General features: G+C 39.0%; 2 long non-coding RNA genes across 2 annotated transcripts in view; one reads left to right on the top strand and one right to left on the bottom strand.

The window, feature by feature from the left end:
• LOC109964281 (uncharacterized) overlaps nt 1-6,671 on the top strand; it is a 19,400-nt gene extending 12,729 nt beyond the window's left edge. The window contains exons 2-3 of the long non-coding RNA XR_002275490.1: nt 3,495-3,615; nt 6,411-6,671. This is a non-coding gene — a long non-coding RNA (uncharacterized LOC109964281). The remainder of the gene's footprint in view (nt 1-3,494; nt 3,616-6,410) is intronic.
• A 47,320-nt stretch (nt 6,672-53,991) lies between these two features.
• LOC109964280 (uncharacterized) lies at nt 53,992-62,926 on the bottom strand. Its single transcript, XR_002275489.1, has 3 exons — nt 61,618-62,926; nt 61,240-61,380; nt 53,992-60,732 (listed from the first exon to the last, which is right to left on the bottom strand). It is a non-coding gene; the product is annotated as an uncharacterized LOC109964280 (long non-coding RNA).
• Between the last annotated feature and the right edge of the window lie 7,492 nt (nt 62,927-70,418).

Here is a 70,418-nt window from a genome sequence, read left to right as displayed (position 1 = left end):
AGAACATATTATGGCTAAGGCTACAGTTATACACGTCATAATAATAATATTAAACACCCTGTCTGCTGACAGTCATCAACATTTCTCTCTAGTTATCCTTGACCAGATGTACCCTGTAGAAACTCATAAGCATGACTAAGCATTTAACAGTCTAACTAGACATCCTATCTCCACTAAACATTTCTAATACATAAAGTATCTATCCAGTTTCTATCTGACTAAAAATATCGTAACACTTACAACACTGTTATTTAGTTTAATATATAGCAGCGCATGATATTTGATAAGTTTGCTATGCTTTAACTAAAATCTACAAGTAACTACTAACTAGCTGTCAGTTAAATGTGCAATATTAGCCCCTGAATTGTAGGAATTTTATAAAGTGACATGAAATGGAAGTACTAAAGTACAAGTACCTCAAAGTACTTAAGCACTGTACTTGAGAATGTTTTAATATGCAGTACTGCTGCATATTAACCACTGTCAATGCTGTCATTATGTTTGTTGTTAACATATCTGCAGGGCAAAGTATGGCTCATTCATTGTACAAAGTGACCCTGATTTACATTCAGAGAGCGTAGGAGATAATGAAATGCTATGAACCAAAATTTCAATACATATTCTCTGCACATTTCCTAAGATACCAAAACGGTAGCTGAAGGAAGAGGAGGATCGTTCTCATCCAGAACCAATGGTATCTGTTGTCCTGGGCCACATGTATGGATGTAGTTTTTTTGACTACAGATCAGAACTTGTGATAAAATAATCTTGTGAATGTCTCTTTATGCCTTGCTGCCTAAATATTAATCAACAGTCGGTTCCAATAGAAGGAAAGTACCACACATATACAGTCTCCTATAAATAATAAAGTACTTAGCATAAAATCTTTGGTGCAGTAAACATTGTTTTTCCCTGAAGATTATGTGACCTTCAGACTTCACCACAACCAACTAGGTGTCTGTCTGAATGTGTTTAGAAAATGTCCTGTATATGATTTGATAGATAGGAAACAAACAAACAGCCCCCGAGTGAAACTTCCCATGTGACTTCCTTGCTGTGCAGATACACATGCAAAGACACACACACACAGAGTTTCTCCCAGTCTCACAGGTACCTAATCACACAGACATTCAATTCCCATGTGGTTGTCAACAGAAGTGGTTTCATTCTCAATCATTTCAAAACCTCATCCCTTCTTGTGTGTTTCAGTCTCTCTTTCTGTCTCTCCCACTCATTCTGCCACCCGAATGACCCCCCACACACCCCACTTCTTGCTTCTTGTTTGTTTTGGCATGCTTCTGCTAAGCCTTTAGATACACAGCCCTCTGCTCTCTTTGATAATCTTACACCGTGTCTTCCTTGCCTCCAGTTCCCCTCCAGCGCTGGGTTGCTGCCTGGTTGCTGCTTGGTCCAGCTGGCTCCTGACAGTTTGAATGACTGACTGATTGTTTCTTTTATATGCATACCGCAGGAGCCTCCTTCTGTAATTCAACTGGAAACGATCCTAACTGATATCAGTCTACTTAGAGCCCCAGTGTGATGAGGATCATTTAATTGTACCCGTAGAGGTTGACTGCTGTAGAAATGAAAGGCAAATTAATGATTATTTTGGCTTTGTATCAACTTTAAGAAAGAATCCATAAATAATGAATGAACACAAGCAGTCATGCTAAGTTTAACCTTTTCTATTTATAAAATAAAATGAAAAGTGATGTGTGTTGTGATAAAGATGCAGCTGCTATTAAACAAATTGTGCTTATGTAGAGAAGGCTGCCTGGAGCTGCATCACAGGATACAGGAGCAGTTGGCCACAAATGACCTCCAGGAGAGTTGCTGCCAGTGTTAACAGCATAGCACTCCCTGATTCATACTCCTGTGTTGAAACTATGCACTGTTGTTTGTGAGATGGTGGTTGAACTGTAGTCCAGCTCAAAATAGAGCAGCCCTGCTGCTGAGGCAAGACGGGGTGCTGAGCTGGGACTGCAAGGAGCATGACTGACTGCTGCTCTGATGAGAGGGACTGGGTTGTAAATTTTGAATAAGATGCTGGTAGGTGCATGTTTTGGTTCACAAAGGCAGCTGGAGGGCTCCATTTCTTCAGAAGACGCACACAAGTTAAAGTTGTTTAAGCAGCTCGAGCACCTATCAGAGACCTGAGAGTTAGGTTCAACCATGACTAAATTGACAGTAAAATGTATTCAAGGAATAGAAGTGGGAACTGTCCACATGAGGGAAGCAGTCAAATTCTTGAAGATTACCTTACATGTACTCGCTGCTGGTTTTTAAGTATAACTCACAGTGCTGTTGAAATTGTCCAGCTCAAGTGAACTTTTGACCTTTAAATTACCAAATTTTAGGAGGAACTTTTGGCCGAGTTAAGCTTTCTAAATGAAACCCCACGTCTGCACATCAGCCAGGGCCTGAAGACCAGCTGTAGAGCTGCTCTGGAAGCTATGAGGCAGATGGGGCTTGAGCCTGATTTCAGGCTTTTTGGCAAGCAGGGAATGAGAGGCAAGGTTTAGAAATGAATTGCAACAATTAGGCCTGCAAGAGAAACAATCAGAGCTTTACATAATAGAGGAAATGCAACCATAATAACTACCTGGTGACACTAAAATGAGCAAAATGTGAATGTGTTCAGTACTTTTAAGATCTTTAAGGACATAACATATTCCCAATGAAATAACGTGAAACAAACGAGACAGCTGGATGGCTTCTGCAAACAGTAGCTCTGAAGCAACTGTTTCATCATTCCAATATATGGCTTCATTGATTTACTCTTTCTTTTGCACCATCTGTTTATCACAGTCATAATCCTGTGCATTCCTTGTGGGGATGTATTCATGAGATAGACTTTTTTTTCTTCATACAAAACTTTTAGCTATGCAAGCATGAACTATAGCACTTACTACATTTTTTTTTCTAAAACTTTCTTCAGAGTGATCAAAGCATGTTTAATGTGTCAGAATGATGAAACTGGTTGCAAACAAATACAAAACACGTTTTGCTTAGGAAGCACATTATTATAGTGAACTCGCATCCTGCAAAGCTGAAGCAGCCTACGGTTAGATTAAGTTGCCAAAGGCCCTTGGTTATCATGCTTGTATACCTCTGCATTGCACCACATCCATAAATGCAGCAGCAACCCTCTTCACTTTAGCCAAACAGCCCTCCTGTCAGTTGAAAGTCTATGGAAAAGCATCACTGTATGAAAAACCTCAAGGACGATCAATAATCTAGTTGCTGCACCTTTCTAAGACACAGCGGCATAGGAGGCTAAATTGGTTAACCAGGGTGTATGACGAAGCATTTTTGGGTGCAATTGGACTTCATTGTCCATCAGAAAAAGCTCTTATCCTGCACAAGGTAATGGTTAGCTGCTGTCCCCTGCAATATTAGATGTCATTCAGTGGGTGCTGCGGGGAGAAAAATTACCCTTGTGCTAATGTCTGCCTGCCTGTCCCCACTGCTCACTGGCTCCTTGGTCTCTGCAGCTGGCACCGGCTGGCCGCTCTGTTTACAGTGGAGCCCTCATCAGACACAGATCCTCCAGATTAGATCAGCACTCTGACCCGCTCAGCCTCCAGCTAATGGCCACAGCTGGCTGGAGATCAGGTGACCACAAACAAATACACATAGACAAAAACACCTGTATGTACAAATACATGCCTCTTACAAGGACACGCACTCACATCATTACAATTACATCTGTTTAAAGGCACAAAGACATGGCCCCACTAATACAGTAGGGCTATATATAATGATTATTTTTATACCTGAATATTCTCTTTATTCAATGAATGAATTCATTGTTTGATGAGGATAATCAGACAATATTCACATTTGAGAGCCTGGAACCAATTAATTTTTGGCACTTGGTTTCAGCTTTAAAATACATATCTGTTAAGAATATTATACTGTGTACTGTAGAGCTAAATCAAGAAAAGGGCAGTGTAAGCTTATTGCAGATATAATGGTATAAGTATATTTTATATCGGACAATCAGTAACAAGAAATCCCAAAGATACTGTATGTTTGACGTACTTTAGAAACATGTAAGCTGGTTACTAAGAGAAGTCTGATTTTGGTCAGACTTATTTTAAAGAATAAGGCTTCCTCATTATGAAACACCAGACCTTATTAATTGTTAAGAATATCTGGAGATTTTGTGCATGGGCCCTTGACTTTTGCTTGCTTCAGATTGTAAAAAGTTATGGCCAGTCGGAACCTTTGGGGCAACTTTTTTTAACAGATATTAGGGTCTGGTTTTTTTGTAATGAGGAGATGTCAACCAGTGCAGCAGTGTGTTTCACTGAAGTACTTTTAATCATTTTCAAACAACAGTGGAGGTCAATGGTACAGACGAATAAGGTAATCCAGGACTGACAGATTGGCAGACATTAACTATGAGTATAGGCAAATCATTGTTGGGTTTAGTCTCTGTATGGGGAGTGTTTAAAATACTGTTAATGTAGAAAATGACCGGCCTTATCCTTTAACTACAGGGACATGTCGCTCTATGTAATGATCTCTCATTTCATCCAACCATTCCAGTCTGTTGCTTTTCCTGTCTGCAGTTTTTTGTCATGTGCATGTAAAAAGCTGGATAGAAACCTGGTTACTCATATACACGACAGAGATTTTGGCATTCTCTGGTGGAAATCTACCCAGGGAAATCAGGTTTCTGTAATCCTCTACCTCAATTATGAAAACCAGGTTTCTTGTTTACATGCAGTTAAGAAATCAGCTTACAGCAGAAAGCCTACTGTAAGCCGGTTACTTAAGTCAATGAAAACACAGTTGCTGTCTCCATTACATGATTTGTCTACCAGAGAGGTGTTAGATGTGTATTTTTCAACAGTAAAATCGTGTACTCAGCACATTCAGTATCTCCTTAAATCTTTTGGATCGAGAGGGAATACTTTATAGCTGGAGCCCAGACCTCATTCATCTCCCTGAGGCCCTTGTAAAGCCACAAATATTGAGATGCAGTTGTAGAGGTACAGCAACCAAATTTAAAGGATCCAAAAATGTCATGTCTTAAGTTAAAAAAATGAATATTGGCTGATATGTTGTCACAATTTCCAGAATTTTCTAAAATCTTATTAAAAATTTGAATTAAATATTAATGTGTGTCAGTAGATATGTATTTTCATAACAACAACAAAAACACATTGTTTGTACAGAGTTTACACAGTGACTTATAGATCCTTCCAGTGCAACAAATTGATGATTGTGTCACATTAGAATACCGTAACATGTGGATCGTCACATCTGCAGGGAACGCTGGGGAAGTCCATTTCTATAATGAACATGTTAAGCTTGATACCATAGATATTTATATGGGTGCAGCTGTGGCTCCGGTGGTAGAGCAGTCCTCAGGCAAAACACTGAACCCCACGTTGCAAGGACAGAGCCGCCATCGGTGTATGTGTCTGTATGTGAGTGAGTTGGCTTGGTAGATGGCTGCCTTGGTTTTGTACCTTAGACAAATTCCTAATGCGTGTAACATACTTGGCCAATAAAAGTGATCATGATTATGATAACCTGTTCTGATGAGACAGAAGCTTATGGGTGAAGTACTTCTTTGCCAGTGAGCACTCATGCAGTATATAGCTGACACATCTTGAGCACAAAGTAGGAGCAGACTGGAGGAAGGCCCAGAGATAATTGCACCGCTTCTTCAGAGAATCAGTTTTTGTTAACATCATCAGTGCAAAACGTTCTCATGTTCGCACATGCAGATGCAGAGACAAATGTGTGTGAATAAGGATATCACCCCAGCTCCCTGACTTCGTGCTCCCCTGTTCTTGCACTTCACACATGTAGCTGCCATTTAGCCTTTTTAAATCTCAGCCCCAGTCACAAGAGTCCCCAGCAGAGTTAAGACTGTGACCCCAATTTCACCTGCACTGAGTGGAAAGACTGAGAGCTGTCACCTTTGTTCAGAACTAACAGTGCATCTGTCTGCTTTCAACACTCTATCAGAGGCTGTGTGTGGCTCTCATGTGCCCATATGAAAAGATATCAGAAAGTCTGCCTCAGTTTACATTGTGTAGGATGAAACCTCATCAGGAAGGAGGGGGATTACTTTATAGCAGGATCCCAGACCTCGTTCATCTCCCTAAGACCCTTGTAAAACGACAAATATTGAGATGCATTGTAGAACTGCTTCACTGTAGGAAGTTGAGGTACAGTAGCAGGTAAATAAGAAATTTTACTAATTTTTCAGGAATTTATCTTGATAGAGACACACAGCACAGGCATAACAGAATTTCACATTCAGTGAAGGGTGGAGCCTGGAATATGAAACATAGATTAAGCTATATATACATCAAAGTCTCCATGATGGTGTGTATTTAATTTGGCGTACTCATTCCCATTTTAACAAATTTTCATCCTGTTTTCAGACTTGAATGTAAATCCAATGGCTGCAGCTACAGAGCATGATAACGCCAGTGAGCAGCAGTGTACTATGTGAAAGTTACACAAGGAGGTGACAGGTAGGTATTTAAAGACCTGGATTCAGACTGAAGCTGGCAGAGAAGAGCTGGCTAAGTCAGGGGTTTCTTCCTGCTGCCTTGGGATTGAGTAAAGCAGGGCACATAAATTACCTTCAAGGAAGCTTCATGTAGTATAAGAGCTTCAACAGTGGCACCAAGTTATCCTGTTATCTGGCCTTGATTAGGTAAAAGGCTAAATATAGCTGTGAGAAAATAAGCTTGTTATTGATCATTATTTGATCAGTCAGATACCAATTTTATCATGAGACCTGATTGGATGGTGTCATGTATGGTTGTATCATAATATTTAGAGGTGAGGTAAGTCAAAACATGTAGGCCCAAAATGCCCTCTTGGCTAAAAGGGGAAGTGAAGGTGTTGTCGCTTATATGAGTATAAGACCATTTAAATTGCTCATCAGAGAGGGTGGAGGACTACCGTGTGTGGTTGTGCATTGCTCTCCAGTTTGACATACTGAATGTGTAAGACTACTGAAGCGCTAGGAGTTATTTGGGGTTCGGGAAGTAAAAGTCCTGTAGCATGTTCATTATCACTGTAGACATTGCTAGGTGACAGACAGCTGGAGTACTTGCAGGTCTTGAATGTGCATGAAACACCCGGCTGATCAGCTGCTCAACCTCTCTCTGGAATGCTCCCTAATGTGTGGATGCATTAGTGTCATAGCAACAAGAAAAAGTAGTTTGAACCCTGAATATATGCTGATAAAATGTTCACTATGAACAGTTTTGTGAACATTTTACTGGAGGAGATTGCTCTGTAAGATATGTCTGATGAAAAGTCAAATGTACATATTTGTGTAATTTAAGACCTAAAGGTACAAGTCAAGTAAAACTCCTAAAAAGCATTCTGTTATGAAAGGCCCAGTCATAAAGTGTAAAATTGCTTGTATGCCACGTCACTAAAGGTGACTACAGGAAATGTCTGGCTGTAGCTGAGCTGTGAAGTGGTTAGTTTTCATATTTGTCATATTTTTGTAACACAAGCAATGTTTTCCTTACCGCTCATTTGGACGGCCAACGCAACCTCCCGCCTCCCCAAAAAAGGAGGAGCATCTTAATGTGCATTTCACTGTCCTGCAGCGTGACGGCTTCTCTTGTGACCCTACAGAGGACATGGTTTATCCATGCTTACAGCTAAGATGAAGATCAGTTTTGATTGACAGTAGTTCGAGCTGGAGACGTGCGTTCAGTGCAGCATCAATGGCTTCTATTCAAAGTTGACGTGAACAAGTGTCAGGCGCCGAAGTAAAACCAGGCCAAAATATCAGCTTTTTTCAATTGCGTATCAACTTTCAGTGCCATCACTGAACCTACTGCTACCTGACCAGAGCTTGGCAGCAGTGACCAGGATGCTTCTAGCTCCTCTGCTGCAGAGGAAGCTAGCCCTGCCTCGTGCACTGCAACAGTTCCACGGACCATCGAGCACAGGAAGACGGTCTAAAAAGAAGGACAAACTTTCATTTTGCAAATCATCTTTTACACATCAGAGGAAAAAGAGGAGAGCCCTCTATATATACCTGCATATATACCCTCAAGTCTGTGATTTCATCCCCATTTATTAGTCATCAACCACTTTTGAATTATAGAACTGTCTTAGGAAGTGTGTTCCACTTCTTCATACAGCTGTGCGACTAAATGATAGCTCAGTTCGCTTCATTTCCCCTGTTGCATATATCTTTGAGGTGGGAACCACAGGTGCCCTTTCAACTAATCCATTTCCTTGTCCCATATTTGCAAATGTGCATAATGCATGACAAAATGGCATCCCTAGGAGAGGGTCCAATGAGAGCACTATTTTTAGTATGCACCTGGCATCAGTGCCGCCCATCCTGATATCGCAGATTCCATTACAAAGGTTTGGTGCGATAGCAGAGATAAAGGGTTGATGTGTGCGGGCTGGGGATAGATATGTAAAAGTCTCCGAATATTCTTACTGCTTGCTTTTCCCCAGAGTTAAAAGAGTTTCCTTACAATTCAATCAGGCAAATGAAAATATTAACACACTTTTGAACAAAACATCACTCAGTGGAGGCAGCAGTGTGAGAATAAAGGATGCCTTCATCATGCTAGGATATCAGAAGAAAGGAGATGCAGGAAAGAAATGTTTCTATTATCTCACACAACAAAAGAAAGAAAATTTAAAGAAATAAAGCTGAAAAGAAATGTTTTTTTTTTTAATGTTGACATATCTTCTGTCAGATTCTTGTCTGTGCACTGTCTTTGTGTTGTCTGTGCGTGTTCTCCCTGACACACTCCCCTTTTGTTTAAATCAATTACATTCCGTTCAGTAGGCTTTGCAGGCATGACAAGATTATACTGTCAAATGGAACAATGACAGTAAATATATTAAAATCTTTGGGCTGATTTCCACACTTTCAGTTTGCAGTTTATAGATTCTATCACATGGGTAAATATAGTGAACTCTATTCCAAGATAAATTGACCTTAGATAACAATAAATTTCACCAGTTTTCTTATCTCTGTCTCTATCAGTTTTTGTTTCACTCTGTATTATTGGTCTGGCATGTAAAAAAAAGAAAATATTGTCCCCTTACAACACACACAGCCTTTCCCACAGAAGTAGAAAGAGTCTGTTTTATCTTATAAAATACTTTTAGGTTTGGAGACGTATGTGAAAGAAGTGGGGAAGCTTCAGTTTGAATGACATTATCTTTAGCAAAGTCAATTTTGCCTACCTGTTCTGCAGGGCACAGATTTCTCTGTAGTTTCGTACTGGGCTGATCAAACATCTTGATAAAGTTTAATGGTACTTGTAATTAAACTCAGAATGAACATGTTTTATATAATTTTGTTGCTGCAATTCCAAGCAGTCCTGAATTACTCGGAGCATAAATGTACATCCAGATGCAGCATGTACACGCAGATGTATGTAATGACAGTAAGCCTATTGCAGCATGATGGGACATACTGAGATTGCTATCTTCATGATGGATTTCCAAGTGCAGCTGCTTTAAAATACTATTAGGACATAGTCCCTGGCTTTCTAAAGGATGTTGTCTAATTTATTGCTTCTGCTGAGACTGAGTTTGTGCCTGCTCTAGTCTTAAAGTTTGCAACCAATGCACCTACAAAACAAGACAGCAGTGTTTCTGTGTGTGCATGTTGTAGATGCAAGTTGTGCAGATTGTGTTCACTGATACAAAATGCTCCCAGTCACACTTGCACTGCTGCATCTTCAGCTTACCTTGTTTTGGCAAAGCAGTTTGGAAATGCAATCAAAGCATATAAATTGATAGTACAGCAAAACAACAGTCCCAGTTTAATTCCTGCTTAATGACATTGCTGCTAAGCGGACCACTGCCTCTAGAGGTGTAGCACAGGAAAAACCTCATTACTTTCTTTTTTGGGGGAGGGGTCCACTCATTATTTCTATTCAGAACAGCCCACCTTTATCTGCTGAATGTTTAGAAATGCAATGAGGAAAATTTTTAGTGTACATGTAACCCGCACAAAGCCCAGCAGGGATGTTACCCAGAGAGATGCAAATGATCCTGTTTTTCTGTGCATAAGTGGCGAGAGAAGCAGACGGGGATATAAATGGTGGTGGCATTTCATGTTAGAGAAACGATGGCCCTAAGTGCAGGATGTAGTCTCTATAGACGGTGTTGTTTATCTCTGTGTGTGTGTGTGTGTGTGTGTGTGTGTGTGCACGCACAGTTTTTGTTTTTCCCATCTTGCAGTCAGTAACTCAGTCATGACATAAATAATTTATGCTTGGCATCTTCTGAAAATGTTGGTTTCAGCATGGTCCGAGTATTGATTGCTGGGTATTGACTGAAGGCCAAGGTGTCAGATTCAATTGGGAAAACATGAGGATGCTGTATTAATATGTGTGTGTGTGTGTGTGTGTGTGTGTGTGTGTGTGTGTGTGTGTGTGTGTGTGTGTGTGTGTGTTTTCATTAAGCTTATCCTCAATCTACTTCCGATTGGTTTCATTGTATGTGCAGTTTATCTATAAGTTCATTTTCAGCTGCCATTGATATACAGTTGCAAATGGTCCGAATAAAGTCTCCGTGTACGAGCATGTAGTCTGTCATATCCCTCGTCCAAGAATTTATGACTCTGTAATCGTGTAATCTGACATAGTGAGCAGATAAACAAATCGTGTAGTCTGAGCCAGGTCTTTATTGTCACTTTGTGATGTCATTTTACCTTCTCTTGGTTTTAGTTTTCAACCTGTCTGTTGTTTTTAACCCTGTAAAGCCCAACATATCAAAAAATAGCCAGAACATTCTAATTTTTTGGAACTGAGATGTTTATTAAACCTTTTAACAAAATATAATTCATGATTTGAAATTCAAGATTCCCAATTTCTATTTGCCATTTGCCATATATGCATAGACAGACAGTCCAGGCATATAGGAATAGAGGTGCCATATTATTTAGATTATTTCTATTTCTTTTGTATCACATTTGATACATGGGGCATTTTTGGCGAATTTTATTTTATTTATTTATTTATTTTTGCTCATAAACCTCGCGTATCAAATATGATACAAATGGTTTTATAGGGTTAAGTCTGTATATCTAGCCTATTTATCCAGTCATTTATCTCTCCTTTAAAATGTGTTTCGTGCTTTTCTTTACAGGTTTTTCCATTCACTATATACTGTAGCTGTTTCAGAAAGTGTTTAGATCACTTTACTTATTGCACACTTTATGTTGTAGATAGGACTGGGCAATATGGCCAAAAATATTATCACATATTTTCTTATATTGATTGATTTCAGTAATTTTATATACAGTCTATACACACATTTATCACTATTAACAAGGAAGAAAACACACTCGGCACGTTAGACCTCAAGGGCACACAATATTTTATGGTGAGTAACACTGAATGTGAACTCCACAGGACACCTTTTAATTTGAATTTCAAGCAGTATATTTTGTTTAGGGTTGAAACCGACTCAAGTCACAAGGTTTGTTATGGTTCTGAACCATCTTTTTTTTTTTTTTTGACTAAATTACTCTCTGCAGCCCATGTGGTTAGACAGATATGTTTATAGGCCCATGCAGCTAGATTACTTGTTAGTAGTGTTGGCAAAGTGTGTAAAGCTGCTCTTCCACGTTTCTCCTGCACTGTGCATAAAGTCGAGACAGCGCTGTTTTCAAAAGAATTTCCATCGTGCATCTTTACACCCTGAGTCAACCACTTTCATCAGCTTATGAAACCTGTTTTTTCCCACCATTCTAAGTGGCATCATATCTTTCACCGTAAAATATGAAGCTGCACTCAGGGTGTTCGTGCTTCTGTTTGAGCTCTCATCATATCTGGTAATGACTGAAAAGGCCAACTGGAGTGACTCCTGCTGGGGTTTGAACTATCATTAACACAAGAGGCATGTTTATGACATTGGCTGTAGTAGGAAATGCATACTCTAAATTTCTGTTTACTGGGATGATGATGTTACCTTAAAATGGTGAAAAACCTTTGTCGTTCGTCATCCTGTGCATGTCTGAGTCTCCACACAGTCACTCATTTATACATTTCCAGTAGTTTGTACTTTTATGTTTAATTATTTTTTGTAATTTTTCTGACCCAACACTTGCCAGCCACAGTATGTAACCGTATTGCTGTGGTAGAGTGTTGAACACTTGTTCATGCATTTGTTATACATTTGCCAATTGGAAATTACTTGTATTTGTCATTGGTATCATGAGATTTTTTTTTTTACTTTTCCTTTTTGTATTACTTATCAAGATTGTTTTATCAGTACTGCTGTGGGCAAAAAGTGAAGTTGTCGGAATACTTACTATGAAGGAAGCTGGCAAATGCTAAAAATCCACAATTCACAGAGACCACTTCCAAAACCCACATTCTGTAAATGACTATTGTTCTTATCCAAACACTGCTGACAGATACAACTGCTGCTGAGAAAGTGCAGTTTTACTTACTCTGATTTTACCTTTTATAGACAGCTGCCAAAATTCCATCAACAAAATTTTTATTACCTTTTTCTTATTGAATAATTTCATAGATTTATCAAAACTCTCTAAATAAATAACCAGATCTACACTACTAGTCAAAAGTCTGGATATCTTCCCATTCAATTCAGTGTGAAAGTGTGTCCAGACTGTTGACTAGTAGTGTATCTGGTGGCCATGTTTTTCAGGTTTTAAGTACACTGTGTATGTGTGCTTGTGCTTGCCTGCATGTGTGTGCATGTGAAAGTTTTTTTTAAGTATCTAGATTCTGGTTTTCATTGACTGGGCTGTTCTTATCACGAGCCCTCAGGGCAACCATGTTAATTCCTGGGAAAAGATGGCATCAAATGGAAGCAGAGGAAGGGATTATGGGGGATGTTGTGGAGCATGATCAACTGCCACTGAGATCGTGATGAACAGGAAAGAATCCTCTTCAGGTGAAGGCGAACAAACCCAAAAAATACCTTGGAGTGGAAAAAACCTACAAAAACACAACCAGCGTATGAATTAACCATTACGAGACATGGGAAAGTTTCACCACTGCCAAACCAACCAGACTGCAGCATTAATTTTAATCAGACTAACACAAGTTAAAGGTAGAGAATAGTTTTCCCACTGCAGCCAGTCCCTAGAGTCTTTGCCTAATCCAAACAGTTCTAACTACCTCTGTGAAGTCCTGGTGGGTGCCAGGTATCATCTTCTTTTATGAAGTCCTTGTGAAGCTAAGTGATCTTATTTCACATTGACTGTAGTTCAGTGTGAACTGAGCTTTTTTTTTTTTTTTTGTCTGTGTTTACAGAGATAAAGATGAAAGACTATGGCCCATAAAGTTAGCTCAAATCCATTTGATTTACAGGGTTCATCTTTTATACTAATCGAATTTTATATTGTGTATCTCTGTTCAAGGATGCGCATGTTTTGGGGACATTCTTTCCTTTAGGCTGACAGCTTCAGCTGTGGCTTTCTGGTGTAAAGAACTAAAACAGTATTCATATTCATATTCATATTATTTAATTTTATTCTTTTACTGCAACACAGTTAAAGCAGCTATGATCACTATTGTTTTATTAGTAATGGGCCATATGTGTCATATTTCACAGCGCGAAAGGTGTTTGTCCTATTGATGAAGAGAAGTATCACCTGACAGTTCCCCCCTCAACTTTAGAGTTATGAGTTTACAGCCAGTAGTTTCACTGTTGCATCAGCTCTGAAGACCAACAGTACACTACTACCTGAAGCACCAAATGGCAGGAATAGAAAGTCTGAGTAGCCAGACTGTTTTTCTCAGCAATGGGTGGGGTCCAAAAACAGAACTAGAAGGATCTAGCTTTATTGTGTGGCAGAAATTAGAATTTAAATGAATCCTATGGATGTTGCTCAGTATCTGCTAGATGTGTAAATTAGCAACTGTTTGCTGACAAGTTCACCCTATCAACTGAAAATGTTATTGTTGTGTTCACAGCTTGTTATTGCAAGATTAATATTTATTTTTGGCATAAAACAACTGAAAAGGTCCCCCCCCGTACATTACAAAAGCTGAATGGAATTATTTTCTTATTATAGATGAAGCTACTGATTTGTTTTGCTTATATTACATAATGGGATAATGATGAAAAATGCTCATTTCAAGTTCAGGAGGAGCTATAACTGACAATCACTGACATTGATTTCATGTTCTTTTCATTGCATTTTACAACAGAAATACTACTGTTTAGAATAGCCTGCTATATAAACACTATTAGAAAGGTATGAAAAATAATAATCATTTTATTTTGGAAACCTCAGCAGTCTGGCAGTATGCAGTAAATCTCACTTGACCTCTATCCTGTAACCTGAGCTTATCACCACAACGTAAAGCTGGAAAACATTAATTTAAATATGTCTTGTTTTTTTCTCTAATTACACATTAATGGGCCCATGCTGAGTTCATTTGTCGCAGCGTGAGTGAGCAGTAAATAATGGCTCCTTAGGGGTAGTTTGCTGGTGTCTTGCCTCATATGGAAGGGGCCTCATCTATTGATCTCACCTTGAGTTATTAGGCTCACGGTGAGAAAAACTGCTGCATGTCAAATTGCTGCTGGACTTTCCAGTCAAGGTCTTTACTTACGTTTGTGGTAATCAGGCCAATTCAAGTGCATCATGGGAAGTCTACATACATGCTAGTTCTGCCTGAACTGTGAGGCCTGCAATCATTCAACTCATCATGTTAAGTCAAGTTAGACCTCAGCTCATGTTTATAAGTTGTAGTTGTCAGAAGACATTTTTAGTTAACGTAACCAGAAACGAGCAACTCAGAGATTAGTTGATTCCACTAAATTGTTCTGTGATGTTTTACAGTACAAGAGGCTTTTCTAGTTAAAAATATATCATATGTTTCACTCCTGGGAATATCTCAGTGTGATTTGACCAGATGTTTTTTGGGAATCACAAGTCTTTAATGTTGTTTTTGAATTTTGAATTCCAACTAGCTGGGTAACACAAGAGGACAGTAGGCCAAACACCAGCAAGCACCAGAAAGTTCTGGCAGTTCAAAGTCAAAGTAGTAACTATTTATGTATTTGACATCTAATGTTACATGAACTGAACTGTTCTAACAACATAAACCTGAGCTGTCTCTTGCCTAAAGCAGGTTAACTACAGAACTAATTACGAATTATTTACAACCATGAATCATCTCAGGCCTGATAAAGAGAACCATGAGTCCCTCTCTCTTCTTGAACAATATAATGACAGAAATAACTGTATCATCCTTGAGTGTCTTGGATTCTTATTACTGTTATGAACACTTAAAGTGTAATGTCCCTCATAAATCATACCTCAATCCACTGTCAGGGTGACCTGGTAATTCAGAAGTCGATTCTTCAGCCTGGAGGATCAGGTTCAGATGGCTCTGACAGCAACCTGAATAAGAGCTCTTTTGCAAATAATGTCGGGTACTGTGCTGACATTACAGTCTGACCCTTATATGAGAAGAGTTTCTTCTGTGAGAATTAATAAAATATCACTGTAGCATATCACAAATGCACAGTTCATTTATGAAAGGAATTAATTGATTTTTTAAATGGTATTTTATCAACAGACAGCATACATTGACTGCAATTTACTGTAAATAAACAGTAATTAATTGTCTTGTGGTATATTAAGCAAAAATGTTAAATATATAGTTTCGATCCTCTCAAAAGTGTTTTGCTGCTTTTCACAGTTTTAAACAAAACGTAATATCTTGGGCATACATTGCTTATATAAAACAAGAAATCTGTATATTGACGTATCTCAGCTTATTGAAGATAAATGAGTACTACTGTACAGTATATGCTTGCTATTACATCATGAGAAATGAATGTATGTTGTAGGCACAAAGCTGTGCTTTGACCTAGGCACATTTCCAGTTGACCTCCATACAGAGAAAAGTTGACCTCTGACTTCTTCATTGGACAAAAAATGTAAAACTAAGAAAACATCATTAGACAACAAATTCAGCATTAGTGACTACAGATCAAGGAAAGAGATGACAAACACTAAACAACAACTGGACAAAAGGTATTACCAAACTGGATTTATGCAAGTATTGATTAAAGGTTACTTAGAGCGGTTACCGCTGTGTCAGCCACCAAGCTGCACTAAGGTTCTGTATTTTGAATCTGCAGCAGTAGGACACAGTGGCCCCACCAGTGACTACCCACTATCTCTGTAATCTCATCACATGATATGTCAGCATTAATATAATTAAATATTGTTTATTGCTCCTGACTGGAGAGGATGTTGCTCTAATACTGTTTCTCTATATTAGAATCAGAATCAGCTTTACCGGCCAGGTGTGTTGGACACATGAAGAATTTGACTCTGGTACAGCGTCAATACGTTTGTTCACAGCTGATGAAGGGGTTTATAATTTTGGGAACTCGGATACCATTAAAATCAGTTGCCATGGTCACACAGTGAGCCACAGCAGCATATTTTAAAAAGTTGAACCATCATCAAGGTAGACAGCAGCAGCACACTGTCTGAAAGCACCTTACCTGCTGAATTAGTTAGACACAAAGCTTCACCAGTGAAAGTAATACATAAAGTGCTGGATTAATTTTAAATGCACCTTAGATTTTGGCATTCAGAGGAGGCTTTAGCCTATTTTCTGATTGATTAAATAACTAAGTGAATAATTAAGAAATTATAAACCAATTAACCAGTTATTAAAGTTGCAGAGAGTGTCAGTCCTAATCTAGTGTTTTATATAGTATATACACATAAAAATATATTTTTGTCTCATTACCATAAAAAAATCAACCAAATTCTGAAATCTACAGCCTATTCCTATAGAGTCTGTTTTAAGTTTCTGTGTATTACAGTTCAGTAGTCGTATCATGACCTTAGATACCTGTGTGTCACTGGCTTCAAACGAGGCAAACACCTAAACACACTGACTGATGCTGTCAGTGGGTCCCCAGCATTTTTTTCACAGCACTTTTTGATAGGAGTAATGTGCTTCCAAGAGCAATTGCCTATTTGCCACTGGTGTATAAAATGTAATATTAGCTAGTTACATTAATCTATTAATGCTATAAAAGTAGTGGATAAGTAAGCCACCATGAGCAATAAAGTGGAGCTGTTTGTTAAGCAGAAGATAGACGAAGGTTGCTCAGGTCAAAGACAACACTTGGCTGCATCATACTAATTATTTTCCAGAATGTTCATTAGCTTAGGAAGAGACTTGTGGGTATGGCTGTCCTCTCAACCTACTTTACAGTCTCTCACAGGAACAAGGCTCATCCAAATACTGTGTAGTTCTGGCCTCTACCCAAGTCTGTAACACAGTTGGAGAATCAGAGGCAAGGCGAGAAGAGACCGTGGCGGCATCTCTTCTTGTGACTTAGTGAGGAGTGCTGCTGTGTCACGGTTAATCACCAGTTCCTCCTTTGGTGTATGAAGGCAAGGAGGACAGCCAGAGGTGGTATTGTAGGCCCCGTAACAGAGCTGCACCACAGGGTCCATCAGGTGCCTGCAGAGACAAATCCAAAATCCAATTGATTTCAGAAGCCAGGGGACCAGTGTGTTTACCTCATCAGGCATGCAACCAAGTGGAGAGCATAAACAAAATGAAAGGAATAAAAGCACAGGCAGGGTTATCATGTATGCATTGACCCTCTGGTAATGACACTACCTGCCTCCCCACCTGCACCTTGCCACTTTTCATATCCCACTCCATCAGCAAAAGAGGAAAGTGGTTTGTTGATAAAACTCCCCGTGTTTCTGTAGCTAGATTTTCTCCAGGCACAATTATCTTCCCAAAACAGTCATTCCTTTCTCTGTCGAGCAAATGTGAATTGCCTCAATAAGAGGGCTGCTTTCCTTTTTCCCCTCTCCTCACTGGTTTTTGGTTACTGGTCTCCCTCATGGTATCAGCTCCAGTCTGCCAGAAAATCAGCCTTAGGCTTAACTTGCATTATCAGCCTGGTTGATGCAATCTCTTTCTTCCAGACTGCCCCAAAATGGCGGGTGGATGACTTCTGGGACCTGGCAGTGACTAGATTTTGAGATTTCACTGCAAATTACATGGGAGCACAACCCTTTAACAGTTGATTTGGAAGGGCAAACACTGAAAAATGGCCGCCAAATTAGATGGATGATACTGTTGTAAATAATTATTTAAGGCTGAGTACGCTGCATCAAGATAAATAAAATGAGATTTTCTCTTTTTGAAATCCTAAATGTCTTTGACTCTAACTTACCTGTATATGATGACGCTTTTGAGTTCATGAACCACAAGTTAAAATGTGCTTCATGCCCACTAGTTTTGCAAAAGAAAAACCTTATCTTCAATTATCAGTTGTGCAAGACTCTGTCATATTGGATTTGGAAGATCCAAAGTTTCCTTCTGTACTGTATTTAAAAAGGTGGAAGTTTTAAGAGGAGTGTCTTTGAAGAAAAATGCATCTAAACAATAAACATCATTATTTAAAGTGAATCTTGTAATATGTTGTTATAATGCCTTTCTGAAGTTTGTGCAAATGTGTAAAAGCCACAAAGGGAAGAGAAAAACCTATTTGAAATCAAAGGCTGTTAGAAGTTTGGCATTAGATGTTAATCTGACTCTAAGTAGCCATTTACAGAGTACAAAGACAAAGCATGCCGTCAGTATTCAGTGGTAAATTTTCCATCTGCATGCGAAGGAAGAAATAATGATGCCATTATGTGGTGTAACCAAACAGTGGAACAGCTTGATATGTTGTAATATCTATGCCGATACTTCTGTTAAAACCCATTTCCATAAAAGAAGCAGGGAGCAACACTTATTAAAGGCAGAGTAAGATTTCTCTTCTCAGAAACAGACCAGGAATTCCTCTGTGCACCATCATTTATACAGCCTCTTGGTTGTATCTGTTTCCATGCTGAGGCTTGTTTCTGTGTGCCTGCAGAAGGACGGTATTACCACCCTTTGTTCAGCAAGCTCCTGCACACATGACAGTTCATTTTCTGCATGATCTCCCAAAAGTCGATATGATCTTGTAAAGACAAATACCAGATAGCACTGGCTAACTGATGCAGTTTGCGGGGAACATCATTAATCATGCTTTCCTCAGGGAGGGACAAGGTGTGGGTCTACACAACAAGTCTTTATGCATTAATAAAATCACAAGATGATCTATGAATGAACTTGAAGCTGGCAGCGCCTTCACTACCCATGATTCTGCAGGGTACTGAAGCATGGGTGTGTATCAAGCATGCAGGGAAGTAACTGGACAAATCCCTGTAGTTGAGAGGATTCATTTGCACAACTGAGAAGTAATAATTGGGAATTCCACTTAGTTCTTTCTCTTATATTTAGGTCTATACTTTTTATACTGTAACAGAAATCAGAAAATATACAGAATGAAATCACAGTGTTTAAAAGACAGAATTTATGCTAGAGTGTGGATAGCTAAGCTGAGCCTGACCGGACACATCGGTACCCGAGGATTTGAGCTGGGTTTGAACAGAAATTTAGAATTTATGTTCAGATCCAGGTTGGGTTTGGACACGTAGGTCAAACTTTAGGCTAGACGGCTGGTGTGCTCAAATGTCTGTTTGGTTAATGATGAAGGGAGAACCACGTCCAAATACAGTTGTTTTTGGCAGCCTGTTTTAATTTTAGTTTTAGTCTAGTCTTTGTGTGAAGCTGTCATTTTAGTTTTTATTAGTTTAGTCATGTTCATACTCTTTTTAGTCTTGTCAATTTTCAGTCAACTAAAAGTCTGAGCAATTTAGTCTTATTTTAGTAGAATTATCCATGACTATTTTCATCTAGTCTTAGTCGACGAAAACTGATGACATTCTAGTCTAGTTTTAGTCAATGAAAATAGTATTTCAGTCTCTTTTTAGTAATGCAATTTCTATCTAACCTAGTCAATATAGTATAAGTACCTAGTAATATAGACAAAACCAAAAGTTTCTTTTAGCTAACCCATTTCAGACAAGGTCATCTTATTATATTATTGTTACCTTATAGACTCAAGAATACATCCAATACACATTTTGTGTGATTTTGTGGCCACATTTCTCCCCATCTTTTTCCACAACAAATTCTGTTTTCTTTTCCACTTCTATGTAATGAAAGTTTTTCCAAATGTCGTTTCTTCTTTTTCTCCCAATGACGAACCCCGGCTGGCCGGCCATTGATCCCTTTCTTTGTGTCAGACTTAACTTTGTTTGTTGTCGTCTTCTAAATAATGCCGCGAGCGGGGCTTAAGGAAGTGATGTCACCAGCGTCTGCGCAGTGCGACCTGATGCAGACCCTGAAGCGAAACACAGGAAACAGAAATACTGCAAAATAATAATAATAATAACACGATTAAACGAGATGAAATGTTATAACATTTCGTTTTGTCTCGTTTTGGTCAACAAAAATGAGACATTTTAGCACAGTTTTTATTTTGTAAGCCACATTTAGTCTCGTTTTTTTCATCAACAATATTGCATTATACATTTAATTATAGTCATCGTCACACGACCAGCATTTTCGTTGTCTCGTCTCATTTTCATCACACGATTAAAGCTCGTTTAGTCATAATTTTTGTTGACGAAAGCAACACTATGTACAAACTCAACTTTGTCAGGCATGGGTTGGGTTTGGACAGAAATATGCTACCCTATCTATACTCTAATTCATAACTCTAATACCTAGAGTTCATAAGATTTGTGAAAAAAACGTAAGGTGATCTGCTGGTGGTTTCCAGATTGCCCGAGATTCCTTCAATCTCTCAAGTGCTTTTAAAATAAAAATCACACACGCAGAATGCTTATTATGAGGCCAAAACTTTAGATATAGATTGTAAACAAACATCACCTTATAAATTTCTAGTGCTTGTTGTACAGTACACTACTGTGAGAGAGATGTACTACATCTCTTTCGAGCTGTGTGTGTATGTGTCATTACTCACTTTCTCAATTTTTTCTGAAGAGTATCAGAATTACTGAGGTGTAACTGGGGCATTCAGATAATTTTATCTCAACAATTAACCATTCTATACAGCTGTTGACTGTTTTATACAACACTCACACATGCTATAGGAGGTACCCAGTATGATGACACACGTCTCTCAGATGGCTTCTGAAACAATCATGCACCACAACAGAAAGAAAAACCCTTAGTAAAGCATAGAAATGTTTACTGAACAGTGTTATTTTACCCTTATTAAGATTGTTAGTGGTATAGAAATGTCATAATTTCAGCTAGTAATGCAAACAAAGTGCAATTTACCAGTTTAGTGGGTGGTACATGAACAAATTCCTCATATGATGAATAAAATATGGCATTTGAAGACCAATATGACAGGGTCACTTGTCCTTGTGGATTATTTGCATTTTAAGAGGGATACTAAGGCGGTGCAATGACATATTAAAGGATAACTTCATTTTTTAACCTGCTATATTTCCTCTAAAAGTGGGTATGAGGACTATAGTTTGTGCTATCACTTTCTGCACTGTAGAGATTCAGGGAAACAAAATGTTGCGTTGAAAACGATTTGACTGAAGCTGTTTAGTTTGAGCACTTCTGAAGGGTAACAGATTGTCCCAGCAATGCCATTTAAAGCAGCTTTTCATTTCCCCAAATCTCCACAATCTGGGCATTGATAGCAACACATGCAAAATTTGCACTGGCCATAGAGCCCCCATACCCACTTTCAGGGAAAATACAACAGGTAATGTAAAGCAGCCATCCATGGCTGGCAGTGCCTGTGGTGGTGCCACTTTGAAGAGATCTGTTCATTGGCAAAGCCTGATGCACAGTGCACTCACTCTGTTTTGATGCTGACTAAAATTAATTCTATATATGCACTCCAGGTGCATATATAGAATTTCTTTTTTTCTGGTTTAGTTGATAACTAAGTGTACATGTATAAGATTAAAATAACTTATCAACCTCTCAGTGGGCTCAATGTTAGATCAAAAATGTTTCTCATGGACACAAATGGCTCCATTTTAACTTTTGGATGCGACTCTCAACACAAATTATATCTATTTACTGCTAAATGTTTTTGCCAAAGTTGTAATTGATGCATAAATTATGTTCACTGGCATGTTTTTCCAGCCTCATAGTGCTGTGTTTTTATACCACACAGGAGCCGTAGGGTGGTGGTCATGGTGGATGGTGAGCGAACAAAATGCAGGACTATTACACCACAGACTGGAACTTATGTTCAGAATGGAAAAAAAAGACTGGGAAAGGTTGTGCTTTGGTTAGATATAGACAAGGTAAATACATCCTTGAGAGTTGCCTAAACATACCGCATGCAGATAGGGTTATTTTCCTTTTCATGCTGATCAAAAATGCTGTCTGGGTGGTTTTAAGTTTATCTTGAATACATGTTTGCTGTTGCTGATCAGTAGTGCTGTAGACAACCATATTTTTTAGCAGCAAAGATACTGTACTCCCAGTGTGAATTCAAGACATACAAGTTGTTCAGCCACATACTGTAGGCCCATCTGTTTTTGGTGCATTTTCAACTGCCTAGTAATAAGAAGAGTTTGTCATGATAAAGACAGCTTCAGCCCTCAAAAGCCTTATTCCTACAGCTAGTAATGGTATAAAAAGTCATTGATTACTCGGTGCCAGGGCTGTTGATTATTGACTTACATGTCTTGGTTATTCATAGAGGTTATAGATTACTTAAGTCATTGAAGTGTATGTGTATTACAGCAAATATACAAGGTCCTGTTGTGCTTGAAGCTGTGCCAGTACACAGAGGAGTGTTAGAAAATAAATCAGCAGGTGTAAGATGACTGTAGAGAAACCCGAGAAGCTGTCACTGCTGCAGAGTCTGTCCTTCTCAAATTCAGCTTTGGCTTCTGAAAGACTAAATAGACTCTGTGCTTTGATCTGACTTTCCTTGTCATTTGTGTTTGTTGTTGACATATTGGTGTGCTCTACTGTGTACAGTTGTGATACAAATGAGTACAATCCAAGGCCATTTCTTTCTTTCTGTCAGAGAAACTGTTACTTGGTAGTTTTGACATCCTGACACAGCATTGCAGCTAAATCGCTTCCTTGTATCTGTACTTATCTCAGAGAGTGAATGGGAAGATTGTAAATCCGTCCGCAGTAGGAACTGAATGAATCTGTATTCCCACTGGAAGATAAATATTACAGCATTAGAATAGAATAAAAGTTTTCATTTGAAAATCTTTTAAATCTTATGAACAGGGCTCCAATTGGCTCATGGCAATGAGTTATGATATGATACTGTATATAATGAAGAGCTGATAAGGGTTGAGCTCTCCCACAAAAACCAGCCAGTTCACAATGATATAAAACAGACACAGGAAGAGGGAAACCTCAGAAATTGAGCACATACAGTAAATTGTAAAGAGTCACTGGATCATGAGTGCTTTCTCTGCTGTCACTCAAACTTCAGAACACCTGTTATTATGCTTTACAGTGTTTACAAGATGTAAACGGAGAACATGTTGATATTGCAAATTTGGCTTTACTTACTGGAGAATGGCTTATAGTCTTAATAAATAAAACTAGTTTTTAAATCCGGTTTTGTATGGAATTCATGTAAATCTAAAACATTTAAATCATGAATCATCCACAATGCATTCCTCGTGCATTATCATATGCCTTTGCTCAAAGAGAATCTAATTTATATTCTACATACTTTATACTGTACGTAATATAAACACAGCTTTTGATGTTGTATCAGGTGCCTAAAATTGGGAACACGTTTTAATAATATTTTCATTTATAAATCACCACCTTATTTTACTTAGAGTAAAATGAAATGTTCAGGGCTAATACTTGGTTTGTTTGATAATAATCCACTGACTTGGAGCAGCTAGTGAATTGGGACCAACAGTTCATCTGAGTACTCAGCAAACAAGATGTAGAGCCATCAACAGAGTGGATAACAATGTCATTAGCATTGCCAGATCCCAGAATACAGCAGCGTAATTGTTGCCACTGAGCAGTGACTCACTTTCCTTAAACAAGAGCCTTACAAGTCCAATGAACTTGCTTTTTCCTCACGGGAAGTAGATAATTGCATCTGCAAAGGACACAAATAGACAAAACATCAAAGAATAAAGTCACAATTTCGTCATATAATACTGAGTTCTCAGGAAGGGGTTTCGGTGTTTCCTGTTGGCTTATTCACAGAAGATGACAATTACAGACTGCACAAAAAAGTAAATCAATGTGTAAATGGTCTGAATGGGTCTAACATACAGTATGTACATATGGTAAATGTCCAAAAATGTGTTAGTGCTATAAATGCACTACTTGTAGTTTATGCAACTTTGTATACACCACTATATTTCAGATGGACATATGGTACTTTTTCCTCCAGTACAGTCATTTGACAGCTTTTTTTATGACTTTGAAGATCAGATTTTACACACAAAATGCTTACATTTATAAAATATGAAGTATTGTTATAGGCTGAATTAACCAACAGTATATAAAATTGTTCAGAGTAACCCCACCTCACCTGGCTAGCTAGCATTCTGATGTTAAAAAAAATTCTACCACAAGTGTTTACTTGTATGTCTGCTGATATGGTATTGCGTTAAAGGTTCCACATGGAGTTTTCTTGTCAACAAAGGTAACATTTACAGTCAGTGCTGCTCATCAAAGTGCTTTGTTTTTATACTTGAGGTCTAACAAATGTGTTGAAAATGTTTCTTTCCATTAAAACATTTGCAATGCTATTTTTAAAAGCTTTTTTAATTTAGCATTGTTTACTGCAGCATGGTGGGCGCAGTGGTTGGCGAGAAGGTTCTGGGTTCGGGCCCCACCCGGGACCTTTCTGTGTGGAGTTTGCATGTTCTCCCTGTGCTTGCGTTGGTTCTCTCCGGGTACTCCGGCTTCCTCCCACAGTCCAAAGACATGCAGCTTAGGTTGATTGGTGTCTCTAAATTGCCCGTAGGAGTGTGTGTTTGTGTGTGTGTGTGTGTGGTTGTTCGTCGTGACCTCGTTCAGGGACTACGTGGTAGAAAATGAATGTTTACTAGATATCAGTTTTCTTCACTGCCTTTGTGGGTGCATTGCTAAGTATATCGCCACCTGTAGATCAGTGTAATAGTGTGAAGGGAGTTTTTCCTCCCCACTGTCGCCAAGTGCTTGCTCAAGGGGGATTTGTTGGGTTTTCCCTCTGTAATAATATTGATAACAGTAAGGTCTAGACCTTACTTTGTAAAGTGTCCTGAGATGACTTTTGTTGTGATTTGGCGCTATACAAATAAAATTTGATTTGATTTGATTTGATTTGAAAGCATCAACAGGAATATTTCTTCTGATGATTCTTCTGATGATTATGTGTCACTCACTGAAAGAGCATATAGCATATGGTCCACCATGTGTATCTTTGCCATATATAAGCCATACACTGGGCAAACATTCAAGACTGCAACTTGCTCCATTAACAAACATGAACTGTCAGTGGTGCTAATTAAAGACATGGCTGGTTCCCTGAAACACAATTTTAATCTTCATAGTCATCTCTTAAAGTGTTACTATGGGGAACTCCGTGAGGATCAAAAATGACTGTGCTACTTAAGGAGGAAGAATGCAAGGTCAGTTAATGTGTCAGGTTTTTAGAAAGTCAAAGAAAGTTATAATGAGATAAAACTTTCCTATGTTACAGATGAGAAGAAAGGTTAGGTGATAAAAGGCTAACATTGTGATCTTCATGAGTGTTCTTGAATCCCTGGCTTCATCGTCTGCACATTTGCTTCCTTCATAATTTTCTGATGAAAATCCCCATATATATAATGAAGACCACATGGAGGAGAGTTGTCTAATGCCAAGGTATTTACCAAAACAAATTAAGCTTTAGAGTAATTTAAAAATGTAAGAAGCTGCATAGATGAAAAACGCCCAGGGGAAGACGGAGAACTCAGCATCACCTACAAAAGAAGAAATGTAGATTTAACTAAAAATAACTATCTGACTACACTTTTGCATGAACTTGTCCTGAGGCGAGCACGTGATTCCAGATTCCAGACCTCTTGGCTGTAATAACCCAGTACTACTCAAAGCTGCAGTGCAGTGTGTCCTGTAAGGCTTCCAAATCCACATTGAGCTGCTGCACTGTACTATTCTGTTGGCTACACTGTTAAATATTTGCCTTATCTTTTCTGTAAGGCTCATATCGTTTCAAGCATGGCTTGTTGTGGAGAGAAAAACCCATTTTAGCTGCAGATTTTTACAACTCACTTAACCATACAGATTCTGTTCCTCCTCTTGCTCTCACCCCTCTCTCTCCTTCTGACTTTTCCTGTTACTTCTCTCTCCTCACTCTTTTCTCACCAGCTTACTGAGCTCTAGAAAGAGGGTGATAAGTATAACCATAAGTGACTGTTTCAGCTGCTTGAGCTGTATGAGCTACAGAGCTTGATATATTTTCATGATATCCTAGCACAGCTGTAAATGCCAGTGTGCAGTCCACACAAGATGCACTCACACACCCCCTTGTTTCTGTCACTGAGCAGGTCTTTTCATTGACTTACAATCATTTCCTGGAGATTTACCTTAACCATAACCACTACTTGCCTAACTACCTTACTCTGAGCTTAAATCAGGTTGTCTCCCTAAAATTTACCAATTTATTTTGTGGGGACCACCATCCAGTCCCCCCGAGGAACAGGAGTCCCCAGAAGTATAGAAAAACAAGACCCTACAAACACACAAATATGCATCGCCCACACTTCAGGTCCTTCATTTTGCATGCCTATTATTGTTAAAATGCCATAAACATGAGCATATTTCCAACAGAAAGCAGTTAGTGATCATTTCTGCAGCACTTACAGAGAGGCTCTCTCTGTCTCCAAGGGGGAAGAGCTCTGCCTAACTGTCTCCATATAGTCTTACTGAGGGCATTAGTATCTTCATTTGCAGACAGTGAACATGCCCTCTGTGCATGTCATATGTGTGTACATGCTTAGATCTGTGTAACAAACTGTGGGTGTGTATGTAAAGTGTGTTTTTCAAGTTGACAATAATTACCTCTGATGCAGTTGCCGTACCTGGCTACAAGCCACCCACTATGCCATCAAACATCGTTAGCCATCAACAGCATGGGACAAAGAGGCAAAAGCATGACTTGTTTACAAAATGAAATGGCTGGCTGGTCGACAGATTGAAATTGGCTGCAGGGCTGGTAGACCATTACAGTGGTAGTTACCTGTTTCATTTCTCACTGATCTTCACTCAACAGGAAAAGTGATATTTAATTGAGTGTATGGACAATGCCAATAGGAATCATTTCTCACTGAAATGGAATTTAAATTGAATTCTTGATAAGGTTTTGCACTTGCACAAGATATCGATCACAAAGGAGACAGCTCCCTTTACAGTGTCAATGTGGAAATGTTTTGCATAGGGCTGGTATTTGATACTGATCTCTCAGTTCAATTAGATTTTAATTCCATTAATCTCAATTCGATTCAGCTTGATATGGTTTACTTTAGATGTTGCATAAAGGCTTTCTCAGAAACTTGTGAGCCTAATTTTTTTTTTCCAACATTCAGCAAGTGACCAGCACTGTTGTTTCCTTGGGTATAATGTGAGGTTCACATTACAGATGTCCCAGTCTGATACTAAATATCTATCAGGACCAATTTGGGCATATTTCACAGGATCCAATTCTGATCCTTATTTAGCACTACAATCTTGTATTTGAGTGGAATTAGTCACGTTTTTTAGATGAGTGTCAGGCAACCGATAAGCTGCTATATTAATCAGTCTATGCCTAACACTTGCACTTTACGTGCATAGCAAGTAGCAAGTGTAGCCAGTAATTGCTATACCTTGTTGTCTATTATTTGTCAAAGTTTTGGGCCATAGTTTTCCCTTTTCCAGAGTGCTTTTGTAGGCTCCACTGCATGCTTGTGTACATCAAGTGCTTCCTGTGTGTGAATGAACACCCACCTGGTATAGACAGAGTGTGAGCGTGATGCAGTGTGCACATGGGACGTTACACACTGTTCTTTCAGTGTAGACATGCTACGTTTTATGCTTTTGATCAGTGGTACTATGACAGCCACCACCTTGTATTAATGCAGTGTTATTAAATTGTCAAACAGGGCAGTGGCACCTGCAGCCGTAATCCTGCATGTGCCATGTGTACATTTTTTAAATGAGTTTGCTCGGGTTTTACACCGCTGAGTCTAGTGGTCATTGTATGATAGCAAAATATATTTTCACAATTACGGCCCAAGGATCTTTTAAATATAATATTGTATGGCACAACCCTGGAGTGGATCACCATTTATACTCTCTAACTTGAGCCCTGCAGCTTGGAGAGAGTGACAGTAGCCACACACTGGCTTCACCTGCTGTCAATAATGCCTCTATCATCATCGGAACATACAGGGTATTTATCGCTCATGAGCTGCATTCATACATTATTTTGTGGACTAATTATTGTGCATGGATTTAATTGTCAGATCAGAGATTCTCTATGACTGGTTGGAGCCCATCTCCTAAAAGCAACGCTGTGTGGAAAGTTAGAGTGCTGCTACTGAACTGAATGAGCTACAAGCTGTGGAGGGTTCATGGTATTACGAGAAAATACATTATGTTGTTATAATGACAATAGAGTATGTCATTATAATGAGAAAAATCTTTTAACGTGCAAGTATTTAGTAAAAACGAGCAAAGTATCTTGTTATAATGAGAAAAGTTTCTCATTAAAACAACTTTTATGCTGCTGTAGTCAGTTCTCGTGCGTACTTTGAAATATAAACCTGCAGGTGCCACTGAAACAGGGATACAGTATCTAAATTGGACTGGATACACAAACTGCGTTCACATATAGATACAAATTAGTATCTGCCCTGTTCTGTAGTTCTGAAGGTGTGATGAGGCCACTTGAGTCTGGCAACAACACACTTGCCTATACCATGGGTGATCGGAACAGTACCATGACCGACAGCAACGGGAGAAATATTGGCCGGAGACAGCTGTATAAAGTAAAATGGTTTAAAGTAATGCTGCATTTGTCTTTCTTGACATCATGTCTGAGGATGCAGCCACCTTGTTTGAACAGAAATGTATTGAAATTATTAATAAACACAGTTGTTCTGGGCTTCTGTTTAAATGTTCGATGTGAGTGTTCACATTATACCCAGTTGAGTGAACGTTCATTGTGAGTAGAGAAATAGCTGATTCATTAAGTGCAGGGAGGACATTTAAAACATGCAGCATGAGTTAGTAAAGTGCACAATCATTCACGATCATAGTACACAATCAATAAAAATCGCAGTGTCTGCCCAGCTTAAGGGAGTTCCCACTTTATCCCTCAGAACAATGAGTCACCAGGGGAAAGATGTAAAGCTCTTTTCCTCAACGTGGCATTTACACTCAGTATCTGCCAGCAGCTAGGCCGCATATCCTCAGGCTCAATTAATCAGAAGCCCACCTTTGGAGAGTTGTGCCCTGGCCTGCATATAAAGACACCTGCTACTGCCTGTGCCACTTGTAACCCTGGCAAGGGACAAGTGGAACAGGTTGGCCTAAGTTGGCAGGGGACGAAGATGGTGTTAATACAGACTTTGGGAGATGATTTCCTTTGAGGGAGATCCAATCCAGTGTCACAGCATGGCGTTCAGGAAGTGGCTGAGCCGCCGACTGATGGAGTTTCTAATTCAATCTGTTCCAGATCAGCAGGGGAGTGAGTGTTCATGCCAAGAAGTAACATTCCATTCTGTTCTCTGGTCACTGAGGAAATGTTAGGCTTATTGATTAGCCAATAGGCAATCAATAAAGGTGCTAAGAGCAAAAGCAGTAGTTAATTGACCTTTTCTCAGTTAATCTTTCTGCAATACATATCCTGCAGGACTGAACTATTTACGATCCAGTAAAACATGTAGTATGTCTGGAAAAACAGATTTTCAGTCTCATTAGAGGAAACATGTCAGTAATCGAGCTAGATATCCTGTTAGACTACTTTGATACATTGCTGCCATCTAGTGCTTCAATTTAGTGCACAGTTTGATGAGCAGTGTTGCATATAACAGTGTACTAACAGCCTTGATGCTGGCCAAATCATTTCATTACCATTGTGTAGAGAAATATTGAAAATAATATTAAAACTAATAAGTGGCTGAAAAACACATCACCAGTAGATTCTGAAGGAAATCCACGTTACAGCTATAATTTGAATATAATATGAAGCTTTTTGTAGTTATGATGACAATAAATCATTTTAGTATTATTTGTAGCATCTGCAAGTGTGTAATCTTTTTCTTTCATTGAGCAGGATGTAATTAACAGTATCTCTGCACTTACTGACTCTGATTCACTCCTCTGACCTTGTGAACACTGACAGTAGTCAGCAGTAATGGGGCTTTTGTGTTTCCCTACCATGAAATTAACAGTAGCACCGAGATCAGAAAATGGCTTTTGGCATACCACTTTTCCCCAGGGCCAGCTGCAGATTCTGTAATGGCTCCTACCAATTCTGAAGCAGCATACCACTCCCTCTCCACTGGCAGATACCGCTTCCCAACAGGAGATGCCGCTCCGCCCCCCTGTTAATATGCAGATTTGTTGACAGTGGTTTGGATGTACAACAATTACTGCCATAAATCATATATATTTTTATTTTACTTTTATTGAGTATGTAACATGTTATAGTAAATGTGCCATAAATAGGTGAACGGAAAGTTATTATTATTGCTCGATCATTTATGTTATGCTGGCACTGACCGACTCACTGAAAAGTCATTTTAAATATCTCTACTGTGCAAAGCAAACACTAGAAAATGCCATAGCTAACGTAGGAGCCTAGCCTAGCCTAGCCAACATAGCAAGCTTGTGCAATCAATAATAGAAATATCGATGTACCCAGCCAATGCGAATGTGCCATAGAAAACTGACTGTCAAGTTATTCTTGCTTGATCAGTTGTTAGCTCATACTATTCTATCACTGACCGAGTCACTAACTGACGGAAAATTAATTTCAAACATCTCAACTTTGTAACCACAGCAAGTATACAAAACACTATACTTGCTAACATAGTAGCCTAGCTACCATAGCCAGCCTGAGTAATCAGTGAGAGAAGCTGCACTTGTATGCATGCATCTTGATAAGTTCCACCTGTTTGTGCCTGAGAGGAATACCTAATTGCCACTGCTCGGTTTTCAATCAACCCCCCTCTCTGTGCTTTGTCAAATTGATCAAAAAGAAGTGGTGACTTTTTCCTCACACACATAATATAAGCACCTTTGTCTGGTGGCAAGGAATGTCTGAAGGTTTGGGCATTACAATTCCCTCCCTGAAGTATAATCAAAACCTGCTTCTGAGAGGGCAACTTGACATCACTGTTAAATAGAAGTACTGGTGTATAGTCCTGCGATTTATTTATTTATTTATTTATTTATTTGTTTACCAGTAATGGTGGATGAATTCATACTTCAAAACATGGAGTAGTTTTTAGTGCTGAAATCACAGGCAAAGACATTTCTTCACCTGTAATTACAGTTACATTAATATGTTTTTGACCTGTTGTTCTTTGACATTCAGCCTACTGCATATGTGAGTGTTGTATCTTGTCAGCAGTTTCAGTTAGACCTCCTTGAGTACTGCAAAACATCCCCAGATTTCCCCTACCATTTCACCTGGTTTGCTTTCTCTTCCATCCATCTGCTCCACCTGTCTTTCAAAGTTTTCCTTCATCTGTGTTTGAGACCATGATGTGGGGGTTTCTTTCTTCTTCATCTCTGGCCTCTCCTTCACAGATCTTCCTCATTTCCTCCCTTTCCCTGTCTCTGCCTCCCTTCCCTGTCTCGTCTTTCAAAACCATCCCAGTCTCTCTCCCTGCATCTTTTCCATTTGCTCAGATGCTTTCTTTAGCTCCCATTTCAACTGCTTTATTATTCTTTTCATGCCTCTCTTCTTTCATCTGCTTCTCTAGTTCACTTGTTCGCTTTCAAAGATTTTTAAAGTCTTGAGGTCATCAAGAAACTTCAGCTGTTCACTTTTTGCCTCCAACTATTCTTCTCTTGCTCATTCAGCATTCTCCCACAGTAGTTCCTCTTTCTTCGCTGTTGACTTCACCCTTATTGTTCCACGTCTGTGCTTTCACATTCTCATTTTGGACTTTTTCTTTACTGAAACATTCTTTGGTTGGTCTCTTTTTCTGCTATTTGTTCCCTTTTCTTACTCACTGTTGGTGCCTCACTTACAACGTCATTTCAGTTTTTCACAGTGTTTCTGCTGGAGTAGTCTCTTCAGTGCCTCAAGCAGTTTATCCTTTGATTGAAGCTCTTTGCCTTTCTGTACTGCTCTTTCTCATACCTTTCCACAGTAATGATTTTCTTGGTAGTTTTTTTTTTATTCTTTGAACTCATAATGTAATTCAAATAGTATATCATACAGAAATCATGACTTCACTCAATGTAATCACAATTTTTATAGGAAAAGAAGAACAAAATTTCATCATGACCATATGGATTTACCTTGTTATTCTGGTGTGTGATAATCTTAAGTTTTTCCACAACTATTTCATATGAAAATGTATAGCAAGACAAGTTCACCTAAATATCTGATTTCCTTCCAGGTAATTTCACTCTTTACTTCTTTGGCTTTGTCTGTTTAGCTTACCATTCACCTTCTTTTTTTGTATTTCATCACAACATGTCACTCTAAATCAAAACTCCGTGATGTGGTCTTTTCAATGAAGCACACCGACGCAGTGCAAGTCTTGTATAGATTTCACATGTCAGAAACAATACAGACATTAAAACTGCCCAGAGGATGTTTAGACTTTAAAATCAGCTTTACAAAGGCTGCTACTGATGATAGTTTTTCTTCATGATAAAAGAGGCCAGTTGAGTCAAATTGCTTTTCAAAATATGTGATCAATGATATAACTATAATGTGTTTAATAGTGAAGCTCCTCACCATTTTTCATGCTTTCTCATTTTTGTTAAATGTGTTAAATCTAAATTGCTACCTCACATTACTTCTTTGATGCTTTCAGCACAACCTACTAGATTTCTCTATTTTTTTATTACAGTTTTTCTGAATTGCTAAAACAATAAACCCCGTTCTCTGAACCAGATTCTCAATAGCCTAAACCAATTTGTCGAATAAATCATTCTTTCTGCAAAACCTTAAACAAGTTCAGGCACTTAGACTCTGTTTGCAAATCTCATGCACTCTTTTTGCTAAACTCTAAACATTCTCACTCACTAAAACACAATTCGCACTGTGATGAACTTGTGTTGCAAAACACTAAACAGAGGGCAGCAGAACTTAAACACAACTAAAGCACAGTTGTCATCGTTTACACACAACGATTCAAAATTGTTCACACTTGTTTCTAATTATGTGATGAGAAGGTACAAATCATAAGCCAGTTCAAAGTGCACAGATGGCATGGGTACATCCATCAACTATGGATAACAATATGAGAGGTAGAGGAATATGAGGTGTTGGACAAAAAGGACGAGGAAGAGTAAGCACTGTCCTCAACCCAACAGAAGAGTTTTTCTCTGCATGGCGGTGGAAAGTCTATGACCGAAACCCATATACCAGGGAAAATCTCTTACAGGCAATGGAACTGGCCTGTGGTGACATAGATGTGCAGTCTTGTCAAGGCTGAATCCGCCACACCAGAGGGTTTATTGCCCGTTGCCTGGCAAGGGACAACATTGCCTGCGACGTAGATGAAGCCGTCTGGCCGGGCCCAGCTCATAGACGTGATCCTGAGGCAGAATAATCTTTCTGATGTGTTTTTCTTATTCTTCTTCTTCTTTTTTGATCGTAACATGGTTTTTTGGTAAATTTACTATACAATAAAGTTTTTTGGTTGTAACTACATGTCCTGGATGCTGTGTTCTCCTTTTTTTTGATGTAGTGCCTAATGACTGAGCTGCAGTGTGTATATGATTGACTCATTTGTGTATGATCTGAAAGCATTGTTTGATTTTGAGTGCTGGTGAAATGGTTTTCAAGCAATTGCTTGATTTTGCCAGAATGAGTCAGAGGTTTTGTGAATTTAGTTTGAGTATTTGGATTTGTGTTTAAGGTTTTGAGAAAATGAGTGGTGGTTTCAAGAAACGTGTTTTAGCAATTCAGAAAAACTGTAACAATGACAAGAGAAACGTCCCAGTTTACTGATCAGGCAGAGCAGTAAAGCACAATAAAATAAAGAATTGGGTCAGTTTCATTACAGCGTTTCCCACATTTGTGATGCAGTTTGAATGAATTTTATTTAAAGGTAAAAACCTAAACATGTTCCTTCTCTTAATCAGCAACCTACATTATTGCCATTATAGAAAGATGTCAGAGTGAATAGTACAATCCTTCACATAACTCAACTGTGCAGTGCTACTTTTGTGTGTGACTGTCCAGTTTCTTCCATGTAATTTTCAATCACATTTGATTAATATGACAAAAGCAACACTTTTTACAGCTTTTTGTACTAAACCAACTAGAGAAATTGTTTTCTGCTACAGGAGATCCCTTATAGATACAATGCTGCAAAGATCAGCAGTGAATATCTGTAATCTGCTGCTCTCTTTTGATGGCAGTTTGAAAGTTCAATCCAGGATAAAAACAACTCATGGTTGGTTGTTTATGGCCCGAAGTTACGCCAGAACTGTAGAAAATCATTTAACACATGAAAAAAAATTACTATTACATTAATTACTCAAAGCCCTCATGCATGATTCAATGACATAACTGTAGTCTAAATGTCTAATGAAGCTGAAGTCGCAGACTGATTCAAAAGGCATCAAACAAAGGCAAATCAAACAAGGTTAAGGCATTAATCATCAGTTTATTTGGAACTGAGTCTGTGATAGTGAAGCTCTAGAGTAATGTTCAGTGTAATGTGTAAACAGTGCAATGTTGCAGCAAAATGAAAATGCACAGCATGTCTTTGCTGTACATGTCAAGATTAATAAATATATACTGTCTCTGTAGAGCTCTTAGCTCCAAGTGTAAATCTCCCAGCAGCTCCCCTCGCCTGTGTAAAACAGACAAGCTGACAGATGTACAATCCTCCGTGTGATTTCTGCTGCTTCTCTCTGAGCTGCGTCTTGGGACTCAGGCTCACTCTGCTCTCAAAGCCCCTCCCCTTTGCTACCACCTTGACATTAGCACACAGGTAAATACAAGCAGTACCCGCTGATTGCCACAGTCACTAGACAGAAGTGACAGGTGAGGACAGCAGCACACTGAGGGAGATTATTAACAAAGCTTCCTGTGATGAGTTCAAAGCTGTTTGTTGGGGCGAGGAAAACCTTGGTGACAAAACTCACAAATTTAATAAATATGATAAACAGAGTGGCACAGCATTGACAGATTTCACCACTTTACCTTTTAATACAGAGAGATTTGTGCAGAGTCCTCAAGTGATGAGTTCAAGTGAGTGAGCATTCAAAATGTTCCTCTGACTGTTACTGTCTCAGTACGAACTAGTGCTTTCTGATTTCTTTGCAAAATATGCAGAGAAATGGTAAGCTATTTATTCCAACATGCAAAATGGTCCTAGAAAGTTGTGTGAATGGCAATGTCACTGAAGTAAAACTTGAAAAGATACTAAACTTTTAATTCAAGAGTAAGATTTTTTTGTTATAGCCTATGGACAGTTTATTTGTGCAGCATGTCTTAGTATACGTTCCTCTTTAGAAAACACTAAATAAATAAGTAATTAGAAAAGCATACAAAATAATAATAGAAACCAAAAAATTGGTAAATCTGCTGTTTGTAAATCTGTTCTGTAAAACAATTGCTAATACTAATCATTTTCATTATGGGTTACTTTCTCAATAAGTCGATCAGTGAGGGGGGGGGCATCCATTTGTCATGTTGTGTTATCACTGCATGCTATTGTAGGGAGACGTTCTATTTACCTGCGTACATTCTTGTTTTGTTTGGCTATAAAGTTGCTTAAATCATTTAGATCTCACTTTATTGACTGTATTAATTGGATAATCTTAGCTGACTGTAGCTAACTCGTGGCAGAACTCAAGATCCCGTCAAATGGGATTGGGACTGACATGGCCTAATCTCAGGTCTCGGTTCTGGAGCTAACGCTAGCTAGCAGATGTTGGCAGATACTGTAACACAAACACTGCAGATGAATCTGTTTCAGACCTGTCTAACTTTATTATTATCTTAATCATTATTATTATTATTATTTAACAGGATCTTTATTTGATAAACTACTCTTACATAATTTACAGAAGACCTGTCATTACTTTTATAGCATCTTCAAACACTGGAGTGCTGCTGCTGGGCATCAACATTTATTATAAACAGAGCATATTACACAGCTGATTTTTTCATGAAGGTAATTAAAATAATACTTTTGCAGATTTTTTCATGAAGGTAATTAAAATAATCATTTAGATCTCACTTTTTTGCTGTTTCTAAATACCCAGGGATACTGTATTACCATATTAACACCCAACCCTAGTAGAAACCGAATATTAATTAATCAATATGCTAATACTGACTTACAATATCTGTTGAACATTATTACATAAATCACATCACAGTAATAAATTGCCCAGAAATGAGTCTTTGCAATTAAAATGTAATAGTGCAAATATATAGTGCCTGAAATATACAGCACCAGTCATTTGTTTCTAAATGTTTGTTGTCTGTCTCTTGTCTACTTTGCATTATATCAAATTCCTGTTAATCTTTTAAGTGCCACTTTTAACTAATTAAATGTTTTTCTTTATTCCCTCTATGAACCAATTACAACCAAGTTCAATTATTGAATCATAGATGATACTGCCCATGACTAGATTTTGATTAATCACTCCAATGGGATCAGCCGTTCATATAAATCATCCATTAATTTAATTAGTTCTTGTATTTTGATTCATTAACGCAATTGAATTTGTATATGCACTACAGGTTAATCTTGTTTGACAGTTTTATAATTTCTGTTGTCTACTCATCTTATCGTTTCTGCTGCCACCTCAAGAAAAGAGTACAATTCTTAACCTATAAAGATAAGCATGAGCTAGTTTTCAATAGCAACAATAAACACTGTAAACGAGCCATCTTAAATTAGGCCTTTGGTTATGTAGATTAAAAACACATAACTGGCATATCAGTTTTAATGGTTGCATCACATGTACAGTATTTAGGAGAAAACATAATTTACTAAGAGATCTTTGAGTCTCAGCGGTGGAGGTGGAGGCCGCTTCATGTGTGATGTGTGTTGTTAGCAGCCCTGCAACTAATGATTATCGTCACTATCAGTTCATCTGCTAATTATTTTCACAAGAGTTTTAGGTGCTTTTGAAAAATGACTTATTAACTAAATAGTTGCAGGTTAATTTTGTGTTGACTCATCCATTATGCATGTGGTTGTTTCAGGTTTGCTGTTTATACATCCAGCAGACATATGTTGCTGTTCACATAGTATATATCATGGGTTTTCAACCAGTGGTCCATGGTCCACTGGTGGTCCATGAAGACAGTGCATGTGGTCCCTGACCATGCATTTAACAATGTAGTTTCACTGTAGGTTTTTTTTATTTTACTAAAACCCTTTCCCATTCATTACTCCTTGTTGGTGAATTATCAGATCCATGCAAACATATACAATATAGAAAAACCCAGGTGACTTGCAGGATTAAAATGGTGCCCATCTGGTCTATCTGCCCCACAACAGTGGTCCTCAGGCTATGTCTTAGTCAGAATGGTGGTCCCTGGGTCGTATTTAATTGAAAACCCTATGGCTATATATGGCTCTTAAGTTGATAACCGTTCCATTTTGCTCTCAAAATACAGTAGTTTGCCTGCTGTTTGGTCTTTCTCTCTGAAAATGATCAGGGGGTGATAAAACCCAGAGAATCAGGGAACAATTTTCTGTGGGTTCAGCACTGTGAGTGACAAATTTTACATATATTACATGCTGTCGTTTGATCTGTTGATGATATGAAAGTATTGATTTGTGCAGGTTTTGTCATGTCACATTCTAAATATCAAACTCTCCTGTGTCGACTGCATAAATGAGGAGGCAAAAGTGTTTGTACATAAAAACATAAATGCATACCATTTAAAAAATCATTTTTCTGCTGCTGTGTGTTGCTTTTCAAAGATAACTTCTTTGCAATAGAAGTTTAGACACACGCCACTGCCCTCAGCAAGTTTTCACATTGGTAAAAATTTGCCAGGTCCAAAAAAAGTGTCTGTTTCCTTTCATATCCAATATAAAAACATATAGACTCAATGTGTGGTAATACCACATGGGATTCATTTTGACCCATCCATTCATGCAGAACTGCTTCAGCTCAGCAGGCATGAAATCCTGGCTTCAGAAGCCCACTACATTTCAATGTGATTTAGGTCTGGACTTTGACAGGGCCATTTCAGAACTTTAAATGTCATCTTCTTTAGTCATGCTAAAGTTGGGTTTGTGTCTCAGATCACTTTCTTGCTGTGTGAACCATTTACACCTTAACTTCAAGTCAGAAAGGTGGCTTCATATCCTCCTGTGAGAGGAGCAGTGCTTTCTCCTCAGTGCAGGGTTCATCCAATAACTGCAGCCATCCAGGAAGCACCAAATCATCCCTTAACTAAAATCCTTCTGCCATTTTCTTGGACTTCTACATAATCCACCGGAACTTTTATTCAGACTTCCTGAGAATATCCTTTCATTTGGGTTTGTAAAGATTTGGCCAGAAAAACTGATGCAACATCAGTGTCGTTGGTATTTGGTGTCTGTCCTGACTCCCAGAGCTTCGAGTAACCTTGATTGGCTCCCATTTTAGAAGCTGTAATGACAGATTTTGGCCACTTGACCTTATGTATTATTGTTGTGCCATTTTAAACAATGATTGCCTGAGAATGTCAGTTGAAGAAGACAGTTAATTAGTATAAGGAAGTCTGATGTTCTTTCACGCAGATGTACAGTATGAACAGTGAATTTATGTACAGTATTTTGGTGTGTGTGGACAGTGTGCATTGGCCTGCAGTTTCTGGTTGCATGTATGCAGTGCATGTGCAGACTGTAACCTACAGAGGTCACCATTGACATACAAATTATTAATTCATTTTAACATGTCATAAGCCATAAAGCCGGCAATGAAGCCACTTTTTTGACAAATGATTTGTGCTAAAGTGAAATGTGCATTCGTGTGTACTGTGAGGACGTGTTTGAGGATTGTACCATGGGATGATCCTCACTTTCTGATGTACCTTCAAAGGCCTGTTTAAGGGTTATGACTTGGTGAAGGTTAGGGTATAGTTTGGGTTTAGACATGTGTTTGTGACGGTTGGGGTATGAATGTATAATACCAATGAGTGTCCTCAGAGAGATAACTCAACAAACGTGTGTGTGTGTGTGTGTGTGTGTGTGTGTAAAGATAGAGGCCATATTTCCACTGCTGTTATAAGTGAGAAAGGGAAAGAAGATGCATACATTTTACACAACTGGCTGTCAGATGAAGTATTGCCCCCTCTGGTGGCCATAGTGCAGCTCCACAGTTTCTCAGTAACAGCACTTGAGATTAGCTGGCTGCTTTGCTTTGCAATGCAATTTGACCATTTCAGCAGTGTTTGATACACAAGGTTTATTCTTGTGGGTAATACTTTGTTTGGCAGTTTCTTTATGTCTTAACAGTTTCTTTCAAGTTTCCTGGAGAGAAATAATTTGATAATTACAGGGAAATAGAAACAAGCTTCTGAGTTATTTTCATTAGGTCATTGTTAGTTCAGTTGATATTATTTCTCATTTATTTAAGAAAAAATAATTTAGTCTACACAAAGGAAAGTATTAATAATATAAAAATATATAATTTGAATTGTTCACATATACAGTATGTATGTCTGGGACTGCTTTTTACTCTGAATTACACTGTGTCCTATTGCTGTATAATACAATGTTGATACTGTGTAGTGATGGTGGCAACATTTTTGTGTAATGATCATACTGAACAAACCATTTTAGTTGCTGGTGCAGCCACTGTTTATTTATTCTGTACAAATTCACTTTTCTAGCTGTGTGAAAGTTATTGCTACCACAACTAAAAACAGGTGGTTCTTTATTTTAATTATTTTTCTAGCTACAACTGATGAAGTACATTGACCACTGCTAAATGGATTGTTCCTAAAGACAAAACTGGTCACAGTGCCACAGTAGCTTAAATTTGGAATCAAATCTATCTCGGGTCTCAGCACATGACAAAGTACACACTCATACACATGAGTACAAAGTACTCAACCTTGAAAGTTTCAGAGGATATTAATCTCAAACTGGCCTAAATGATCCACTAGGAAACGGCACTAATGAGCCTTGAAGTGATTCTGGTACGAGAATCATGGGATGAGGGGTGTGTGTGTGTGTGTGTGTGTGAAGAGAACATTTCCCACCACACAGCTGCTGATGGTTGTCATGGAAACAGACAGGGGCAGATGGTGCCCAAATGTTGCCTAGACAACTCTCACACTCACCCACATACACACACATGCATGATAACATAAAGACTTGGTAATATGTTTTTTTTTTCCACTGACGTTTCTGTGGTGCTGTTTCTTCTGCTGATGTCGGTGTAGTGGACTCTGGCAGGTGATGAGTTCAAACGTGAAACATCAAACGTGGGTGAACATGAGTTCAGACTCCTAAGAAAACAATTTGGCCTCCATCCATTAACTTCTGTTTGGCACCAGCAGTTAAAGGCGTGTTTCCCTCGAGCGACAGGCAAACACACACATGTACACACTTTCTCTCAGATCTTACACTGACGCAGGTTGTGCAGACACAACTTCCCAGTGGTGGATGTCTTAATTTTTTATATCCAGTTTTTATTTGTCTTGAGAAAGAAATTAATGATATCTCAATATTTCCTATGTATTTTAATCATATTTTATCAAAGTAAGAAGGTATGGTTGTATTAGATTTCTTACACTACATGCAGCACATATCTTATCTAACTGCAAAGCTGCAGCTGACATCATTCACCAAGAACATTATTTTTCTCCATTTGAGTAACCTTTCTTAAAAACTAGTGCCCAGCTGTTTTCTTTGACCTCTTTATGAAGATTTACATCTTGAATAGGAACAAAAGGCCCTGTCATGGGAATTGCTGACGATAAGAAAAATACAGAATATAGCCACCCACCACATTGTACATCTTATCACGTATAGGTTACTGAGCGTGATGATATGAGCACAGTGGCTACAGCTCTGCCTGCTAAGTAGAACTAGCTAACATTAGCTGGCAGGTTAGAGGATCATCATGTCTCTGAACGGTTGTGGAAATTTCTAAATTTGCATTACTTGGATAGACTGACCATATATTTGAAAACTAGATGGTTATTTACTCGCCTAAAAATATCAAAATTTAATAAAGTGGCATAACAACAGTCCCAGGATAACAATTATAACGGCTTTGAGCCTGCCCTACCACCACTGTGGGATGATGGGATAGCGTATTGCCCAATGTTTCCATACTACGAAGTTATGTAGGTCATCCGACTACTACTAGTATACATACTGCTCAAAAAAATAAAGGGAACACAAATAGTTGAATGTCTTATTTTTTGAGCAGTGTATATTTTTCCATACTAAGAATTTGGACATACTACTTGTCTCACATACACATATTAGCCTAGCATGTAGTAGGCAATTTTGGACACACCCAGTTTAAATCATAAGAATTTGTAGCAAGTCATCTTGAAAATGCACTTTTTGTTCTGTAAATCTGTCAATGAAAGACTCCTTTACGACCCTAAATGAAGACTTTTTTCTGCACCATTTTGCCTTATACTCCCACCACAAACAGGGCTGAGCAGATTGTATAAATAAAAGTGAAGCAAGCATTGATTTGGCTTATTAATCTGATAAGGCTGCTGTTTATTTTCTCTATTTCCTCTTTGTATATCTCTATGCCTTTGAAATGTTAGGCTTCATTTAGAAAGAGTCCTGGTAAAATATGTATATTGGTAACTTTAAATCACTACTTGTACATGCCAAAACTCTGTGGCTGTGCTTTTGATGCATGAGACAGAGACTAGAGCTTTGGCTCCAGAAGTGTTGTGATTGATTTGACCCAATGTACAAGGTCAGACTGTGGAGCCAGCGAGAAGCAAACAAGGCACGCAGGACTTCTCAGGACAACAGGGTGTCCTCTAGATTAAAAAATTGGAACTACGGGACTCAGGGAGACCTCCTTCCCTCGAGACAGAGGGAGGATACTGGCAGGAAATGAAGTGAGACAGAAAAGGAGGGTTAAAACATGCAAAAGGTCCCTGGCCAGAACTGAACTGGGGACATGGTACTGTTTGCATCTTCACAGAATGGTAAGATAAGATGAACCACAACAGGGAAATTCACAATGATGAACTCAACACTTGAAATGTTTTTCTCTGTCAGAATGACAAATATGAACGTGCAAAAGTCTCAGAGAATGTCCTTCAGGAATGGTGTGTGAATGCCCACTGAAATTACAATACAGTGTGTATGACCCATTGTATCAGTGTTTGTAATGCTGTACTTTTTTTTTGTCTTCCCTGAGTTTTCTTTATTACCATCTTCACTGAAATCACTTTTTTTGACCCAGTTTAAGCTGAATTTCGCTGTGTTCACATGACCCTGTGTGTGCCTTTGTGTGTGTCATGAAGCATAGAGGACAAGGAATCATGGACAGGCAGAGTATGTAATTTCAGGCTTTGATGAGTGTGAAGCTGGTCCCAGTGTGGGTTGCATCATGTGTTCCTACATGTGTGTGATGTTTGTGTCCTCTCCTGTATATGTACACACAGAGTTCAAACGTACTGTACAGTATAACCACTTCCACATATACACATATTCACCCTCTTACACTTGCAAAGAAAGACTTTTTCTACAGCACACACACCACCCAAATGCTTAGTGGGCTGCCATCTGTTCTCACCAGTCGAGATGTCTTGGCAGCCCCTCAGGCCTGGGACACCATCAATGAATCTCTCTCAGCTGACACCAGGCCAACAGACCGCGAGGTCGTAATCACAAGCAGTAAAATAATGAAGTCATGACTTTGCTGTTCTCCCGGAAAAACAGAAAACATCCCTGAGTATCCGTTCAGTGTCACATTTCCATATATGCTCAGAAGAAGATTGTGTCAAATAATATTTGTCAACTTTGCCCTAAGTTACTGTGTAGTTGTATTTTGAAAGCATCTGCCTTGAACAGCTATTTAAATTTATTAGAAACTGGTTAAAAAAGACACATTTTGTAGCATTTGTGCAACCTGTATGATACACCGTGATAAATTAACCGTTACATTCACATTTAATGGATGACAGATTTATAATCTTGTAGTTGTAAGATCAGGACCAACAACACTGAAGAGAAGCCCTGCACTATGTGCTTGTCTTTATGGTGGACTAGTATTTGCTAACGCCACCTGTTCTACCATGAAATTTGCAAATATGATAGCAATGACATACCTTTTCTGTTTTCCTTGAGCTGAAAATAACATTATTGGTAGGTGTGTTGTACTGTCACCTCACAGCTTTGCATGTTCTTTGCATGTTGTCTGTGTGGTTTCGTCCCACAGTCGAAGATGTTGTAATGGTGTGAATGTTTAGAATTGCCTGTGTGTGTTATCTGTTTACACCCATGGAAAGTATAAGACATACTGAATCTGTGCATCACGTCTGTGTTCAGATTTCACCCAGTTATGAGGAGTATGAGTTTTGATGTCAAATGCAGCTTTAGGGCGGTTGTGGTTGCAAAGTACCTTGAGTATTCTTCAACTTAAGCTAGACAGTGTGTTTGCCTCATGTGACACTTTTCCCTTCACCTTCAGCTCTCCCACGCCTCCCTGGGCTGGCACACCTTAAAGCTTGTGACAGGCTGACGGCCTGCTCTATTCTCATTCTTGCCCCTGTCTGCTGGGATATGCTCCAGCCCTCCTCCGCCCTGCCGAGGATAAACAGGCTAGAAAATAAATGGATTTAGCCTCCCGTCATAAAAGGAATATAATAATTGCTCTCCTGTGCGACGTCCCTTAGGAGGAATTTGTTTTTCTTTTGTTTTATTGCAGATAAACACATTTGATCAAATGTTTCCCATAGGGTTTTCACTTCCTCTCCTGATCAAAAGATTTTACATTGGAAGAAGTTCTCTTAGTGTTTTTTTTTTTCACTATCAGCAGTAGTTTCCCACATTTTTATTACTTTTTGTTTTATTAAACTGATAAAATCATGTGAGACACTTAAATCTACTCTGGGATACAAACTTCGGCTTGTTTTCAGGTCAGAACAACACGTGTAAAGATTTAAGCAAGAGTTTGAAGAACTAGGTTACTCCAGTGAGTGTCTTCTGTTTCGTCCTTCACACTGATCTTAGTTCTTAGCAGTACTCAACTCTGATCACAAGAGCAGTCAGTGACCTTTACCTCTTTTGGTAGACATTGCAGGATCAGTGTTAGAGCTTTATTATATATGTCTCCACGACATTCAAACACATTCAGTCTGACCGCTCCGGTGCCAAAAATGGCCTGAACGCCAACATCAGATTTTAATAATAGAGATGAGTACGTCGGCTAATTAGAGGCAGAGCGCAAACAAATTCTCTAGTGCGGAGGTAATTTATCATGATGTAAAACTGGTTGTCAGTGCTCCATTTTGTGTTTTTGTTACATGAACATAATGCAGACGAAAATGGGTCTGGACGTCATTCGTCATTTACCGAGCAAGTTGCTGTCAGATTAAAGCAAAGACAAAGGCTCTGACAGAGTCAACTCCTTTAGAAAACTAAGAGTGGAACAAGAGGACAGAGAGAGTAAGAGTGTGTGTGTGTGTGTGTGTGTGTGTGTGCGCGCATGTCCTTCTCGCATTGTGTGGACCAGTTTTTTTTTTTTATACCCTTGGTGTGAGATTTTTTTTCCGGTCCACACAACTTCAAAGGACTTTTTGAGGGTAAAGACTTGGTGTTAGGGTTCATGTTAGGGTTAGGGTGTGATGGTTAGAGCTAGGGGCTAGAGAACGCACTGTGTCAGTGGATGTCTTCACAACTATAGTAAGACATGACTGTGTGTGTGTGTGTGTGTGTGTGTGTGTGTGTGTGTGTGGGTGTGTGTGGGTGTGTGTGTGTGAAATCAAATTGATGTTTTTGTCATATAGAAGAGAGTCCCACTCTCTGTGTGACACTGCACGAACTCAGGGCTTAACACACACACACACACACGTGCTCTTACAGGCAAAGTTATGCACACACAAGCTTAAATACACACTCAGCTCAAAGTGCTGCTAGTACTAACAGGGTTTTTAAAGTGGTTTCTTTGCTTTTGTCTGCTTGTTTGTTTGGTTTTTGTCATGGCAACTTGTGTTGACAACGACAAAAGGCTTCAGAACCTTGGCATGTGATTTACCTGGGCGGATTCCCAAAGATCAAAAGCCACTGCAAAAAATAGAAATAAAAATTTATAAGTAAAAAAGAAGAAGCTGAAAATTGATATAATCTTTATAATGATATTTGTTGTTCAGGGTTGTAATTTGTCCAAACAAGATTAGACAGAGCGGAGGGAGGTAAAACATCTAACCAGAATAATATTTATTCGGTGTAAAACCACAGGAATTCCTGCACAAATGCCAGATGAAAACTATTATGCCAGTGCAAACAAGCATGCATTTGTATACAAGGTGCATGATGACTTAGAGCTCTCAATGGGAACCTGCAGCTACAGTGTGGTTGCTGTTTAGTGAATACTGTAGTGAGTACTTCAGAAAGTAAGTCTTTTGTGTTTAATTTTACATTTGTGTTTCCTCCCATGGGAAGAGGTACAGTATATAAAGAAATGACATTTTGTTTACTTTTTCCAAAATGCTGCAGCTGCAACATAAACAAAGGTAGACATTGAAAGACTGTGTGAACAATGAGAGGGAGGAAACTGAGTAAGGTGTAAAAAAAAAAAAATGAAGTCAGGGTGAGAGAGATGCAAGAAAAAGTAGACTGGAGTGGTACTAGGGTCTCAGCTGGGTGCTGGTAATCCTGTTCTCCCAGTAGGCAAACACATTAGCAGAAAAACACACACTCATCATAACCCCATGTTGTAAACCTCTCGCCAGCTATTTACTGTAATAATCATTTAAGGAACACAAGTTTCAGAATGTGACATTTATTTCCATATAGATTTTTTTTTTTTCATGTTTGGATTTATTACAGTTCGATCACTAGATGTCACGACTGCTGGACCTGGCTTTAAACCAGAGAAAAATCCCAGGGAAATCAGTTATTTCCAATGGAATAAAATGTTTATTAAATTTGATTCAACCACAAAACATAATTACAAATGTCTTATATGAGAGAGAGAAACCACTGTACATGTCACATGTGGAAATGAAACTGACATGGGAGTGTGAAGGTTTCATGTGTGAGTATGACCATATCCTTTATGCAGTTTAAAACCTTTCTTCCTTGATGGAGCCTTTAATTCATTGTCTCCTTGTTTCTCACACCCTCCTGCCATCACCATTGTAATACACATAATAATGATTCCTATCATCTAAATCCTCTGTGCCCTTCATGTCCTCTCTCTCTGTCTCTCTTGTGCATGTAATGGTGTTTTCTCTCCACCCCGTCTCATCTTTCCCATGGTTCCTTTTCCTTCCTTGCATATCTTTCCCTCTCTGTTCTGCACCACCGTCTTCCTGCTTATCCTCCCCTTCTCTTTAATTTTAGTTTCTCTCCATCTTATCTAGGGCTCTTTGTGTTTTTTATAATCCTCTTTCTGAGATTTTTTAAACACCACTTTTAAGAGACAAGTGGCTGAAGGCCTTTTGATGGCCCTTGGATAAAACTGTCTTTGTGCGTATGAGAGACTGAGTTTGTCTGAGAGTGAAATTCTGCAGAGTTTATTTAAATGTCTGTGTTATGGTCAGGGCTTCATCGTTTGCCCTCATTCCTCCATTTTCTTCCTTTTTTCCATCTGTTGCACATAGTCCTCTTTTTTCTTTTATTCTGTTCAACTGAGGAGATTTTTCCAATTCTCTCTCCTCAAGGTGAAGACCAGGAAATACACGATCTCTACTGACTGTATCCAGAATTTTATAGGAATCATGAACTTCCAGACAGAGGGGGAGCCATGAAACCTAAACAAGATATACTTTGCAGAGCTTGATAAAAGGTAATAGTAACCACGTTGACCAGGACAGTCAGCAAATGCATCGTTCTGTTGATAGCTTGCTTTTTGAAATCGTTTAAAAGAATACGGTTACTCAGAAGGCGGCATGATGGCGCAGTGATTAGATCCTGTTTTTCTTTCTGTTTGTGATGGTGATAAGTGAAAATAGGAAAACTAATTTAGTGTGTATTTGTGCATTAGCTAGAAGCCTTAGGTCTGTCTGTCTGTCCACCCATCTATCCATCAGTCTGTCTGTCTGGCAGCTTTGAGCAATAGTGAAAGCAGTTGTCTTTCTTTTTTATTGATTGTGTAAAGAAAATTCTCAGATAGCAGTTTTTTTTCTTTATGAAAGATAAGATCACTAGACCAAACATGGTGAAGAAGGACATCTTTAACTATGCATGTAGTGCTTTTCCTTCATAGCATCTCTTTTGTCAGTTATTAACATGTATTAGGTCATAGCCACTGTCAGTCAGCTACAGAGCAGTAAGAGTTGTTGTGTTACAGTAAACAATTGGTATAGATATGCAAGGTAAACACAAGAAGGGGAGTAAGAAAAGTGGAAGTTGCTCTTTGACAGGGCTTTTGTTTGTTTTATTAAGCATCTGCTCTTGACAAGGCTGACCTGTCACTGTCCTTCTTTCTGGACCTCATTACTCTCTCTTGTCTCTCCGTCTCACACACACACAAACTGGGTTTCTGGACCTCATTAGTTTTCCAATTAGCTGCTGTCATCTGTCACCTGTCCCCTTGGCTTCTTGGGGCAGCCATGACACTGCAGCCAATTCTGTGCCCTGATTCGTCTCACTGGGAACAGGTGGACTTCCTGTTTGCTTTCCAGGGGAAAGTCAAAATGATTCTTCACTCTGAGAGTTCAATTTGTTGTTTCTTCTAAAGATGAAAAACATCAGAAGAAAAATCATCACTAATGTGTCTGTAAGACTTGACAGAGTCATAACTATTAGAGACATACTGTATGTCAGTGTCTCAGATAATCATAACTAAATGAAAATATTACTATTCTATAAAAAGACTAATTGAGCTTCTCTGTTATTTAGGCATGTGTTTAATTCAGGCCTTAAACAGAACTGAGGATGTCAATATCTACATGTAGGATGAATTTGTGGTTGAGGGTTTTACTCATCGACTGGTGATTCTCTCACTGAAGTTGACTTAAGTTACCCTATGTCTTTCTGTGAGAACATATTTACCCCATTGTCCCCCAGTTCTTTTCTAACCAGTGATCAGGTATTGTTAAAACTGAAAATGCAAAGCGCTGAATATGTAATACTGAAAATAAAACACTAGTATGACCTACAGTAACTGAGTTTAGATTTTATTTAACTGTGACTTCAAGAGGTGAAACTAAAACGTGTTAGCCACAATTTACAGTGAGTTGAGTGAGACATTAGTCTGAGCTGGGGCCTCTGGGTGTTTCTTAACTGTACAGTCATCACAATGCAGCACAACAACACACAGCTGCTAAGAGTGTCGTTGACATTCACACACCTGTGTGATTATATGAATGTGAAAGGTCCTGTGGTTTAATGATTTCTTGGTGGGGAAAAAAAATTATTTATTTTAAATCTCACTTTGCAGCTTGGTGCTACAGTACAAGTAGAGGTTTAAAATTTGGCATATTGTTCATTTTTTTTATTTTTATTTTAATTGTTCAGTGAAATCATTGTGATGGTACTTCAGTACTGGCTGTCAACAAAAATGTATGTTTATATTTATGTATAAATATTGTTTTGAAAAGAACTGAACACCTGAGGCATACTCAGTGCAAACACACCCTAAACTGCCATTTAGCTCAGGTTTAGCCTGAGTTTCCCTCAGTCTTTGTTGCTCAGATCAAACATGACATGTTTCTGTCAGTGCTGACACGGAGGTATCTGCTGCATGTTTTAAAGCACGTTGTAAAATCACTGAGCTTTGTTGAGTGCACATCAGTTACCAAAGAGAGCCTGAGGGCTGTGTGAGAAACTGAACTGCCATTTAGTTAAAATACTTTTTGAAGAGTTTGAAGAATCACTTTTACCAATGCACAGTCACACAGGTTGTGTAAGATACATGCACAGAACCACAATTTTCTGACACGGTATGTATCTTACAAATACTTAATACCAAATCCTAAAAAATTCTGTCACCCATTCAAAAGGCTTCTGCTGTGGAACATCTGGGCTGTTTAGTAGCCAACTGTTTAAGTTAACAAAGTCAGCATTGCACATTTACTGCATTTTTCAATAAACATATTTTAAATGGTAAATGGTCTTATACTTGTAGAGCGCTTTTCTATGCATTGCAGCGCACTCAAAGCACTTTTGCACTATTTGGCCATTCACGCACAGGTGTCATGACCAGGAGCAAATGGGGACTCAAGTGTCTTGCTCAAGGAAACTTTGGCATGTGGACTGAAGAAGCTGCTCTTTGACAGCTTTTCAAATGTTTATGCAATACTTCCTTCCTTTTTGATTACTTTGAAGTATTTCAGTTATTTTGATTTCTTTGGCGCTTTCTGTAACCTTTGACCAGGATTTGACCAAAGCAAATCCTACAGCTTATATTGTAATGGCGTCAAATAGAGCAAACTGTTGCTCTGGTGCTTTGACACGCACATATAGGTGATGTACTTCTCAGATACAACAGACCTAAGTGTGCAGTACAAACTTTTAAAATATCAAATTCTGTTTGATTATTGGCCTTGTTAGCTTATTGGGCTAATCTGTGATCCATGGAGTGACAACAGAAGTTAACAGCATGAAGTGGCAATGCTTGCTCTCTCCCCCTCTCGCCCTCACCCTCACCCCAGGGTAGTGCCGTCTGGCCCTACCACCACTTCACCACAAAAACAAATTATATATGTATGCTGATTCTTCTATGTATGTGTCCATATTATATTTTATAAAATAAATCCTTCTTTACTGGGCAACATTTCATATGAAGTTTAAATTCTTTGGCAAAAAGTAGTGCAGGTTTTTTACATAACCACATAGCATCAGATGTTCTTTGGGTCAGTTTCCTTCCCAAACAGCATATATTAGATACAACATCAGGTTTTTTGCTTCCCTGTTTCCTCAGGTTTTCTTCCCTCTTCTGGTCGTTCCTCTGTTTTTGCTGTCAGTTCTGTCTTTAATCACAGAAGTGTGTGTATCACATTACTGCTTCTCTATCAGCACAAAACAGGCCTAATTACTGTGCTGTGCAGCCCCAGGCCAGACAGGAGCCGATGTACTGTGTGTGTGTGTGTGTGTGTGTGTGTGTGTGTATGTGTGTGAGAGAGAGAGAGAGAGAGAGAACGAGAGGGTTTGAGCAAAGATCTGAATAGTGAAGCCAGAGTACATTAGTTTTTTTATGTGTTCATGGCCCCTAAAGCACAAAAGCCCTGCTCCATTCCTGCCAGTGATGGAGGGCCATGGTGTGTGTATGTGTGTGTGTGTGTGTGTGTGTGTGTGTGTGTGGGCTGTATTACCAGTGGAGAGGTTGGATAAAACCTCAATAAGACCTTTTCACTAGGGCAGGATAAAATTCAGAGTTAAGAAAACAACACAGTGTTGGTTTTGTTGAAGATTTCTTGGCACGTTACAGCCATCTGTAGATCAGTGGAAGAGTGGAAACCAGTGGCAGGAATATATGTATATCACCAATGTGCACAAGACAAAACAGGCACCTACTCATGCAAAACAGCTCCATAGCACAGAGGCCGAAAACTCTAATCTGACATCCTTAATGCACTGGACTGCTAACGAAAGCAAACAGTGAAGACAAGAAACCAACAAATGTGAAAATCATGAAAGGTTCAAACTCTATGCAAACTTCTGCAGATGTTGACTGTTCCTGAACAACAGGAACATTGATCATGTAGTTGAGATCAGGACCTCAGCTCTGTTCCAGTAGTTCTGCAGCCTTTTGCTGTACATATCAGCTCTGTTCCAGTAGTTCTGCAGCCAATCGTTTAACTCACTATTAAAAGTTTACTGTCTAAGGATTTGAAGAACAACAGTTCCAGAAAAAGGCTAATTTTATTTTACCCAAATGGTTTTCTTTGGGATTACAAAAAGGTTAGACTTTTACCTTTACTCAGCAGGGGAGAAGGTTAGTGTTTCATCAAACCACCTTTGAAGTTAGATGATAAATGACATAACTACTGCTCCGGTTCTTATAAGTGTTTTGATGTCATTAGCTGCCAGGCTGGTGTCACTGTCTGGAGAGGGATTTATAAGGAAATGATGACACAAACCCCCACATTTATCCGCACTGCTTCAGTATTACTACATGTTTATTGGTTTCACTTCTGGCTGCTTTTATTTTTTGTGTCATGCTTGCTTTTTGTATCCCGTCAAGACCGACTCTAAATCCACCAGGATTTGTAGATGCAAATGAGGAAGCCGGGAAAACGAGGACATGCAGAAGTGTTGCCGAGCTCCTGTTGTGGTGCCTGCTCCAGGTTGATGTCAGGCTTGTAGCTCTTTGCCCAGTACAGGAAACGGTAAATGTAGAAGGCTTTTATAACTAAACCATTAACTCTGAAGTTTAATGAAGCATTGCAGAGCTGCTGTCAAGGAGCTGCAGCACTGAGCGTCGTCTTACAAACAACAAATCCACCTCCACTTTAACCTTAATTTTTGGAGACTTTTCCATGTGCAGTCTGTTTACAAGTGGCCCATCTGGATGATCTGTGTATTTGACCGCACAATGTGTCTCTAAGTCTGGGAGAGAGGATGTTCACAATGTTTAACTCCATCACACAACCTCTCCTCCTCCTTCCTGTTGCTTATTTAGAGTTGCTGTATTTTGTGAAAGCTGTCACAGAAGAGGAAAACTATCCTTGGAGGTTGTTTTTGAAAAGTTATTTACATGGGAAAATATCTCATTACTGGATGATGACTGAGTTGGCTTCAGGAAAACATTCTCCTACAGAATTAATTTTAATCCAACAGAAATGTGATCCTCTTATCTGGAAAATGGTAATGATTTCAGCCTGTTTGGCAACTTTCACCCTGCACATATACCGGCTCTGTCTGCACAAGTAATGAAAAGAATGATTTAATAAATTCACATTTACTGTAGATCTCATGATGATACCTAAGCTAGTTCTAATCACTGATGAAAAATGTGGTGAAAAGCTCCAAATCGCTACTATTTTGATCTTGGGATGAGATTTTTGCTTTTATTGAACTTCTGTGCTCAAAAACCTGCTTTCCAGTTTATATAAACATGCAGCACAAAGTCAAAACATTTAGTTTAGCATGTGCAAAATACAGTCATCTGTTTTTTTCTTTTTGTTTTGTTTTGTTTTGTTTTCTTAACCAGAAACCTTACTTCATTCTTCAGATAATTACTACTTGGTCTCATGTCCACAATGGTAGAGTTTAAATTTGGCAACAACAGCAACAAAAAAGGTAAGCAGCCAAAATACCACATTCGTCCATAGTCACCTCAAACCTGTTTTATAGCCATTTCCCAAACACAAATACAGTTTCTTTATTTTGTCTCACTTATTCACCCAAGGGAGTGAATCAGCACCTACTGTATGTATTAAGACACCGCATGCCCCTACAGTTTAAAATCTATGGAACAAATATTGTGAGCATCTTTGACTCTCTTAAAAATTCACTTAAAAATATATTTTGATGAAATGTTAATTGCTATTGATTTCTATTTTTGATTTAGTTGCTTTAATTTGCTTTGCTTTTTAACTTTTCTTGCCATTTTGTTGCATATGTGTTAGAAATACAAGTGTAAGAGAAAGATGATTCATCCACATGGCATCGTTTGTCCTTTTCTGCTAAGCATTGACAGTAATTAAACATCCCAGAGAGTGTAGCCTAAATCAGTGAGCATTGTTGTCTGGCATGTGCCCTTCATAACCCCATGGCCGATCCGACAGGTGGAGAAGAAAGATGACTAAAAGAGAAAAGATTTGTGGAAAAGACAGTGATGGGAAAGAGAAGACGCTCTGAATATCTGGACAGATGAAAACCTGAGCAGTACTGTGTGAAGCAGCAGAGGAATTCTGTGGTGATGCCAAGATGACCTGGGGGGGACAAGGGGTATAGCAGAAGACATGCTCAGCAGAGTGCATGTGAGACGGCGCGGGGTGCGGTTAGATAAGGTGACTATGCTGCAAACTGTGTGTGCAGGCAGGGAAAAATACCATGTGAGGTGACTGTGTGCACGCAAAGCTGAGTGATGATGACTGTGGATGCACGTGAGGTGGACTTAGTGTTTGAATGTATGTGTGACAGAAAAGACTGAGGAAGCAGAAGAGGGAGTGTGAGTCCTGCTCTACTTTCTGCTAGAAGGAAGTGGGAGAAAGTAGGGCTCACCGTGCACCAAAGATTCATGTACCATGTATACGGATACAATCACTGCAAAGTATTTAGACACCTACACTTTTACTATATTATGTTTTATTCCGAATGGATCAAATGGACTTTGTTGGGTGACAGTCTACACATAATTGTAACAACAAAGCAATGCCATCCTTAATGTGAAGCATGGCAGTGGCAGCCTCATGTTATGGGGGTGCTTCTCAGCAAAGGTCAAGGTCAAAGTGTTTATTTGTCATATGCACAGTTAGGAAACGTGTTTCCCTCTACAATGAAATTCTTACTTTGCCGTCCACATGAATGCCACAAAATACAAATGAAATATAAAGTAGATAAATAAGTAATACAAAATCTAAGGCATTTTAAGCAGCAAATGCAGCAATATAATAAAAATATATAAGAATATAATAGAGTTCACACTTCTGAACCTCCGGCCAGAGGGTAGGGAGGCGAACAGTCCGTGATGGGGGTGGGTGGGATCTTTGAGGATGGAGGCAGCCTTCCTATACACCCTGCGGTGGTAAATGTTCTGCAGAGAGGGCAGTGGAGTCCTGGTGATCTTCTCTGCAGCCTTTACCACTCTCTGCAGGCGCTTGTGGTCCATAGCAGTAGTGCTGCCGTACTAGACAGTGATGCAGCTGGTCAAGTATTTTAAATTAAATCTTCACACAAGAAATCCTGCAAAGAAGTGAATGGGTTGAATCCTCTTTGAATCCACTGTACATGAAAACATGTTTTATTTACAAAGTTAGAAGAAACTCCACGAGATTAAACACACCAGACTCATCAATAACTTACCATACAAAATAAAAGATAGGTGACCAGCCTTTCAGTTTATCGGGGCCTATCAGGGTGGTCAGTCACATATTCAAAAAGCTGTATAGTTCATGTATGCCACTCATTTACTTTTTTCTTCTCATCTTCTTCCTTATGTTCTTCTTTATGGTGTAACTTGGAATGTTCTATTAAAAACTTGAATAAGCTGCTAAATCAAAGCACAATGTAAACATCAACGATGAGCATTCATAGATTATGTTTAGTGTTGTAATGTGCTAAGCAATATGGGGAATGAGTAGGTTGATAAAGTATAACCTTCAATCTGTGGTGTTTGTGTTTGTGTTTGTGTGTGTGTGTGTGTGTGCGCAATGCATGTGAATGTCATGTTACTCACTGTCATTAACTTCATAATGTTTTCCTCACAGACACCCTGGCTGCTGGGTGGATATTTTCCATTGCAAAACAGTTTCAAAAACAAATCTCTGTTTCTGTTTGCATGAGTCCTACGCTGTTTATGGTTCTTGCAAAAAGTCTGGCAGTCTCTCTCTGAGTCCTTCTTGCACATAGTCAGACTCTCCTAATATTTATTTTCCATGCTCACCGTTATTTAATTCTTTTAATAAATGTACCTATTTCTCTGGATATGGATATTATGCCACATTGGTTGACTTACCAGGTATGCTTGAATATGAAGACACAACACTGAACTACACTTTAAGTTATGGTTTGTCATCTTCTCTTTTGATTCAATATTTGTTAATTACCAAAGTTGTTGTGGCTTTTCCTCACATTCCTAAAGGTCTCACCCCAGAAACCTTAGAAGGAGATATGTCTACACTGGTGCCAGGCTGTTCAGTGAGACCGGGTCACAGAAAGCTTTCACAACAGCTCTCCACATTAAGATATGTTTAGGGGATTTTTCAGCTACTTAGAAAACGTTACATGCTGCTTTTAACTTCTGACTGTGATTAAATTTATCAAAGATTTCTAGCTGTAATCATTATTACAAACTAATTATTCATTTCAAAAATTAAATGCTTTGTCCCATAATAAAATTACTATACATTTCAGACACACAGAGCTGAGGTTTCCAGGTTTGCAGAATGTGATGGTGAACAGTTTTTTAACCTGATGCAGTGGATATGAAGTTTCAGATCTCATCACTAAGAGGATGACTTGGGGGAAGACTCTGGAATCTGGGAATCACTTTTGGGTGAGCACATTTATATTCATAAATTCTCTGTCGTTCATCCCTTGAGGGTACAGGATAATATCCAAGATGTGAATTTCCTCCTATCTTTGTCTTATACTGTAAATACTGAAATGAAAAATGCATGTGGATTGAATGAGACAGCTTAAGGCATGTAAAACTTATTCCTCTGTAATTCATAAACTGTGATTGGGACATGAATTGTTTCAGAAAACCTAGAATTTCTTGAAACAGTAAAGACGATGCAATAACTGTCTAATTTGTAATATAAATGTATTAATAGCACTAAAATCATATAATCCAACACAAACTTTGAATTAACGTCATCTCATTTACAATACATTTTAAAAAGTCGTCCCTGATATACAACAAACTAAACAATTATCACATGAAAAAATAACCTTTGAGAATGTGAAATGAACAATAGAATAACCCTCTCCTCACTGCTGAGTCCAACCATGTGGCAACTCCCTGAGGCACCTGACAGAAGCACACCAGGTCCCGTCTGGCTCCAGCAGCAGCCCGTGGTGCCCCTTCATGGGACAGCAACCTGAGATGGATCGAGTTGTCTCCGCACTACCTGCCATCTCCAGTCACCTTGTTTTGTCTCCCCAGAGGCAGCTGTGATGTCAGTGAAATTAGGTCATGATGCATCTAGTGTGCCTTCTGTTAGGTTTTATGGTGCTATAGCTGAATCCGTCATGTAGGCAGCTGAAACACTAGGAAATGTAATTGCACAGAAGATAGTGTCTCTGTAATGTGCTAATCAAGAAGGGAAATGTGTGATATGATGCATCAGATCATCAGATTTACTCTGAGTCATACTCAGCTGCTTAAAATGCATTTCCATAAACATTTTTCTGTAGTATCTCAGAAAAGCCTACTCTCTCTGACCTTTACAAGCTTAAAACCCTAGAAATAGGGTGCAGCTGTCTACAGCAGTATCCCATTATGATTTTGAGGACACACTTCCATTCTGGTTTCCGTAATATCCCTGATCTCATGGCGTCAGTGGGCTGCTTTCTGATCTTATGGCCTGAGTGGGCTGAATCTAGCCCATCTGGTATTTTATACCCTACCCTGTCATAAAACTCTCAAATATGAGAAGGGTTTGGTTTGGTTTAGTCACAAACACATGGTTGCGTGGGTTGACTTTCTCAACTTCCGTCTTTCAATCAATTCCTCGACTGTCTACATAAAAATACATTGCAAAGGCGATGACAAAGATGCAGTAGTGAATGGATGCGCTGCCACAGATCCCACTTAGACTCAGTGAGCAGATAAAAACTATGTATGCTGAGTAGGTGTGGACCGATTCTGAACTACGTCAATCGTTTTACACAGTCCTCGAAGGGGAAAGAACAGGAAGCTTTGTTCAACATCAAATTGTTTCCTAACCAGCCAGAAGCCACATGAAAGCATCAGCGTGACTCAGATTTAATAGAGATTCACATTCCCTCATCATAGCCATCCTGAAGAAGAAACAGCATATCACTGACTCAATGCTGAGGCTGAATCTATTCTAATTCTTGCCCATTCTTCAGACCTTTTGTGTTCTTCTTTGCCCTCTCATGACTCATGAACAAACATGAATTTGGATGTAAGCGGTGGATGAAAGAATAGCGTTGTCAGTGATGATCCGGTGCATTTAACTCGAAACACTGTGTCTCATTCTTGCTTTTGTTACTTGCAGTGCTGTCAGGTCTCTATAATGTGTGGCATATAGCTTGAACCTACAGTTTAGCAAAGGAACCATATGGTTAGACAACAAATTATGTTATCTCATCTATACATGAAAGTTTTATTTCATTTATGGTAAAAAAAAATATAGCAAAACTAGAGCAAATCATTTCCCCATTATTAAGACGCGATTGAGCAAGAAGCTAATTTGTAGCTCACTCAATCCGAGCAAACTTGGTCACTCAACATTTTAGCTGTCCTCATTTTTTTGCCTCACACAGCCAATGTACTGACATAAGCTGTAGCCACATACTTAACGGGATAATTTTCTGAAAACCAGGAAGCCCAGTTCTTTGTTGTATTATTTCCTCCTGCCTTTTGTGTATTCATTTTCAACTAGGATCTGTTCACATCCACACATCCTTCTACTGACAATATATGCAGCTGTGCAACCTATAAATGTTGCTTCTACCAATGCATCATCAGATTAAATGCTCAGTAAACTTTAGAAGTAACATATCAATGTAAAGAAAAAGTGTACACGAACACGTTTCGCTCAGGGTGGCACAAGCTGAAGTGAAAGTGTGTCTGATTGAACTGAAAATATTTTAGTTTAACAAATTAATTTTTATTTAAAGGTTTTGTAACTCCACTTCATGAGCATATGAAAAGTGAGAGAAGGGTTCTGGACAGAAATAACTGCAGTTCTTGGTAAGTTTGCAGTTAACCGTGAGGCTGAGCTAGCACAAAACACAGATATGGTCCACACGAGAGGCCAAGTCCCCACAGTGTGAGTGTGCTCACAGTGTAAGTAATACAAAGTTCACACACACACACAGTAATAAACATGTAGATATCTCAGCACAGCAAGTGGCCCTGTGTTTGGTGCAAAAGCAAAGCAAGCAAGAAACGTTGTGCGTGAGAGAGAGAGAGAGTGAGAGCGAGCGAGCGAGCGAGAAAGTATGAATTCAGCTCCTTGCCTCAGTCAGTAGGGAGTGAGTGTGTGTGCGTTTTGCTGGTGGAGATAATAATACTACCATTGCATGCATTTATGTGTGTGTGTGTGTTTGGATGAATAAAGTACTTTACATACTGTACATACTGTACATGTAGACCTGTTTGTATGCAACTGGCATGGATGTATTACCGAACAGCAATGACACAAAACAGAGACAGAAAACAAAGAGACACAAAATGGCCACAAAAAGCTACAAGATGATTACAAATGCATGCAGAGCACTGTTTCTCTTTTAGTCTTGGGTCCTGCTGTATGTAGGAGTGGTGGGCGGCCTTTTCCCTGTGTGTGACCTGAGGCCCATTTTCTCATAATCCTTTCTTAGTAACCAGTGGATTGGTTCACACCTGAAGTGATACTAGAGCAGCACAACATTAAATAAACATGTTAAGGAGCTTGGATCAGTGTCAGCGAGCCATGTCTGTACGGTACATTTCATACAGTATGTTTTGATTTTGTTCATCTGTCCAGAGAAGTAGGTGATTTAGTTTCAGAAGTTCTCGACCTGCAACTTGATTTCTTTTTCACTTCTTTTTTCTTGAAATATTCCCGCCTGCTGCAGTAAGAGTGATGCATACCTTCTGAAGATTTTTATGTCTGCAATAAAATAAAATAAAAAACTAACAAAAAAAACCTCTGAAAAACAAACTGCTGACTCCAGAGGAATCCTCTCACAACTGTACCAACATAATCAATGTTCTTCACTTGGTGGGAAAAAAATGACATTTAACCTCTGACTTCAGAGGAGGAAGAGGCATGAATGCTAGAAGACTTAGGTTTCTAACATCTGACTGAGTAACCTCTGTTTTCTCTGTTCAAAAAATTTCAGTAAAAAAAGTGAGGTCAAGCAGGATTTTTAGACCGGGTGCAGTTGCTCTTTGACCCATTTGTTAAATTGCCTTTTTTGCTATTATTTTTTATATTAAAAAATAGTTAATCAAAACTTAAGATGATGACCATGGTGACATTACTGGAAAAGACTCTGGTCTCGCCATAGAGTTAACTTTCATTAGTCAGCACAGCCTACTCCACTGTGTGTCCTGCTTTCCTGGCTTGTGTGGACCAGTTTATTCATGTTTTGTGTGCTTTGCGTGAGTGGAAGGAGGTGAATGAGGTGAAATCAGACACGGTAGCTTTGTCTCTTGTTGTAGCTGCAGCGCAGTAGCATCCATTTCTTCATTTAGCTTGTGACGCCATGTTCTGTCGAGTTCAGAGTTGAAGTTGGTTTGTCAAATTTACCTAAAACCAAAATTTATAAAATCTGGATCAAAGAAACCTTAACATACAATCAACTTAGTAGCTTTTCCCAGAGCTTTCATCTGCATTTGTGTGGTGAGGTGGATCTTGAGATTTACTTTCTTGTTTCTAGGGGGCTAAATCTAAAACTGATCTCACACTTAGCCAAGATCTTTAAATTAATCTAAATCAAACAATTAAATTACTCATCAGCTAACATTTTACATGATGAACAAACAAAAAATGTTTGTTTTCTTATGTCTTTTTAACATTTCTGGTCAAATTAGGTCATTAACATTAACTTTGATGGAATCAGACTTTAATTTACAAAGTACTGTCTTTTAAAATGGCATTTGAGATGGTCAGATGCTGAGGAACTGACGTAGAGGATTTAATCCATGTTGAATTTTTTATTTATCTCATCACCCCAGTGTTCGTGCCTGTAAAAGCCTTTATGGTGATGTGATACTCTGAATAGTACAGTGTGTAGTAGATAACACAATTAGTGAACTTGCAGTTCGTTGAATAGAACCCTCTCCATTCATTCTGTGTCTGTGTCCTCAGCTTTGCCAGCACCTCACGGCATATTCCCAAGCTGGCCTTTCCGTGTGTGAGGTCTCAGAGCTATCCCTTTACATGACATGTTAATTAATCAGGACTCTGCTCATGTTTCCACGGGTGTGCCTTGTCTCATGCCAACATTAGCTTTGTGACTTGTATGATGTTCTCTTTATGTGTACATGTACAGCCTAGACTGAAAAATGAATCTGTAATTGTTGTTCACCCACAGCCAACATACTGCATGTCTTAGCCCCAGAAAAAATTATTCAGTCAGATGATATATTTTGTCTTTTACCCTCATGTTGTAACATAACTCTATTTGCAATATCTGCATATAAAAGCTGTAGGAGACTACAGTAACAGCTGTCTGATCAGCCCAAATCTGTCTCAACAGCTTGTTTGTTTGAGGAGTCTAATTTGTTTAAGGAAGTGAAACAAAAAGAAAGTAAATGAGGTTGTTTACAATACATGTTCATACATATTTAGTGTTTTAAGTATGCTTGTTTGCTTCTTTGCAGAGTTAGGTAATTAGTTCATGCCACACTCATCTGAACAAAAGATGAGACTCTGCGCAGGACAGTTTTTTTTTTTTTTTTTTTGGCCAGGCTTAGTGTCTTCCTGGAGAGACCACGCCCAGTCTTCACCCTGCCAAGAAAGTCTGGGACATACAGTAACCCCCACAATCACTACTGTCACTTTTACACTTTAGTTTTTGATTAAACAAATGCAACATAATGTGTTTATTTGTGATCTATAGAGGTGCACATAGGTTTACTTTGGGTGCATCCCAATTACCTTATTTGATCATTCCTCGCTCCTTGATTCTCACTCAACCCAGAAGTCATTCCAGTTCTCCATCTTGAAGGATGTGCCAAAGCTCTTATTCATGCTCTGAGGATAGAGGAAAGGATGTCTCGTGTCTAAAACATGTTTCCTTTATTCATCTCTCCTCTCTCCTTGCAGCTTTACCTCATATCATACATGGGTGGGACTAAGACACAAGGAAAAGACAAGTGAGGTAAACCAGGATGCAAATAAGGGAATTGGGATTTACCCTTTGTTACCCTCATACAGAGCCGTGTCACTGTTCCCTCTGCTTCCAGTTTTTGGTCATATAACTTCATATATATTGCAGTAGTATCAATCTTTTGAATAGGTACATTTCCTAAATTGTTGAATTTTTTTTAATGCAACTTGTTTTAAAGCCAATAATTTGAATTGAGATTAGCATAAATTAGAGGTCAACAGTCTGGATAAGAGTCAAGACTCAAGCTCTCAAATCAGTTGAGTTCATCAGCAGTCGGCATGAAGATGCCTCGAACTCAGGAAAATAAATTTGATAAGATGTTGTGAGCTCTGTTCCTGCATTCTGTGCAGCTCTAAGGAGTTTTCACTTACTTGGCCTCATTGGCGGTATCTTTCATGCAGACTGGATGTATGTTATCAGCTGTAACAGTTTGTCACCGTTTCACACTGCTCCAGTTTCTCCACTGATACTGTATGTTCACAGCCAAGTGTACTCTGATGCGATATGCTGTTCTGCAGATCATTCAGAGAGAATTTTTAGCAGCTGAAATCAACTGCTTGAGCCTCTGAATCATGACATTCAAGCCCATCTGACAAAAGATGCTCTCATCTCTTTAGCTATAAACATGATGGGGGAGATACCGGCACTCATAAACTGATTACAGAAAGATACAGTATCATGATGAAGGCTTACTGAAACACTTCAGAGAGATATTTGGAGAAAATGCAATCAAGGGGCTGCTTTCGCACCTTAATTCGTTTGCTTTGGTCCGAATCAGTTGACGAGTTTGTAAACGTTGCAATGTCTCCTTGGTTCGGTTTCGTTTCACACACAGAAAAATCCAAGCGCACCAAAACACGTCATGTAAAACTACGCGAGATTATTGGTCAGATGTGTCTGCCGCGAGAACAGAAAAAGTAAATAAAGAAAGTCCACGTTTCTGTGACGAGAGCGGATGGAGGTCAACATACGCGGGTTGGGCCTCGCCCTGGTTATTTTGTATTACGTTACTTGCATTTTCCACTTAAACAAAGTCGTACAGTTTGCCCACGATTCATCCTTGCGCATGTTTTGGGTGACAGGAAATAAAATCTACCCATAATCCAATGCCCTCAAATCATGTGATTCACGGCCTTTGGTCCCGTTTTGGTTCGGTACGCGTTCTCACCAGGAGGACCGCACCAGAGTTCGCTAGATGATGCGGATCGAGACCACCTCATTTTGGGGGTCTCGGTGCGGTTGTTTTGGTGCGCACTCGAGTGCGATTACCGTGTTCACACCAGACAAAACGAACCGCACCAAGAGGGAAAACGAACTCTAGTTCGATTCAATCCAACTAAACGCTGTAGGTGTGAACGCACCCAGGGTCACTTAAATTGTATTTGTATGTCAGTATAAAGTTGTTGCACCAAAAGACAAAATCAGTCACCACTGATAAATACTGTAGCTATCAGAACTGGTGAAGTGCTGAAAATGAGCCATTTAAGTTTGTGAAGAACTGAGAACACAACCATCCATCTGTTTATGTGACCTATTAATTAACTATCATGAGGGAAGGCGGCACAGCTGCTGTTGTGACATTTCACTGTGTGACAAGCACCTCCAGGTTATTACTCACTGACTCGCAGAGAAAACAGGAAATCGTTTCAAACAGACACGTGGTTGTTATTGAGATGTTAAAAAGACTTAAGAACAGTTTGAACTGGTCCGTAGAGCTCGACATAATTGGTTGGTTGGTTGGAAACTTGACAGAGGAGTCATGTCGTGCAGTGATAATGGAAATTAAAATTCTTAGTCATCTGTTCAGTCTGACCCTCCATGTCCTCCCTGTTTTGATGAAATTAAAATATGTTTTTAGACAGAATGTTACTGCCATCTGACCTGACCAAGGGGAGAGCACCAAGGTAAATGGATGAAATAGAAGATAAAATTACATGTGGATAAACAGATTGACACACAGCCGATCCAGAGTGTTTGACTGTATTTGTTTCGGCCTGACAGTAATATTTTTAAAACTTCTTCGGTAACTATCAATAAAGTAATTTGTCAACAAGCCTCTTTTCATCCTTCAGGCCTAATACAGTATAAATTTACTCCTGTTATCAGCAATATTAGATATTTTCACAGGAATATTAATCAATTAATGTATAATGCATGATGAATGAGTTTAAATTGAGTCAGTTTTTTAAGTAAACTTCATGTGTTTTTTCAGTTTACACTTGATTTTGACTGGAGTTCTGCATTGTCATGTCTAAAGCCATCATATCTTCTTTTTAAAAGTTTTGTTCCTTTGACTTGTCAGCTGAGCCACCAGAACAGCAGAGATGCTGCTCTTTAGACATTTTTGCTTTTGTCTTTTCAGACCCCACACATCAGCTTGTATTCTCAGTTCATTACAGGCAGAAAGGGTCGTCTTTTACAACTCTTAGGTAACAGGCAGCGAAATCAAAAACCTCATTTCAGCTGCAGTCGTGTTTGCAGCCAATTGTAATTGAAACTCGCAGGCGATCTGTAACAGTTCTCATGCGCTGTACTTCCTCACAAACACAGATTGTGTTTCCACTTTTGGCTTCAGTCCGATCACATTCATATACGTACAGTATCGTATCAGTGCACACCGTGTTTGTTTACACTTTGCATGAACTTGTCTCAACTTTTCCAGGTAAGACTTCCAGACCACATTGTAATATCAGAACTTCGTGCACTAAGATAAACTTTGCCTGTGGATTAGACTTACAGGAGAACATCCCAGTCAGTGAGTGAAACTGAGAGGCGTGATACCCATGGGGAGCCAGCCTGTATAAACAGCTGTATAGTCTGTGACTGTGAGGTCATCAGGCGTCTCTCAACAATCATTCTGTGCTCAGCTGCTCTAATGCAGTGTTGTGGCTTATGTTAGGGTGATTTTTATTTTATGCACTTAAGAATGGTTTTATTTTATAACACACATAAGTTTACATGCTTATATATCACAGTTATGCTTATATAGTTATGAATATCACCCTATGTGTTCACTTAACCACTGGTCAAATATTTGCTGTGTGAGTCACTGAAACACTAATGCAACATCATAAGTCTTGTCCACTAAATTACTGAATTTCATTAGATTTATGGCTGTAGCTAAGGGGGCTCATAGTTACGTATCATTCCTCTGGACCGGTGGACCCAAAGGAGTCTTGGTACGGTAAGGCTCCAAGTTTATTAAAATAGATTAGACGTAGATGAGAAAGCTTCAAAGGGAAAACAGTTATGCACACACACACACACATGCAGGCAGAACAGTTTTAATTAAGTGAAAACAAAGGAAGAAGTGAGTGTGTATGTAGGAATTAAAGTAGAACAGGTATTCTTCCTCCTTTCTAGGGCGCTGTCCACGATGATTGGAGCAGAGAGGACGGACGGACTGAAGGACCAATAACGGGAGAGTTAAGTCTAAACCACAGCTTCTCCCCAACAGTTTTGGACCAATTAGATAGTAGTACCTTTTTATACAAATATTGTTAACCACTAAGTTGAGGTCAGTCTTTCTTGTTTATCCTAAACAGTGGTCAGGATAAATATTTTTCTGGAACAATTGTATCTAGGGCAAAGGAAATGCTTCTTTTATTTGTGTTTTTCTTGGAAGTCCCTCTGGAAAAGTTCTGACAGAAACCTGGAAAGCATCGCGCCTGAACAGATGCCAAGTCAGCCCCAAGCCAAGAGACGCAATATGACTCGAGGTTTATAAAGTAGTGACAGGGATAGTATCACCAGATTACTCTGAAAAAGGCTGCCAAGAGCTACATACCTCCTTGTGTCATACTTGTGTGTGTACTGTATGAGTAGGTTAGTTAAAAATGCTGCTTCATACCTGCTGACTGAAAACGGACAAATACACAAACACATCCACTTTGAGACACACGCAGACTCGGGGTCAAATAGGAAAATGACATATTTATTGTCGTCCTCATCACTAGCGTGAGGATGGCGGTCTATTACGTACTCATCATACTGCCATGACATGGTGAGGTACATACCTACTGTAGAACACTGTATCACTGCCTGATTCCCATAAAACCTGCTGTGGATATACAAGGAAGGATTGATCCTAGTGCTGCCACTTAGGACATGATTTCATTTATTTATTTTTTTTTAGCCTACTACTGACAAGGTTCCAGACTTGTGAATCACAGTCTGATTTGATCAGAAACTCAAATATTTTGTTTTGTGAACTTCCATGGCCAGTCAACTGTGTCCGTTGTATCGTAGATGTAAGTGGAATGAACCATCAGTTTTTAGAATCAGCCCTAATATAGTGTGAAAAATGACAGAACATCAACATAAGCCAGGATCTGACTGATGATTGATTACTTATGCTGTCAAGCCTTCATTTTAAAGTTTTTGCCCTTTATTTTTGTGTTGTATTCTTTTTTCCAGTTTTGCACCTTACTTTCCACCCTCATAGTCGAGTTTGAAAATACAGACTTTACACTTGGGCCCTGTTCACAGAATGATATTACAGGCTGGTTTTTGTGCTAAGTGACAGATAAAAGAGATCTTAGCACATATACTGTACATGCTCGCTCCCTCGCTCTTCCTGCAAAACTATTTACTCTCTCTTTCTCTTTCTGAAGCCATAGAAATCCAAACAAACTCAAACTGGGGTGGGGGGGGGTCTTCTCTGTCCTTTTCATGTCAGACAAGTAATTTCATGTTGCTGCACAAGAGTAGCCTGGGTATAACAGTCACTCAGACTCAGGACTGTGTAAGGACGTCTACATCAGCATTACTTCAACAAAAGAAGTGAATCAAGTATGTGTGGTATGTCAAGTCTGTTTACTACATAAATAATCCAGTGCATATTTATGTCAAGGCTCTCAGAATACTGATCTAAAATCAGTTTTCATTTCCAGTTTTTTTACAGGTGTAACCACAGTTCTTTCACTGAAACTAAACTGAGTGGAGGCAAACACATGTGAATTCACCTTAAACAGTGTAAAATTAACTGAAGATCTGAAGACCCACTGTCCAGTCATCATCTTGCTACAAACCCACCCAGGCACCACTATCCATGACCCAGGCATGAGGAATTTATGGTGGTAAGGTGTACATGCAGTTTTCAGGTTCACTGGTTCATGGTTTCAGGAATAATCAGTTGCAGGGAAACAGCAGAACATGACCCTACATGCGTGTATTGACCAAACATGTGGAGAGCACTTTTATTTCTCATAATTACTTTCAGCACCTGCCTTCCTGTCCGTGTAAATGTCTGGCCTCCAGCTGATCTGTGTGCATGCAGATCTCTGCATTCTCTCACTGTCTCTACATGTCAGACTGCTGCAGGAAACACAGGCACCTGAAGCAAACCTGACAAACTCAGGGACAACAGGCAAATAAGTAGGATGCAAAGTAATGTAGGGCATCCAGCTGATACTAATTTGCCTACAAAATGATGTTACAGGATGGAGATATTTTCAGGGTATATACTTTTTAAAATTAACAACTTACAGTACACTTATATCCTTATTGCATGTATCAACACAAAGACTGCTACACAGTGACACTGAATGACACTGTTTTATCTCTACATTCTGTTAATCAAATGCTTTATTTTAAAACAAATTATTGCAATGCTACTATTGTAAAATTAGAAAACAATGTACATTTCTATTGTTATGCATATCATTTTACATTTTTTTCAGTAATTGTCTGTTTGCTATGATCACTTCCCCCACACCTGGTCCTCACTTTGATCTAAAGCCCAAACTACCTGCAGAAAGAATAATTAGCTAAAATTGCCTGATTTCAAAAGACAGTCCTGCACAGTGATCAGACAATAATATCGAGTGTTGACCCCCTGAGGTTCAGCCCAGGCCTTAAGGTCCTCAGACTGATGAAGACAGGGGAGAGTTTTTTTTCTTACACAAATGTTAAATTTAACCAGCAAAACAAAGAGGAGCATCCAGCAAGTGAACTGAAGTTGTGCCTGGGACCTGGTGATGGTAACAGATCAGCAGAGAGCTTCCTTCTCTCTTAAGTTTAGGCTGGGAGAAATATTTCATTTGAAAATTCATACTCACAGATTCCTAAAATCTTGGTTTAATTTGGCCTCTTTTCTCATTATACTGTAACTTCTTGTAAATTCTTATTGAAGTCCTTCTGCCTTATGTGTGATGTTATTCAACTGTTTATCTTCTTTGCAAAATATGCATTTTTTATGTGTATTATTCAGCCAATTATATAATTTCTATGTTAAATGAAATCATGCTTTTTATTTTAAACTATGTTGGAATGCAGATGAGTACCTAACTTATACATCACCATATAAAATACTGAAATATCACTTTTCAAAGCTAAGACGTAGGCTTTCCATCACTCCTCAAACTGACAATTTTTCCAGCAAAAGTATCAGTTTCCAAATGATGGATGTCTCCGTTCAGAACACTGTGCCATCTGCTCAGATTAAATCAGAAGAAATCTGCTAGATTGCTTTTTGGCACAAAACATGGAGCAGGTGCTGTTGTGAAAGAGGTCGAAGTTCTGTAATGGAAATCTCCTCTAGCATGTTTAACATCTTAGTTAACCTTTGACTAAGGTCAAACTGAGCTGTTTGTAAACAGTTATAGTTGCATACAGAGATAGATGATTAAAATCAACCTGTGTGTTTTCGTTACAGTCTTTGGCCTGTATTTAAATATTGAGATATTCAGTGTCCCTGCCAACACACATCACTCACAAACACTCTCTCTGTTGCTGTTCTCTGTCTCTTCTCATACCTTTGCCACATATCACCTCAAACAAAACAGCCCCAACACACTTTACACTCCCTCCGCCATGTCTGACTGGGTAAACCGTACAGTTTCCCTTTGAGTTAGGTCTACACTTGTACTGCTGCCAGGTCCTCTGAAAGCCATTAGACACAGTGCAGGTTGACTCCAAAACAATGGAGTTTACAATCCAGCAGGCAGTCCAGCTCTGTGTCAGTAGATGTGGTCCTTCTCTTTGTGATGAATGCAGTCAGGCTGATAGACCTGGAGATCTGTGTTCAGAGGGGCTGACGGTGTAGCTCTAGTTTTCGGACAGTCACTTTCTTAAAATGCTGTCTTACTAGCTCAAGCAAAGGTAAAACAGGTGTCAGTCTGATCTGTGTTTGAAGCACATACACAGTACCTTGTGGCCACAGATTCATAAAGGTTCCTCATTTAACTCCTCTGTAAAATCTGTAAGGTCAGATTTTATGACTGCTGTGCATTTTAAACACCCCTGTCTCATTTAGCAAAATGTCTGACACGACTAATATTGTTTTCATGCCTTATGTGGTTGTTAGCCACAACCTAGAGTAATATCAGAATGTTGTGTAAAACACATGTAGAAGAAGAGGTATCTGAGTTCATCAGATAGTGATCAGAGGTATATCAGCAGAAAAAAGATGGGAACAGCTGCTTTAGGGTGTTTGAGATTTCATTACAGATTATTTTTTAAGAAATTGGCACCAACTTCTAGGTAGCGTTTTTTTTTTTAAATTGTTATAAATCAGATAATATTCTTGATTACTGTTCCTCTGTGCTTAATGTCAAAGCTGCCAGTGTATATCTTTTTACATGTATAGAGGTAAATAACTGTTAAGATATTCTTAATGTCCTTGGTGAAGAATAAACATGTTTCCAAACCTTTCTCCAAAACACCACAATTTCTGGCTGATTTCCTTTAGGCTGAAATCCTCTGTATTTTTACCTCATATACTGCCTCATATTTCTTTTCCTTTGGTATTCATTGAAGCTGAAATGATCTAATGGATGAAGACAACAGACGTCCGGCTGATTATCAGTCACTTCAGCTGAAGACTGGAACAGACAGCTCACTGATGTCTTTCATCCTGAGATCAAGAAGATTCAAGATGAAGCCACACAACACCGATGTCCTGCAGGGGACACATACATTAAGTTTGCTGCAATTTATATCTGGAATCATGTCTCTTGTTCATTACACCAGGGAGCAAAGCGGGGATTGGAAAAGATTTAGATTTCTTTCTGTATGTGACCCAGGCTTCAGTTTTTCATTTTCAAGCTGAAACCAAGATTAGCGGCTTTAAATCTCAACCCCCTTGTTGCTGCTTAAAGCCTGACACTGAATTCAGCACAGTCTGTTACATATTATGTCCTGAGGTGAGATTAAGATAGTTTCACAGTTGATTTGTTCACTGTTCTGGCTGTACACAGATGTACACTGAGAACCATTTTCCGGATGTATGTGATTTTGTTCATGTAGGTACACACACACAGATATGGACATGTATGTGCACACAGGTTGATGGATCAGACAGACATGTCATGGCCACTGGATTGAGTGATGACAGGAGCTGATTGCCACAGGTAGGTGAACGCACTCACACACACACACACACACACACACACACACACACACACACACACACACAGAGCAAGAGAACCGAGTGAACACACATGTTGCAGAATGGTAATAAATGCTGTTTAATCCTGTGGTCAGAGCGTCCCTGGTGGAGGATCGGGGTCAGACCTCGTCATTTCTGTCTCTTACAGGCCAAAGGTTCAGCCTGATGGCATCCACAGATACAATGGCTGCATTGATTCATATGCAGAGCACAGAAGCACTACATTCACAGTAAGATCGTCATGGCTGAAACGAACTGATTTGAAATTAATTGATGTAATTCCTGTGGTAATCGTATTCACTTCCTGTTTACTGTGCCTGCACCGTGTTGTGCTTGCTGCCAGATTGTTTACGGATTAAGCTCACTAATTTCTAGGTTTATCTATTGAGTCACAACATCTGCCTGCACTACTTAAGCACCTGTGTTACAGAATATCTTGCTAATTTTCAAAATTGAACTTGTTACTTTAGGTCAGGTTGCTAGCTAAGATAGTAGGTTCCCCCTCTTCCTCTCCTTTTTCTTGCTCAGAGTATCGCATGTTCACTTATTCCTCTGCCTCCTTTAGCAATAATGGTACTTGTAAAATGTAAAATGTCAGATGCTAGCAGCATTGAAGGTGAGGATGACCAATTTAGAAGCACAGCTCCGCACCATGGAAAACAGCCCAGCTAGCCAGGCCCATGTAGCTGGTGTGGGGCCTCCTAGGCGTAGCTTAGCACAAGCTAGCCGCCCCCAGTGCTTTCCGAGCAGCCGGGAGCTCAGCCAGGTGGCTGGGTGACAGTTTGCAAGAGTCGTACCTTGAAAGAAATACCCACAGTGCATCACCTGCCTGTTCATGTTTCAAATCAATTTTCCCCACTCAGCGACACACCCGCTGAGAAAATTTGCAACAATTTGCGACTTCATAGTCAGAAACATGAAGCTAGAGACACCGGCGGTCATAGTCAAATGTATCCCTGGAGCCAGGGTGGGCAACATCAAATCCTAGAGGAATCTACTGACTAAGCATAAATGTAAATACAGTAAGATTGTTCAGAATAGAATTTAAAATCCTTCTCCTAACATACAAAGCCCTTAATGACAAGGCTCCATCATATCTTAAAGACCTCGTAGAGCCTTATCATCCTAACAGAGCACTTCACTCTCAGAGTGCAGGTTTAC

The sequence above is a fragment of the Monopterus albus genome, unplaced genomic scaffold (assembly GCF_001952655.1).
Source record: "Monopterus albus unplaced genomic scaffold, M_albus_1.0 scaffold86.1, whole genome shotgun sequence".
NCBI lineage: Eukaryota > Metazoa > Chordata > Actinopteri > Synbranchiformes > Synbranchidae > Monopterus > Monopterus albus.
This window is presented reverse-complemented; position numbering and strand designations above follow the sequence as displayed.